The sequence below is a fragment of the Xyrauchen texanus genome, chromosome 13, assembly GCF_025860055.1.
Source record: "Xyrauchen texanus isolate HMW12.3.18 chromosome 13, RBS_HiC_50CHRs, whole genome shotgun sequence".
Classification (NCBI taxonomy): domain Eukaryota; kingdom Metazoa; phylum Chordata; class Actinopteri; order Cypriniformes; family Catostomidae; genus Xyrauchen; species Xyrauchen texanus.
In genome coordinates this window covers 34413706-34485794 of record NC_068288.1, presented here as the reverse complement: position 1 = coordinate 34485794, position 72089 = coordinate 34413706, and the positions used below count along the sequence as shown (strand labels likewise).

General features: G+C 37.2%; 4 protein-coding genes and 1 pseudogene across 8 annotated transcripts in view; 3 read left to right on the top strand and 2 right to left on the bottom strand.

The window, feature by feature from the left end:
• The window catches only part of trub2 (TruB pseudouridine (psi) synthase family member 2), a 3905-nt gene extending 1330 nt beyond the window's left edge, over nt 1–2575 (top strand). The window contains exons 3-8 of the mRNA XM_052141276.1: nt 270–344; nt 443–504; nt 769–850; nt 976–1048; nt 1151–1287; nt 1408–2575. Coding sequence (XP_051997236.1) covers nt 270–344; nt 443–504; nt 769–850; nt 976–1048; nt 1151–1287; nt 1408–1700 — 722 coding nt within the window. The 3' untranslated portion in view covers nt 1701–2575. The remainder of the gene's footprint in view (nt 1–269; nt 345–442; nt 505–768; nt 851–975; nt 1049–1150; nt 1288–1407) is intronic.
• Nucleotides 2576–3322: 747 nt separating this feature from the next.
• Nucleotides 3323–5906, top strand: hdhd3 (haloacid dehalogenase-like hydrolase domain containing 3). The gene is made up of 2 exons (XM_052141379.1): nt 3323–4001; nt 5270–5906. The coding sequence occupies exons 1-2, from the start codon at nt 3672–3674 to the stop codon at nt 5663–5665; spliced, it is 726 nt and encodes a 241-aa protein (XP_051997339.1). The 5' UTR covers nt 3323–3671; the 3' UTR covers nt 5666–5906.
• Nucleotides 5907–30199: 24293 nt separating this feature from the next.
• Nucleotides 30200–38038, top strand: LOC127653767 (solute carrier family 2, facilitated glucose transporter member 11-like; annotated as a pseudogene).
• A 2059-nt stretch (nt 38039–40097) lies between these two features.
• On the bottom strand, nt 40098–55568 carry LOC127654267 (POZ (BTB) and AT hook-containing zinc finger 1-like). Of its 3 annotated transcripts, none has more exons than XM_052141384.1 (6): nt 54080–55568; nt 53933–53996; nt 49026–49197; nt 47532–47693; nt 44937–45146; nt 40098–43658 (listed from the first exon to the last, which is right to left on the bottom strand). In XM_052141384.1, exons 1-6 carry the CDS (start codon nt 55213–55215, stop codon nt 43201–43203), a joined length of 2202 nt encoding a protein of 733 aa, XP_051997344.1. In that variant the 5' UTR covers nt 55216–55568; the 3' UTR covers nt 40098–43200. The 3 variants fall into 3 exon arrangements, with proteins under 3 accessions (XP_051997344.1, XP_051997345.1, XP_051997346.1); XM_052141385.1 differs by having other exon boundaries at nt 47532–47618; XM_052141386.1 differs by lacking the exons at nt 44937–45146; nt 47532–47693.
• Nucleotides 55569–57414: 1846 nt separating this feature from the next.
• Nucleotides 57415–69934, bottom strand: LOC127654327 (eukaryotic translation initiation factor 4E transporter-like). 3 transcript variants are annotated; one of them, XM_052141454.1, is made up of 20 exons: nt 69867–69934; nt 69292–69372; nt 68754–68889; nt 68557–68630; nt 68284–68411; nt 67919–68187; nt 67595–67793; nt 67329–67489; nt 66321–66459; nt 65392–65568; nt 64002–64276; nt 63407–63490; nt 61902–62022; nt 61582–61655; nt 61142–61275; nt 60746–60821; nt 60419–60548; nt 59571–59906; nt 59303–59479; nt 57415–58467 (listed from the first exon to the last, which is right to left on the bottom strand). In XM_052141454.1, exons 3-20 carry the CDS (start codon nt 68826–68828, stop codon nt 58274–58276), a joined length of 2823 nt encoding a protein of 940 aa, XP_051997414.1. In that variant the 5' UTR covers nt 68829–68889; nt 69292–69372; nt 69867–69934; the 3' UTR covers nt 57415–58273. The 3 variants fall into 3 exon arrangements, with proteins under 3 accessions (XP_051997414.1, XP_051997413.1, XP_051997415.1); XM_052141453.1 differs by having other exon boundaries at nt 69292–69920; XM_052141455.1 differs by lacking the exons at nt 64002–64276; nt 65392–65568; nt 66321–66459 and having other exon boundaries at nt 69292–69921.
• Nucleotides 69935–72089: the final 2155 nt, after the last annotated feature.

The following is a 72089-nucleotide window of genomic DNA, read 5'->3' as shown; positions in this document are numbered from 1 at the left end:
TTCTAGACACAGCCAACATTAATTTTAATTTGAGCAGAAAAACAAAAGCTTTTCTGTTTAAAGTACTTTTGAATGTAACAAATATAATTAATCAGAAAAGTCAGTAATCTGATTATAATTTTAGAGCAGTTATTAACAATTTGTATTGAATTACTTTTGAGTAACAAACCCAACAGTATTATTATGTTTCCAGATGTTTTACTTCCAAGGGTTTTTTGTAATTCTCAAAAAATGTCTCCGAAGTGAAAGCTTGTTTTCCCCCGTTGTAGTGACAGGGCCGAAGTTTCACAATGTTCATGTTGGAGTTGGTCATCGCTTGGATGCTTGTTCCTCTGGAGTATTAGGTGATTTGGGATTTCTTATGCAAAATTAAAACCCTCAGTTCTGAATTTATTAAATTAGTGATGCAAAAAAGCTTATTTGTCTCTTTCCAACATCTCAGTTTTAGGTGTGGGGAAAGGAAACGGAGTTCTTGAGCATCTGTGCAGATCACACGTAACCAGGGTAAAAGATTAGGCTCGGCCTATGTTTATATTATGTAACCGTTCATCTGCCATGGCATTTGAATGCCATGCTACATTGTAATGCTACTTTGTTGGTTAATTTGTTTCTTTTTTTTATTAGTCTGCCTTAATTTTTCCCACAATTTTGTACTAAGTGATGACTAAACCAGAACTTTAAGTGTTGTAGTAGACATTAGTTTGTTTTGTTTTATGGTAATAATGGCATTTTTATTTGGATTTTTTTTTGTGTGTCTTTTATATGAAGGACTACACAGTTGAGGGGGAATTTGGAATGGCCACAGACAATTTCTCTCACACAGGTCGAGTCATCGAGAAAAACACATACGGTAAAGCTTGTACATAAGAGTAACTGCAGTAGATTAAGAAACTTATCAAGAAAATGCTGTATTGAAATTATGTATATAGACTTTATAGTAATTTTTGTTTTTTATTGTTCATTACTTTGTCCTAGACCACGTTACCCAGGATAAGTTAGAAAGAGTCCTTGCTATGATACAGGGAGCCAATCAAAAAGCTATAATTACGTAAGTCATTATTTTACATGCAACATTTCATGCTGTCAGACTGGTCTGTCTACTTAATGTATCATGCATTTTGCTCCAAGTATGTTACTGTATCCTCTGCAGGTATTCTCAGGTGGACCTAAGCACTCAGGAGGCCTATGAGCTTGCAGTGAGGGGTTTGTTGTATCCTCATGGTAAAAGCCCTCCCATTGTGACTGGCCTGCGATGCATACAATTCAAACCACCGCATTTCACTTTGGGTTAGTATGTAGCATCCTGCATATAGTTTTATAAAGGACTCCCAAATTATATATGTTTGCTTTATATGAAGTATAATGCCAATAACAACTGTTCTTTTTAAAATGTGTTCTCTACACCAGTGGTCCAGTGTGTGAACGAGACTCAGAAGTATCTACGTAAATTGATTCATGAGGTGGGATTAGAGCTGCGGACTACTGCAGTCTGTTCTGGTGTGCGTCGGACACGAGACGGTCCTTTCAAAGTAGAGAATACACTCACCCGCCAACACTGGACTGCTGACAACATCATACAAGCCATTTCTCATTTTCGCAACACTACCCGCAAAATCAGGAAGTCTGGAACCTGCATTGGCCAATCAAACACAAGCACAGAGATCCATGAGCAAATTATAAGACAAAATGCACAGTCTTAAGTGAATAAGCCAGATGCATGATATACTACAAGTGTACTTCAGATACAGTTGTGGACAGAGACATCGGGGACACGGGGTGAATGCGGAACAAAAACATTTGAATTAATTGGGTCAAAAACTTTATGGCCTAAATGGGTTAATTGGAATACATATGCATTCTGTAAAATGTGGTTTTGTCCATACAATGTAAATCAGTGGGGTCCAAAACTTTCAAGCTTCGAAAAGAATAGAAAGGCAGCATAAAAGTAATCCATACGACAGTAACTTTGGGCAAGAAACAGACCACAATTAAAGTACTTATTCAGTATAAATCTTGACAACTGGCCCAATTGGTGCAGATACAGTGCAGAGTTCAATACCATTATGCTTTGCATCTGCATGCTGTTGCAAGGTACTCAATCCTGTTATCGTATGTATATCAGTAAGTATCGTTGAATTTTCATTTTCTAGTGTTGATCATTTGCCGACCGTGCACTGTGCACGTTACAAGTGTGTGTGAACGGGCTTCTCTCATGATGGCACCAAGCAGACTGCCGATGTCAAGACTTATATTTTAAAAGGATTTTTTTTTTCCGTATAGCTTCGGAAGACATGGATTAAACCACTCGAGTCATATGGATTACTGACAAAAACACATCACGTATCCTTTGTGTTCCACAAAAGAAAGTCATAAAAGTTTGAGATGGCATGATGTTGGGTAAATGAGAGAATTATCATTACAACATGGACATGTTTTCCTATTCACTGATCTAAATTATTGATTTGTTGTACTTTAATTATTGTCATTAAAAATGTGTGAAAAATTTGTTCTCAACACTTCAAATACTTCAAATAAGACAATTGCCTAAATTAACTATTTATTTTTTTGTACCTTTATTTCTGAAAACTGTTAACAGCTCAAGTGCCCTGATTTCAGAGGAATTTTAATTAATCCAGAGATATATTAGGCAGTGACAATTCAGAATATTTTAGGTGAATAAATTAGCATTTTGGGACATATTTCATGACAAGTATATATTACTTTGAGTACAAAAAAAAAATATCAAGACAAAACCTTTAGTCGTGATTGATACCAAAGGATTGTCTGTATATTGAAAGTTTAAAATAATAACGCTGGCTTAAATTGACTTATACATTACCAATATTTAGATTTGTTTCCACAATATAGTCAAAACCGGAACTGTTTGTTATTGTGGAACCTTTGATCGTTCAGTAAATTCTGCACGGACATTTATTATGCCGAATTCGTTTCCATAGAAATAGAATAATTGGTAGAGTGGCGATTACGCTTTAGATACATTTGTTTTATTATTGACTGCTTGGTGGATCTAAGTAATGGTTATCTTATTTTAACTTAACACTGTATATTTACCGTTTCTGACTGTCAGTCAGCTATTTTGGCTACATCCGAAAACAGGCAGTTGGCTTGCAGCCTAATAAATTAATGGCTTAATTGACATCTCTTTTGAATTAATGGAACTCTTCAAGAAACTGTTCTCTGAACTGTTTTTATTTTCCTCCTGCCTCCGTAGGCAGCATTTTCCTGATTTCAGATGCGGCCAATAAGTGCATTTTGTTGCAAGTAGCATAGTAGCCATGTGGTATAAGTTGTTATTCTCTACGCAGGCCAGGATAGACCAATCAAAGTCGTTCGTGATTACACAATTATAGTTTTATATTAAGTATTTTAGTAGGCTGTGGCACTCTCAATGTCACGAATAAATACTTGAAATTATTATATTTAAAAATTGTACTTTTAGTGTAGTAATATTTCAAGCTTTACCACAATAAATGCCCCGAGTTTTGAATGCGGCTCACTTGAGGATTTGCCTTACTGAGCCACCAAGCGCCCCCTTGAGGAAGAATTGTAGCTTGCAACATTTGCCACACTATGGTCTGCTTTAATGCATATAAATTCTCTTATCGCAGCATAAGACACATCTGAATGGGGTCATAGTGCTGTGTTGAAAGATGCGAGGGCCAGTGCGTTGGGTTTTGTGGGACGTGAAGGACACGCTGTTAAAGGTCCGGCGCTCTGTCGGGGAACAGTACAGTAGCGAGGCAGAGCGAGCCGGACTGAAGCTGCCAGCCGAACAAGTAGAAACTGCTTTCAGACAGGCTTACCGGCAGCGATCGCGTCTCTTTCCTAACTATGGCAGAGCTCAGGGAATGGGCAGCCAGGTCTGGTGGACCGCACTAGTGAGGGACACTTTTGCCCAATGTGGGGTAGATGACCGTGCGCTGCTTGACAGACTGGCCAACAACCTCTATTACAACTTCTGTGGAACAGAAAACTGGGAGGTAAACACTAGTTTCACTGTTCAGATATCTCAGCCTTTCCTCTTAAGTAGCATTATCTCAGTATTTCAATTTGTGTAAGAACATCACAGCTGTAATTCCGCAAAACCCCTGTAGGGGGAACTGATTCATCACAACGTTATTTTTCATCCTCAATTTGCCATATTGAGGCATCTTACAAAGCTCAGCAGAATTTGTTTTCTAATGAGGCCAATTTGCAATAATAGCTAACTCCGTGACAATCATGAATTTATATATTTTTAAAAATGCTGGAAAATGGCATCAATACAAAACTTGTACAAAACAAAAATTGATTGGTTTATTCTTTTGCAACCATTTTTGAAGTGTCGACAAAACCATATCTATATTATCCAGCTTGATAACTTCAACTTGGTGACTAGTTTAAATCAGGAGCATGTGTAACAGCAATGTCCAATATATCAATACAGAAAATTAAAGAGTAGTTCACCCAAAAATGAAATTTCTCTCATTTACTCACTCACCCTCATGCCATCCCAGATGTGTATGACTTCCTTTCTTCTGCAGAACACATGAAGATTTTTCGAAGAATATCTTGGCGCTAAAGATCCATACAACGCAAGTGGCCAGAACTTTGAATCTCCAAAAGCATATGAAGGCAACATAAAGTAATCCATGCAGCTCCAGTTGTTAAATCAATATCTTCAGAAGTAATATGAAAGGTATGGGAGGGAAACAGATAAATATTTAAGTCCTCTTTTACTATAAATCTCCACTTTCATGTTCACTTCCACAATCATTATCTTTTGCTTTTTGCCGATTCGCATTCTTTGTGCATTTCGCCACCTACTAGTCAAGGTGAAGATTTATAGTAAAAAAATATATATATATATTATATATTTCTCACCCACACATCATATCACTTCAGATGGCATGGAATTAACCACTGTAGTCTTATGGATTACTTTTATGCTGCCTTTGTGCTATTTGAAAATTTAAAGTTCTGGTCACCATTCACTTACATTGAATGGACCTACAAAGCTGAATTATTCTTCTAAAAATCTTCATTTGTGTTCTGCACATGAAAGTCATACACATGTGGGTTGGCTTGTGGTGTGAATAAATTATGAGAGAATGTTTATATTTGGGTGAACTATAGTCTTGACAGTACATTAACAAGATCAACAATTGTAAGTTTACAAAGCCATTGACTGGAAATGCAAGACTCATGCTTGCACTATAATTAAAAAAAAAGTGCATCTTACTCTAATCTCAAATGTTGTTACTTTCAGGTGTTTTCTGATTCTAATGGCACCCTGAAGTACTGCACAGCTTTGGGATTGAAGCAAGGCGTTGTCTCAAACTTCGACAAGCGTTTGGAAGGGATCCTCAGGGGATGTGGCCTCCTGACTCACTTCTCATTCCTTCTGACCTCAGAAGAAGCTGGGGTAGCTAAACCAGACCCTGCCATTTTTGTCCAGGCCCTGAAGCAGTGTGGCGTGCCAGCCACCAGTGTAGCTCATATAGGCGACCATTATGTAAATGACTATCTCACTTCACGCTCATTGGGTATTCGGGGTTACCTGCTTGACAGGCAAAATTGTCTTGGACACCTTGATGCTCCCCCACAACATAGACTACGGAGCCTAGATGAACTACCAGCTCTACTGCTACAGGAAACAGACTGAAAGTGTACAAGTTTTCTCTGATACAATTGATTAATATGTAGTCATTGCAGGTCTAACTAATTGAAAATTGTTTTTTTATTGAACCAGATCTGCAGTTTCTGTGCTTGTTTGGAATGATGAAACACAAATTGAAAGCCTAAGCATTAGAACCATACAAATATTGTGTGGTATTATACCATATGTACTACTAACACTTTAGTTAGAATGAAATTACTGTCAATATTTTAATAAAATCGTCAGATTGTGGAGATTGTTTTGTTCTATGCATAGAACAGTACTGCCCACAGCATTCAAATGATGTTGACTGTGTGAAGATATGGCATTAGAACCCTTTACAATACAGCATCTGTGGTATCTGTACACTTATTGCAGTGCAGCCATAGCCATCCACATTAAACTACCAATCCCCAAATGTAAAGGCAATAAGACAGGTTAAAGTACAGCACCTAGCAAAATTATTCAGACCCTTAACCAATTCTTATTTGCATTGATTTTTTTTTTTTCTGAGTGACTATTTGCACCCTGGTATAAATAGCATCTGCCACACAGTGCAGCTATTTGCACCCCAATAGTTTGGTGAAACCACAGAAATACACGACAGACAAGACAATAGATGTCGCTGCAGTGGCATGGGGTGTAAAGATGGTGAGTGTGTCTAGTGTTGTCCTAGATTAGATTAGATTCAACATTATTGTCATTGTGCAAAATACAAGTACAGAGCCAATGAAATTCAAATGGGGTCCTAGCGACCCCATCTGCGTTTTGTCCCACTTTTTCTCATCCGACTTCCTGTTTCCACTTTTAATATTTCCTTTAATACTATCGTACTTAAAATAGTAGATAAAATGAATATAAATGTTGATTTCATCTCAGTGATTTGGTCACGTGAATGTCGGGAAGTGCAGAGAGGGGTTTGAGCCGGAGGCGAGGTCTGTCGATCGCACTTGTTCCCGCGGCTCAGCATAGATTTTTTTTGACAGAAACTATAGATTTAATGCAGTTAACCATGGTATTAGTACAGTAATATGATGGTAATGTAGAAACCATGGTTAATTTTGTGGTTACTGTAAATTTACAACAAAATACCATGGTGAAACTATGATTACTGTAGTAAAACCAAGATAATTTTTTTCTAGGTAAGGTTAATGTAGTGTGTCTGTGGGATAAACACACTGCAGTGATGCCCATTCTGTGGTATTTAAATATGGGTACAAATAGTATCTGACACTATTTGCACCAGGATGCAATTAGTATCTACAACACCAGGGTTGGGGCTACAAATAATATCTGCCACTATTTGCACTGGGGTGTAATAGCATTTTCCTTTATTTGCACAAGGGTGAAAATAGCACCTGCCTTTAGTTTTTCTTTATTTCAAAACACAGATACTTAAAATTCACTGCTAAAATTCTTAATTTGAATGAGGCCAATCCATTCAAATGAGTCATCATAGGCCTTATTTGGATCATTGTCCTGCTGAAGGATGAGTTTTCTCCCAAGATTCAGTTTTTTAGCAACATTTGAGCAGGTTTGCTTTTATGTTGGAAGTTGATGAGGGCTTATTTGTGCCATGATGACCTAATCAAATAATAAATCTATTGCCAAATAATCAATAAATCAAGACTTAAGCAGATAATAAATGAAGCCAAATATATTTTACAAAAAATTTAATTGAGAATACAATATAAATAGAGCTTTTCCAAAATAATAATGAAACAATTGGTACTTTTGCAATGGTCTACGTATTTCCTTTTATATTTAATATTTATATTTTCACATTGTACCAAAATGCTTCTCCTAAAAGTCTTATTTTCAGCATGCAGCATGATTGGCAACTACTTTCAAAAGTTAAACATTAACAGATTCATTCTCCCTGGGCAGCAGTGGACAGCAGATGGAGCTGCAGAAGAGACGTTGAGGGAATGAGGGATATTCCGAGTTAAGTGGCGTAAGCACTGATGAGTACCCATTTTAACCATCCAAATTTTCATTATGCAAGTCAACATTCATCAAGTACTTAAAAAGAAACAAAAGCTTTCATCATTTACTTGTGATCATTTTTCTCTTTTACTTCATTGGCCAAATGAAATTAATATAATTGTCTGAATTGTTTCACTTCTTTTCAAAAACATTAAACCCAGCAGTTTCTGTAGTGTTGGACACAAGGTGGATGGTGGAGAGGGAGAATCACTTAGCCCTAATACCCAAATACTCTTATTCTTCCCCATCTGCTCCAGCACAGATATATGCTCTTATATTGAAAGAACTACAAACTGGGCCAAAAAAATGAGAGGCAAAAAACAAAACAAGAACCATTTCTCCAAAGCCCAGATGGTCCTTCATTACTGTGGAATTTACTGTTAATATCAGGAGATACTAAAATGAGGGCAAGCATCTGTGCATTGACTGGTGTACTACTGTGTGTGGTACAGAGTGTCCATTCTCTGAGCATTTCCCCAGATATTGTTCACATAACCTACAACTGGAATGTATCCTCTTCTTTTGTGTTTCTATTTCCCTTCTCTACAAGCTTATTGTGTATCTTACGGGAGTTCCCTCCGCAGAGCGCTTAACTCAAAGCTGGTTTTAGAGGCTCAGCCAGTCGGCTATGAGGGGCTGTGCAGCAATCCAATTGAAAACATTAATGGGATTGGCAAACCCATCCACAGAAGATCGTGGCAGGGGATGAAAGCAAGAGATTGATGTTAAGAGATGTAAAAAGGGAGTAAGAGAAACTTATCAAATGGCAGGAAAAGACAAGAAAGAAGCACATGAGAAATTCTTTGCAACAATAAAAAAATTTAGTAGAATTTACACAAACTATTCACTCAAAGAATATAAATTGAGAAAATAAAATGGGAGGGAACTGAAGCAAAAAAACAGTATGAGCACAAATGGGCAGACAAACTGTTACAAACAAGTAGAAAAACACTCACGCAAAGTCCGTCAAGCATACACTTTGCTTCATGTGTTCACTCATGCATGAGCTTAGCTCCTCTCCACACTGATCTCTAGGGGCCTTCCCTAGTCATCTCACAAAAGGTTTAGCCAAACAAACAAATAAATAAATTGGCAAGTAAGTAAATAAAAGGAGCTGAGCTTTTCCCTTAGCAAAAAGAGCACTTTTGTGGCAGGCTCTTTTTTTTTCCAACTGTGCCTGAGGTTTTCTGCTTTTATGTTTGTATTTCCGATTGACCCTCTTAAAATATTCAGAGGATGAAGGATATAAATGGATGGTGAGGTTAAGGAATATAACTTGGCAAGTTATAGTTACTTATATAGGGGCAAGTGGAGTAAGCAGTGTCACTCTGTATTTAAATTGTCTAAGGAGCAATGAGATAGGGGTAAAACGAATATGCATAATTATATTGCATGATATCTGCTATCAACTGAAATTAGAAAAAAGCACCAATCATATTTGACCATGTTGACCAAGTTGAATCATTGGGGAATACATGAACACTTTACAGTTCAAATAAAAATATGAACCTAAATTGGAGGAAAACATTTTTGTGCTTACAATGCAAGTCAATGGAGTCCAAAACTTTCAAACTCCAAAAAGGAAAGGCAGCATAAACCTAACATATATGTAGTTTTATTCATCTTCTCAAGTGAAGTGATCGATTTGGGTGAGAAACAGACTAAAATGTAAGCCCTTATTGACAGTCAATCTTGACACACTGTCTCCTTGTGCTTTCGTGAGAGAAGCTTGATGCATATGCAGAACGCTGCACATGAACTAGACAGTATTGCCAGGTTTGCGGTTTTCATGCCCCGTCAGGCTATTATGAAAGTTAAAATTAGTCGCAGGTTGAGCTTTTTTGAATAGTTTTAAAAAAGGTACCATGGTCACCAAAAGGTTTGTGGTTAACATGAGAAAATTAAAATGTGAAATCTTACTGATGCTTGCATGAAAATGCAAGGTCTTATTAAATAATACTAGGATTGAGTACCAGACATCTGCATACAGCATCAAGCATTTCCCTCTTGAAGCATGCACTGTGTTCAAATCGGGCCAGGTGTCAAGATTTATAGTAAATAAGGACTGTTTCACACCCAAAGGGATCACATCGCTTCCAAGACTTGGGTTAAACCACACAAATGGTATGGATTACCTTTATGCTGCTTTTATGTTATTTTTGGCGCTTTAAAGTTTTGGACCCCATTGACTGACACTGTATAAACAAAAACATCTCTCATACAAAACTCATACTAGTTTGGGAGGGCATGGAGGTGAGTAAATGACAAAATAATTTTCATTTTTGGGTAAACTTCTAATGTGTAAAAATGTATATCACTATTCTCAAGCGCATCTCTCACAGGCCCTTGATATACAATTGGCCCTTTCTAAATAGATGGTCACTTGAGAACAGGGGGTTAACACATCTGACCCCATTCTCCCCTATGAACTGCCAAGTTGCCAAAAAAACAAAAAACACACAAAAGTTTAGATGAAATTAGAAAGAATCACAAGAACAAATAATTCAAAAATTTGCAGCACTTTGTCGTTATTTGGAAAAATAGGCAAACTTTGAGGTCAAGAACACTCAAAACATCATTCAGTCAATCATGTGACAGCCATGTCGGAATAATCTACCTTTGATCATTTCAATATCTTTTCATGCTTGACTGATAATCCGTGACAGTCAAGAGAACACCTCATTCTCCAAATACAATCAAAACAATATTACCACACACTATTTACAAAAGTCTTTTTTCGCAACATGAAACACGTCTTTAACAAAGATTTTATTTCAAAAAGAAGGATGTCAGTCCACTGTTTTGTCAGTGAATAAGCAGCTAAATGGGATTCAGTTGGAACAAGCTGGGGACACAACACTGAGCATCATCTTTGGTGTGAAGCACAATTCAGAACATGCATTAGTCTACGAGTATGATATCATAATCACGGATGACTGCAATTCTATGTCTGGAAATGATGCAATGACTGAACGTTCAAAGACTGCTCAGTCCAAAATATCCCATGGTCATTTTATCACAACAAAGACCAAAATAAAAAGTTAGAATATTCTTATTATAACACATAACACATTTCACCATTAACGATCAAACTTAACACTCAATAATGCACCTTTTCTTTAATGAATAGTTCACACAAAAATTTAAATTGTGTAATAATTTACTCAGCCTCATGTTGTTTCAAACACACATATGACTTTCTTTCTTCCATGGTACACAAAAGAATGTTTAGTATGTTTTTTTTTTGTTTTGTTTTTTCAAAAAAGAAAAATGAATGGTGACTGAGGCTAACATTTTGCGTAACATGTTCTTTTATGTTCCACTTAAGGAGTGATAAGGTTTTGAAACAACAAAAGGTTTGGTAAATTATGACAGAATTTAAATTTTTGGGTGAACTATCCCTTGAACACTTTCTAAGTTATAGTATTTTTCACATTAATTGAATATTCAATGAAATTATTTTTTATATACAATTAGGAAATGTTGTTTACATAATAAATCAAATGATTAATTATCATCATATGGCTTTCCAGGGTCAGCCAAATAAATAAATGAAAAAAAGAAAAAACAAAAACATTGGAAAAAAAATCATTTTCAATCTGTGATTTCAGGCAGCCTTTCAGTTTCATTCACAAAGAAGATAACTTGTGAATGTTGCCCATGCTATAACCATCCATCTAAGTTTTTTATTTGATTAGTCACATGGATGAATTCCCTTCCTCCTGCAGGGGTTTTAGGATTATTCCATCAAATAATCTTATGAAACTCCACACAGTGATCAAACTTTAACCCTTGGATCCATGATCTGACACCAGAACATGGCCAAATCTAAAAAGACTGAATTATTCTTGACATTACTTCTGCCAGACCAGCTATATGCCAGTGTTTTGATTGAGTGGCATATTTTTATCTTGAACAACTCTGTAGTTGTTAAAGAATGTATAAATAGTATAGATATTTAAATATCTCTGAATTGAGAAAAGCCTTCCGAAAGGGTCAAATGTCATTTGTTTCATTACACGAAATCGTTGACAAAATCTTAGGGACAAATTAGACCAAAAAGAAAAACAAATTAACATATGGGTTAAAAAGATTTCAGTGTCAAAGCTTTCATATATTTTGAACAATACTTTGAAGTTGATAAGGATAATGTGCATAAAATTGAATATAATTTCCATTATGATCTATTGTTTAATTGTACCATAAATTTGAGCCTCTGTATGGGCATGTGTGCTCCCACAGCTGTGAAACATCACGTGCACGGTGTAATTTTGATATTAGTGAATCAAGCGCTTTAAAGTAGTGTGAAGTGTTTTTTTCCTCGAAAACCAGGAGTGATTATTTAAGTGATTATGCACTTTATAAGGGTCTTTATGCAAATAATCTAAAATGTGCCATGCCTCAGCAAGCCATTGTTTATTGAAAGCAGATTAATGCACATTAAATATTTAAATGTGACTGTGTTTACAGTGTTTTTGCATGTGTATTCAAAAGGTGCACTGTGAAATATGTGGATGTATTTGTGATCAATCACACTTTGCATTCAATCTTTCCAATGTGAATATGAATGCAGATGTGGATTATATGTTACTATATATAGAGCACATACAGAGACTCCTTATAGAAACCATTCACAGACTCTACAATGACATAAACCTTACAACAATATTCTCCATCTTATGTAAACAAACACTTTTTGTGCAAGAGGACTGTGAGGGATTTTTGAGTACTTTCATAACTTATCAAGTTACATGTCATAAATTATTATTTTTTTCAATAATACTGTGCAATTCGAAATATTTGGGTAAAAGTGTTATATAAATTATATTATTAGTCCCTCAAAGCCTTTCATAGTCTCTCTCGTCTCTGAAAATCACAATTCTTCATCATTATTATAAGGAGATCCAGTTAAAAGAAATTGGCAAAGACTCAGAAGGGAGTCTATTGTATTTCTAATATTAAATGCAACGGGACTGACCAAAATACTCAAATGACATTAAAGAAAATCTTGTTAACAAAAGTCTTGGAAAAACCTCCCATTCTTTATCCATGATGTGATAAAATAATGTGATTCATATATATTCCTGTTAAAAAAATCATCTTAAACTAATTTAGTGAGTTTCACATCCCATTACTGGCATATATAAGTGTTTTTTTTTTATTATGGTATCTTAAAAAGACAAAAGAGGGAGAATTTTGACGTGTCTTACACATCTAGAAGGATATGTTTAGCTGTATCTTAAAAGAGTAGGTTCAAGCTATGTTAGTAATATCTGAATTCTCTCTGATATGACCTCAAGATCAGCTGTTCCTGGCCATTTCTTTTTCAAAATGGTCCTGTTTCTACACCACTGTGACCTGCATGAATTCTCACACTGTAGTCAGTTACCCACGTCCATTAGAAGTAAAATGACACAACCATGTTTTTGTGTCATGTACTCGAGAGCCATACTTATACTGAGTTCTTCTATCAGAATTCTCAGTTTTGGAGTTCCATCTTTGTTTAGTTCTTGTCACTGATGTTGACTCAGTCTGTCTAAATATAAAAGTTACACTTTTGGTTGGGTTCTCACATTGCACACATCGAAATACTTCCAATATGTGTTGCGTTTACCAGCTGTGCTGATAAATGGGGCCAATGTGTAGTCCAGAGGTAAAGTGGAAGATATTGAGGTCTCAGGAAACAAATATTTTGCGAGAGCATCCGTGTAAGCTCCAGAAAACATGTGTCAAACCACTGCATGGGAAAGGACAAAAATAAAAAACAGATTTGCAAGTTATTGCAAACAACATCGAGATATAATTTCCACATAATTGGTGTAGGAAATGTAGGAGGGGAAATATAGAAATGTTTCGCTAAACTACTACAATTGGTACACTACACAGAGGTAAAATGTTACCTTGTGCGTAGGGAACATTTTCTGAAGAGATGAGAAGACAACAAGGTGGAAGTGAAAATTTGACAAGAATGTACATATTTAATTAATAATTTAGACAAACATGACACCGTGTTTTATTTAAATCTGATGACATGCAAATGTATTAAAATGTTACAGTGGAAACGCTGCCAATGTTTTACCTAACAATTGGAAATGCCTGACAATGCAGACAAAAATATATGAGGTTTAATTTGAGGTTTGCAAATCTCTGTAAACAAGAGGCACTGTGTCCAGACTGGTTGTCATGACTGAGGGTATTTGTCTGGACAAAATTCCAACAATTCGATTTCTAATTACATAATGTTGTCTGGGGATATTCAGTTTCTCCAGCAATGCACAGCCGTATGCACTCTGCGTACCAGGAGCGCTCCGACTGACCTGAGAAATATTTACTCTCAGAATATTTAATCAATCATGAAATGTGTCCCGTATTTCTGTTGGCTTTTTAAAAGAACTAGCAATGCCCAATTTGCTAATTAATAATTATTTTGAGTCGGTTCTTTTCAGTGAATTGGCCAAACAGGCTTGCAAAACGGTCTGAATCGATGCTTGATTCAGTACAATTCGTTCAGAGTGCTCTCTTACTGAATCACTTGGGAGCAGTGAAACAGTATCGGGATATTTACGAATACAGAGAACAAACAGTGCTGGTACAGTGGAAATGTACCAACAATCAACTGAAACAAAATGCTGTCTTTTTGAGAGTTAACTTTGAGAAACTTCAGCTAGTGCTGTGTCATGTAAACAAGGGGCTGTTAAAAACGCTGTTTTTCAAATAGTCTTTTGATAACTGCGTCATGTTTCACTGTGTTTTCGCTGGAGAGCTGAATTTTTAGACATTGTGTCAAGTTAAAAATAACTTCAACTGATAAAAACGCATCTCGAGACTCCTGAGTTCTGCACTATTCGTTGTGGTGCATTTTGCTTCTTTAGAGCGAAAATGGGGTAGCATGCCCCCCCTTGATGTAAGGTTTATAAGGCAGATTTCTGTGCGTACCCTCAGATTAAATCCTGCAGGCGCTCTTGATGGAACATATACTGTTTGCACAATATCATATGAAATTATACTAGCAACCAAAAGTTTGGACACACTTACCTAAATGTATGATTCTAGTGCTCAAAACGAAAAACCTTTTTTGACCTAAAGGCTTATGCATTTAAATTAGTTTTATAGACAAATATAAATTCTACCTTAAACATATTCATTTCACAAAACTACATTTTTTATTAATTGGACCGGACAGTGAAGGAAAAGCAAAAAACAAGTCCCCATCATACATGGGAACTCTTCTTTCAATACGGTTTAAAAAGCATTCCAGGTACGTCATGAAGTTGGCTGAGCTGTAATCTAGAAGTTAAAGGAATATTCCGGGTTCAATAAAATTTAAGCTCCATTGACTGCATTTGTGACAATGTTTATTTCCAACAAAAAGGCAAAAATGTAAAGCTTATAATTTTATAAAAGCACTTACATTAATTCTGCTGTTAAGATCTGTGCAATATTTGAGCTGTAAAGTTGTTTAAATCATCAATTTATGGTCATTTTAGGGTTTATGGTGTTTATGGTTACGTCATCATGGCACCAAAGTTATAAAATTGGACATAACTTTACACAAAAAAGGTTAGAACTCAATTTTATCACAATAAATCATGCGAACACATATTTACCTCTTGTGGCTATACTTTTGAAACATTAGTATTTAACGTTTATAGTTTGGCCAATTCACTTCCATTGTAAGTGCATCACTGTAACAGATTTTTGCGTCTTTTAAAGAAAAGCAGGGACGAGGTAATCAAAATTATGCCACAAATGCTGTTAATTGAGCTGAAATTGAATTTAATTCCTTTAAAATATAGTTTAAAAATGTTTATTTGTTTAAAATGTTTTGGATCGATTGCATGTGTTATAGTCAGGATAAAGGGAAAAGCACAGATACATGTCCTAAATATAAGATGATAGATAAACGTACTAAATATAAATAAATAGACGGCTAGATGTCCTCAATATAAAATTGTATATACCTATAGAGTATCAACTTATTGAGAAATCATAACCAAATGAAGTACCCTCTTTCTACATTACCATAAGTCTCATGTTGAATGAAGGGCTTAGGAAAGAGTGACAACAGATGGCTAAAATAACAGCTTAAACCCTTGAGCAAAGACAACTCATAGGCCATTAAAAGTTAATGTCATCACACATATGCTGATCTCACTATGCAATCACCCCCTATTGATTATCATAATTAGACACTACGTGACACCTAACACATCAACCTCCATCTCAGCAAAAAGTTGTGTAAAATGGGAAATATAGCACCAAAATACCTGTTTCTGAGTGACAGCAGGATGTCCTGCCCATAAGAATACTACTAGGCTTCTCCGACCAACACGCAATAGGGTTACCTCGTCCACATCCACCCCGCCTCCACCAACAACTAGAAAGACAATGTGTAAAGTTCACAAATTACCTCTTTGTCCTTTCACAACAAAAATTACCTTTCATAGAAAGTACCTTGTGCAAAGTTAAAAGGATAGTTCATCCAAAAATGAAAATTCTGTCATCATTTACTCACCCTCATGTTATTCCACACATGTATGACATTCTTCAGTAGAATACAAAACAAGATGTTAAACAGCCTCAGTCATCACTCACTTTCAATGTATGAAAAAGATGCAATGAAAGTGAATGCTGACTGGGTCTAACATTCTGCTTAACACATTTTGTATTCTATGGAAAATAGGAAGTCATGATGACCAAATTTTCCTTTTCGAGTAAACTATTCCTTTAATCAACAAAGTCAGTGAATAATAGAAAGAATGAAAATAAGTAAATAAATCATGCTTTGTAGAAAATATGTAAATCAGAGCATTCATAAAGATTCTTTAAATGTGTTCATTTTCAATAAGATAACTGATTGAAGAACAGACTCACTTTAGTAGTGTGCAGAGCAGCATGAGTAGAACACTGCCCACCACACACAACACTAACATGGTGGCCACAGTCTGCTGCCTGTGTTTAGATGCCACCACTGCCAAAAGGTCTGCATGTTCACAGCGCATACCCACAAAGCCAGGGTGACACCTACACACATTGATGTCATTTATTATCATTGAAAAGGGAGTTTTATATTTAGAATACACATTATAATACACAGTATTACAATATGCACTGCAAAAGACAAGTTTGTTTAAAAGTATATTTCATCCAAAAATGAAAATTATGTCATCATTTACTAACCCTCATCTGTTTTTTATCAAAGAAAAGAAAAATAAGAGAGGTTGGGCAAAATGACAGCACTAGCCACTATTCATTTTCATTATATACATTTTTTTTATCTTTACAATGAATGTGAATAGGGATGAGACTCTCACTCTGCAAAACCTCTCCTTTGTGTTCCACAGAAGAAATAATTAAATGTTTGGATCAACATAAGAATAAAATTGTTTGGGTGAATAATCCATTAATTCACTCAACATTTACCAGATAGAAGAGCATGTTAGTAAAAGCATTTCATTCGAAAATGAAGAGTCTACTAAAATTATTGTCATTTTCATTCAAATATTTTGATATTTTGTGGTAAATAACTACATATGAATGTGGATGTAGACAATACAAGTCTCCTCACTAAAGGAGCATTCAGGAGAATTCAGCTATTGTGTCAAATTGTTCCATAGAATGCTTGTCTACACAAGAACAACTCAAGGAAACTTCCAGCAGGAATGTATCCAAGTGAGTCTGTTATTCCTACTGGCAGCACCAATTCAAAGCTTTTTAATTGTATGTAGTATGAGCAGAAAAAAAAATCTAAATCATGCAATGAGATTTTGTATAAAGCTTATGATTTATGGAATTTTTTTTTTTTTTTTTTAGCATTCAAGATCCAAATTCAAAATGACTTGCAACATGCAAAGTGCCAGGTGACGGCAGAGGACACATTTCTGACCTTCTGCCAGCATTTTGAACGCAGTCATTACAGCCACTAGGTCGCATGGTAAAAAGTCATTACAATAACAACTGATGTGCATATCCCACCAAATGATTATATTGCTTGAACACGTATCGGATTTGATCACTTGAAAATAACAGTAAAAGAAGATTTTAAGGATCACATTTAAAAAAAAAATCTGCATTTTATCTGCAAAATCTGCAAACATCTGCATTTTAAACAGCATTAGGCTTCTCGATTGAAATTGCTTTGATTTGGATGAGGATGACCTCTCATCCATACTAAAATGTTATTTTCCTCTACCAAATCAGAGACTTTGGGTGACGCTCTCTATCACCGCATATTTAAAAAAATGAAAAATAAATATGATTTTAGCAAACAGAAAACAGCTTTCACCCTATAAACTTATTAGTGTGGATGTGGCCATAAAGATCAGATCAGGTTATAAACAGACAAGGGTAAATAAGATTGCAGATCAAAAACAAATTTATATATATAAAACAAAATAAGTAAAAAAAAAATGCCATAAAAAAATAAGACTATACAATTCAAATACTTTAATTGTAATTTTCAAAACAGCCATGACTCATTTAAAAAAATTATAATGTAACATCATTTACAATGAGCACATTGAATTTGACTATAAATAAAATATTACAAATCAAATACTGTAGAACGTAAGACTGCGGCATTACAAAACCACTAAAACTGTGACATTACACTTACCAAAGTGATAATATTTAATGACGTGCTTAAAACGCGACATGAATGATTTAAATTTGCAAATGTCAAATGAGACTTTCTATGGACATTGATGTGAGAGACCACTATACAGTGTTTCTCTTACAATTTAACTGTGGTTCGATATAAAATGCTTAAAGGTGATGTGTGTAATTCTTTAGATTTTATCATCAACGTTTTGATGTTTGTTTGGTTGAGCAACCCAGTCCTTCTGACATTTTAACATTGGCTCAAACAGTGTTTGTGAGTTTGGGTTGGGAATATTTGTTTGCCAACCAATGGAAGATAGTTGAGTGTTAGGGAAGCCAATTAAAAAAAAGTCATTATTTTTTGCTAGCGCCTTTGAAATTATATACATAATTATACACATCACTTTTGACATATAAACTAACCTGATCATGAATCTTTCTGGAGCAAGACAGGTTTGTCAAATAAGGGACACAGGTAATCACCCACTATATTCCTAAATCTTTAAATCTTAGGTTTTTGGACTCACACACAAGCAGGTGTCTCCTCCAGGATGAGAAAGCGGCACGTGCCATGGAAGCAGAACTGGCTGTGGGAGTCGGGACAGTCATCAAAGTGAGAGTGGACAGCAGCTGCTATAAATTCTTCAAGCACAAAATAAAGAGAGTTTATTGCTGAAATCAGTGACAATTTTAGTCAGGATAGAAGCCACATTTAATTTAACACAAATGACAGAGGCAGTAAGGGATACAGTCTGCTCACTGGGAGGTACTCTTTAATGCCTTGACGTTGAATGACAAAACATTAAAAACAAAAATTGTCGATCGAGGACTGAGAAAATTGTATGTGACTTAGGATCTTCACACAAAACCATCTAATGTCTACCTTGGCTAACATCCATAAAATCTATTCAAGAATTTCTTAGCATTTTAATGTATTTGCAAGTGTTATTTCGGATATCTTATAGGCCTAACACGTTCATGAACATTTATGCCCTCACTTGATATCTCATAAATTTGTAAACAGCTTACAGAGTGACCTACATTATCACTGACCTCACTTTAACACAAACAAGAAGCATCTACTTCAATTCAACTTTGAATACATTTCCAGCCCTTAACCAAGCTAGAACTAAAATTAGTAATACATAAATGGAAGGCACTGGATAGAAGAGAAAGTAAGAAAGGGAAAAAAGAAAAGAAACTCCAAGTTAAAATTATAGTATCAGCTACTATCTGTAAGATAAGAGCTCTCTGGATTTTTCTCAGTCTCTGTCCTCTTCAAGGCACACATTTGCTCTGTCTTACAAGAGTAAGCCAGGATTCTCTTCTCTTAGGATGGACAAGATCTGAGGGACTTTTGTGAAATTACTGGATTCTCTTTGCTTACAGAAGGGATTTATATTGTTATTTGTCATACAGCAGACAGTTTTAATCCGAAGCAAATTGAAATTCACCAATTACTGGGATAACCATCCGAAGGAAATAACAGTTTTGATAAAGGGCAGAATGATAAGAGCCATGACCTGCCCACTGAGACATCAAGAGCTGTCTTACTGACATGTGAAGCGATCAATCACAGTTCATCTTGCATTTTTCATGTCTTGAAGGGGCAGTGTTATCAGAGTCAGATAAAACAAAAACAATTTTGGTGTGAATATGTCTTCATGCTTACTAGATTGAGAAAGTAATTTTCAGTTTTGTGTGCAAAATGCTTCAGACCGTTCACATCAAGAACAATAACTATAACAATCAGACTGTTAGTGAACAGACTGTGGATGGTCCGTAGGGGTGCCATCTAATGCTAAAGCCCCATTCACATCGCCAACAACACTGTCCTGTTTCTTTTTTTTGCTAAGTTTATAGCATTTGTCTAGCAACACATGATATAAACTCAGCAAAAAAAGAAACAGGACACTGTATTTTAAAGATAATTTTGTACAAATCCAAATAACTTTACAGACCTTTTAAAGGGTTTAAACAATGTTTTCCATGCTTGTTCAATGAACAATAAACAATTAATGAACATGCACCTGTGGAACGGTCATAAAGACACAAACAGCTTAAATATGGTAGGCAATTAAGGTCACCGTTATAAAAACTTAGAACACTAAAGAGACATTTCTACTGACTCAAAAAAAGATGTGCATGGAGGCATGAAGACTGCAGATGTGGCATGGGCAATAATTTGCAATGTCCATACCGTGAGACGCCCAAGACAGAGCTACAGGGAGATAGGAAGGACAGCTGATTGTTCATGCAGTGGCAGACCACGTGTAACAACACCTGCACAGGATCGGTACATCCGAATATCACACCTGCAAGGCAGGTACAGGATGGCGGCAACAACAACTGCCCGAGTTACACCAGGAATACACAATCCCTCCATCATTGCTCAGACTGTCCGCAATAGGCTGAGAGAGGCTGGACTGAGGGCTTGTAGGCCTGTTGTAAGGCAGATCCTTACCAGACATCACCAGCATCAACGTCGCCTATGGGCACAAACCCACCTTCGCTGGACCATACAGGACTGGCAAAAAGTGCTCTTCACTGACGAGTCGCAGTTTTGTCTCACCAGAGGTGATGGACGGACTTGTTTATCATCAAAGGAATGAACGTTACACCAAGGCCTGTACTCTGGAGTGGGATCATTTTGGAGGTGGAGGGTCCGTCATGGTCTGGGCCAGTGTCACAGCATCATCGGACTGAGCTTACTGTCATTGCAGGCAATCTCAACACTGTGCGTTACAGGGAAGACATACTCCTCCCTCATGTGGTACGCTTCCTGCAGGCTAATCCTGACAAGACCCTCCAGCACGGGGATGTGCACAGACATTTTGGGGGGTCGGGGCTCAAGTGGAAAAAAAAGGGCACTTCTCATAATTATTTATTTAAAAATTGTTTTTAAACAAAACTTTATATTTTAATATATTAACAACTCTTGACTTCCTTACCAATTTATTTTAATTCCCTCACACTCATGCAATTGATTTATACTCAACAGATTTCTACAAAATAATCAGTTCACACAGAGACAATGGTCTTCTTTAGTATTCACTAGGTTTATCACAAGAGCAGGCAACAGCAAAGGAAACTATGCCACAATGTGCATGTTTTCTATGCTAGTAGTTTCAAGTATATATTTAGAATAAATGTCTGCACCAAGGAGAGGGACATAGTTTCACAAATAATTTGTTAATTTTGCACAAGCCAATAAATAGTTTTAATTATTTTGGTGATATTGGAATTCATAACACTTCGATGTATGTCCATTAGCACATTTTAATTAGACTTAAATTTGATGACGTTATTAGACACCAATTTTAATGTATTCATATGTCTCCATTAATTACATTACATTAGCCTGTGTGATCATGATTTATTGCCTTAGCTAAACTTTATCTAACTTATTACATTAGCTAGTAGCTCATGAGTCATGCAAGTTAGCAAGACACAAGTTAAATATAGTATTTTGGCTAATTAGCTGTAAAGTCGAGGCACTGGTAGCTTAGTCTTTTGTTCATCACCAATCACCTCCACACAAACCAAGAAAAACACAACTGGGATAGGAGCTGGGAGGGGCTGCTGCCTGCCCGTCTATGTGTCTGATGTGCCTTTGTGTTCTGCATTGCTTTCTCTCGAGGAAGAAAAAGGGCAGGTTCTCAAGCCCCCTTTGAGGTCTATGTGTGCACATGCCTGCTCCAGCATGACAATGCCACCAGCCATACTGCTGGTTCTTCAGTATTAACAGAGACGAGATAATGAAAAGCTAATGCTGGTACCTAAAATTACTTCAGGAATCCAGCACTAATGTTGAAACATTGTCTTGCCTCCTTTGAAGTTGTCTCCATCTGTTTTTCTTTTGGTTTCATTGCGAAACCTAGAGCAGTAGCAGTTCATCTAAAATGATTGTCTTGACTGTGTACTTGACTACAGTGCACTTAGAATAAGCAGAACGTTATCATCCTTTGGTGTAGATGCTAATATAGTTATCAGTACAGTTATCATTATAGTTATCTTTCTTGGTGTTAACAGGCCTTAAGGTTTTGTGTCCATGAAAACCTTGTCTATGAAATATTTTTGTATGGGCCATTCCATTAAATTGACATTTATAAGTACCGGTACTATTATGAGAAAAACATTAACCCTGATAAAACAGGTCATCACTTTTAAAGTGTTCCCTTCTTACTCAGGCACACACATAGCATTTTAGACCCAAGAAACCCAAAGTAAGCAAAGCATAAAGGAATAGAGTAGACAGAGCATACTTCTGACACGTGTAGTAGTTGTTGTGTTGTGGTGGTTGTTGTACTGGAGGTGGTAGTTGTTGTTGTTGCAATGGTTTTCATTGAGGTAGAATTCTCTTGCACCTGCCCATATGTAAAAAGGGAGCCTACAAATAAAAAAACAACAGGCACATATTAAAAAACACATTAATCAAAAAACAATAATAAAATTGGTGTTTTTAAGGACAGTCAAACACTTTTTGACCAATGAATTTCCAGTAATATGTGATTACTTGATAAAGATTTTTAGTCATTTTGATTCAGACCGATTTGCTAATTCAGGCTGATTTATAAACCGTTTCGAGTAATTCACTGTACTCAAAAGAAACATTTGCTTATAAATCAGACATCTGCTTGCAAGTAAGTTTTACTCTACTGTCCACAAAAGCAATATCTATCAGCTGATCTATTTTAGCGCAGAGCATAACTAGATTTATTTCCATGACTTTTAAGATTTTAGTCATTTTCAGGCTTGGAAAACAAAATGTGAAACATATTTCCAGGACACCATTGGCCATGGGAGCTCATGGAAAAACATGATGAGGAGTCCAAACCTACCTAAATATCACTGCTACATATTTAAAGTAAATAAAAAAAAAATGACGAACCCCTTACCCAAATGTGAAAATGAGGATCCAGAAAAGTGGAAAACTGACAGACTCAAAACCAATACAGTAAAGAGAAGACAGCGGAGCAACAGCATCACACACTAGAGAACAAAAGGCTTGAGTGTTATACAGCACAGACAAATGAGAAATAGCTACCTAAATCCCACTTCTTTCAGAGATCAATTAAAATGTCAGGGAACAAGAGTGGGATGATTGTGACTTCTGACCTTCGGTCTATTCTGAGAACCATTACAGGGAGTGCGTGGGTTAAGATAAATTAAAGTGGATTTGTGATGCGGATTTCAATCACAACCTCCACACACAAAAGTGAGATGCTATTAGAGGAGTGCTAATTCACTAATACGTTTACAGATAATGGCTCTCAAGGCAGAACCATTCCAGCCGGTCTGGAATACCACAAAGACAAGCGGAGTGATATAAACAATGAAAATGCCAAAAAGGACCAGATATAACTGTTTCAACAAAAAACATTCCATATAGGCCTATATCATCCTTACACATCTGAAAAGCACTGAATCTGCTTTTTTAAAAAAAAAAAAAAAAAAAAAAGATATGTCTTGTGACTATTGTTGTGCTATACTAAAATTGCTTGAAAGAGTCTAGAACATTAGAATATTGCTCTATCTGATTCTGAGAGCTGACACAAAGCCTTTTGAAAATCCCTGGTAAATGAGAGTAGACTAGATTTTATTGCATTACAAAACAAAAAGTCCTCAGACATACTTTTCTGCTTCCAATTATGCTTTAATATGTATCCTGTTAAGCCAGGTTAACTTTTAACACAGGCATCCAACAAGGTGACCATACTCACAGAAACATCTTGGTTTGACCAACCAACAACATAACACAACTGAGCAAGTAGGAAGTGCCTGAAAAAGAGGATTTACCTTGGAGGAAATGTAGGTGTCCTAGCTGATGTTACACATACTCATTTGGAAATGAGGAATGGCACACTTTGATACATACCATGCTTTTCTCAATATTTAATCCATAAAATGTAAAAGAATGGGTGCCAAAATGTTTAAGCACCAAAAAGCACACATAGCCATCATAAAAGTAATTCATACGACTCCAGTGGATTAATTTATGTCTTCTGAAGCGAAACACTAGGTGTAAGAAATAGATCTATATTTAAAACTTTTTTTTTATTATTAAAACATTCACTTCCGGCCAGCTGTGGTATGCACGTTCACATAAGTACGTTGGCAAGTTCACACGAGAACTGACGTGTGAAATACATAAAATACGGAAGTGCTGTGTTGTTTACAACAGAGAATGAATGTTATACAGAAGCTGAATTGGTTTTGCTGTAGATTTGTATTTGTATCTTTTTTTTTTTTCTCAAAATGGTTCTTATGTGTGTGTATCCTGGATGCCACAACCTAGTAAAAAATTAAGATTATGCCAGCGGGTATCATCGCAAGAGGAAAGACTAACTTTTCACAGATTCCCCATTAATGATCCTGAGCTACTGAAGCTACAACTGCTCGTTGACTCAATACACCCATTGAGTCACTCAAAATATTGAGGGTGTGCAGTGAATATTTTTCCCCTTCTGATGTCAGACTAGTCGAGGGATCCGACGATATCGAAGTGCGATTGCGCTTACAAGCAAGAGGTTTTAAATATTGACCTATTTCTTACACACACCTAGTTTTTCACTTCAGAATACATTTATTAATCCACTGGAGTCGTACAGAATACTTTTATGATGGCTATACTGTATGTGCTTTTTGGAGCTTTAAAATTTTGGCACCCATTCACTTGCATTGTATGCACCTACAGAGGTGAAATAATCTTTAAAAAAAATATATTTTTGTTCTGCTGAAGAAAGAAACTCATACACATCTGTGATGGTATGAGGGTGAGTAAATGATGAGGGAATTTTAATTCTGGGGTGAACTATTTCTTCAATGAGACCTTTATAATTGGAAACCTATGTGCATAACAAATAATGGATTAGCTCTCAGCACATATAATAACCCACTCAACAAAATCAGTCACTCAGTTTTAAACTGTATTATAATTTGCTTACTATCTATGTGAAGTGGCATTACCACCATCAATAGCAGAATAAGGACAAACCTAGGAAGTTGCTTAGTCAAACTTTGTAGTTTATCAAAAGAATTATAAAAAGCTTTCCATTGAAACAAGGACATGGATGAAGTCTTGATGAAACCTGAATGATTTTCCCTCTCTCTAACAGCTTACCGAGACTTACTTGAACGTGCCTTCATTTGTTAGGACAAAGCCATAAAGGATGGACGCTAAAGAATGGCTCTATATTTAAACTAAGCTCTGTTAACCTTGTTAATGACAGAAGAGCTATGCCACTGAGCTAAGAAAGCTGCTGATAAAGGAGGAACAGCAAACTACAATATATTAAAAATTACTTGCAAACCACCTACATATAATTTATGTATGAGCTCAACCCTGATATGCATATGATATGTTGAGTCTGTAAAATCTACTTGAATCATTTTAAATAAATAATAATAATTAAAAAATGTTAGCAGTCTTCTGAAATTTCTGAAAGGGTCAATATGCTGTTTATGCTCCCAATATTTGACTTGGTTCATCACTACTTGATGTAAGCGAGTATTTACATTTAAAAAATAATAACAATAGCACAAGTGCAGTTGAAAATGTACAAAAAATAAATAAATAAATACTCACCAGTGAGAAGAAATAATGTATCCCAAAAAGCACGATACATCTTTATAAGGCTTTGTGTGACTTCTAGGTCAAGGATTAGCAGCGTTGTCTTCTAAATGAAGTAATCTCCGTTTGACAACATAGATTAAGGCACGCGATTTTTCTTGAGATTGACCAAAATTATTGGTAGTCTGTTGCCTTTGTCAAAAATGTAACATCCACAGTAAAATTGATTGTATTTTCATCGTAGTTTCATCTATCCTACGTTACACAACACGCCATGCGGCGAGCCAGGTATTTTGAACTTGACGTCAAACTTCAGCAACAGTGCGTTCGGTTTTTTTTACTGACGTCATATGAAGCTGTAAAGTGATTGCTTTCTATTAATTTTGTTTATTTAATTTGAAAATAAAAGTCACCGAGTAAAACTGGTGACCTACAGGGAAAAACAAATACATATCAATCATTGAGCACATTAGTACCGTTTCCACACTCTTGACATCCTTCTGTTGTGTGTGCGTGCGTGCGGCTGCCAGTGTACGTATAAAATATATTTTAGTGTAAAACATTATCTCTTCACAAGAATTTTAATCTCGTTTTATTAAAAGGCTTTTAATTTTGTAAACTGGTCAAAATGAAATCCACAAATTGTCTTTATTTTTTATGAAAGTTTATTCAATCCACCAAGAAACGTTTTTAAATTGTGGACTGTGACTTGTATTGACTCTGACTGCCAGTGATAGACATATAAATATACAATCTGTTATATTAAATGTACTAACCACAATTCCACTCTGTCTTCACTTTCACAATTGATTTCATTGAACAGAAAATGCACACAATTCCCTCTGATGCATTTGAAAACAAGTGTTTGTTATTGAGCAAAAGAAGTGTTTGAAGAATAATTATGATCTAGTTTTATTGTCTGGCTATTGGCCAGTTGTTCCTTAAGAACTGGTGGAGCTGCAGATTACACTCATTTGGCCACCTTATCTTCCTATTTGGTTCTATTCTGGCTCAGGTTTGCCTTCACGTGCATAGCATGGTGTGGTTGTTTCCGAATTACTCCCACAGGTATATTCTTTCCTTTCCTCCTAATTTTTTTCTCTCCACAGGATTAGATTGCAGGACAAATTGACTTATAGGCCACTTGAAAATAGGCCACTATGACACAATAGTTTTCTATTTTTAATTTTAAATGAGGAATTCTGTTTGTTAAAAGGCACACTTTTTTTTTTGTTTGTTTTAAAAAAAAAATTTTACTTGTCATTTGCTGAAACACACATGAAGGAGAACCCCAACTTTATGTTTTGTGCAGGTCATGAGTCAGGTAGGCATTTCTTTGTGATAACTGGAGTTAAAGCTTAAACTGGAACATGGTCCAAAAGGTGTAGTGTTGATTTATTCCATAAATAAAACCAAAACTTCCTTTCATGTTCCTTTCACCACTGCAATTTCATGATGAGTCAAGAACGGAAAATTTGTGATGATAACGTTATGTTGCCCTCTAGTGGCATAAATTGGTAAGCTCATTATTATTTTGAATGCTAACAGAGGAGAATTTGTCAAGGTGATCTGGAACATAACGCTAGCACAATGTGAGAGTAATAATAAATATTTAATGAGTTAGATGTAACATGCCACGAAAAACCCACCAGATGAGATAGATAAAAAGGTAAGAAAAAAGCTATTCCATTTTTAAGTACATTTAAGATAAAGTGATATAAGTGATAAATAAATAACTATCTGTATGAACACAACGTATAGGAATATTTTAGATTCAATACAAGTTAAACTCAATCTACTGCATTTGTGACATAATGTTGATTACCACAAAAATTCATTGGGAAATCTGTTACAGTAAGGCACTTATGGAAGTGAATGGGTCCAATCTGTAAATGGTAAAATACTCATTGTTTCAAAAGTATAGCCACAAGATGTAAACCATATGTGTGTACATGGTTTTAGTGTGACAAAATTGCTTACTAACCTATTCTATGTAAAGTTATGTTTAATTTGACTAATTTTACAACTTAGTTGCCATGATGACGTAATGCCTCAAACCCTAAAACCTGAAAATGACCATAAAAACAACAATATAAACTTTATAACTCAAATAATACCCAATTTATAACAGAAGAATTGATCTGCTTTTATACAAGCTTCACATTTCTGAACTGAAACACTCCAAAAATTGTTCCATTCACTTCTATTGTGAGTGCCTCACTGTATCCTCATTTTTTTGCTTCTTTTAAAAAGAAAAAAAAATGTCAGTTGAACTTGTATTGAACAGGATTATTACACACACACACACACACACACACACACACACACACACACACACACACACACACACACACACACACACACACACACACACACTCACTCACTGAGCACTTTATTAGGAACACCATCCTAATACTGGGCAGGGCCTTCCTTTGCTCTCAAAACAGCATCAAATCTTCCTTGCATGGACTCAACAAGATGTTGGAAACATTCCTTTGAGATTCTGGTCCATGTTAACATGATTGCATCACGCAATTTCTGCAGATTTGTCAGCTGCACATTCATGCTGCGAATCTCCTGTTCTACCACATACCAAATGTGTTCTATTGGATTCAGATCTGGTGACTGGGAAGGCCACTTAACAACAGTGAACTCATTGTCATGTTCATGAAATCAGTTTGAGGAGAATTTTGCTTTGTGACATGGAGCATTATCATGCTGGAAATAGCCATTAGAAGATGGGTACATTTTGGCCATGAAGGGATGCACATGATCAGCAACAAAACAGGCTGTGGCATTCAAGTGTGCCAAGAAAACATTCCCCACACTATTACACCATCACCACCAGCCTGAACTGTTGACACAAAGCATGTTAAATCCATGGAATTATGTTGTTGCTACCAAATTCTGACCCTACCATCTGAATGCCACAGCAGAAATCGAGATTCATCAGACCTGGCTATGTTTTACCAGTCTTAAACTGTCCAGTTTTGGGGAGGCTGCAGAGCTCTCTGTGCTTTGCTGACAGTAGTGGAACCCGATGTGGCATTCTGCTGTTGTTGTAATCCGCCTCAAGGTTCGACGTGTTATGCATTCTGAGATGCTATTCTGCTCACAACAATTGTCAGCTTAATGTACCAATAAATGTTTCACAGATGTCTAACTCTTTGTTTATGTTTGTCTTTTGGCCTTTCAATCACATACATTAATTCACCAACTAAGAGCAATGTAAGCCAAAGACACGTCCCTTGATTCGCATATGCATGTGATGTAGCTTGTCATTGCATTTGCCAAATCATAATTACAGTGCAATGGCAGGCTCGTACAATTATGTGTGAAACAAGCTCAGATGATTAGCAATGTTTTAGAACTGTATTAAACCCAGGTTGGTTAATAATATGAAAAATCACCATAAACACCATTGCATAGTGGAGCCTATTTGATACGACCACTGCACGCGACAGTTGGAGTAGGTATAGCTACAAAAAAGAACTGCATTTTAAAGCATTTCGTAAGTTTTTTTTTTTACTTCAACACGATTTCTCACAAGACTTTTTTTTGTTTGTTTTTGTCTGTTTTCAGCATTGTTTTATCCAGTTATCATTTACTTACCAACTGTAATAATTCTTGTCTGGTTTAAATTATAAAGTTACATACTGCCTGTCTGAGGATGACTCGTGTGTTTCTCTACATCCTTTCGTCAATATCTCTATATGCTCTGAAGCTTGACAGCTGCTTACTCTCTTTATTCTATATAAAACTTTAAACAAGTTTTTTTCTTCCCAAAAGCAATATGGTCACATACAGAGGGTATGAGTAATCATAACTTCAAATGAGATGGGAAACATGGTAACTTTATCTTGTAACATTTGCTGTAACCTACATAAGTCATTTTTTTTGTTGATTTTTGTTGTAATTAAAGAGAATATAGGCATATGTTTTAAGATCTGTAAGTTTTATTGTGGACTCATTGTTGAAATTTAAAAAAATACATTAACCCAAAAATAATATATTTAAAATGTCACTAGCACAGCACACTAACAATCCCAAGTTATCAAGTATATCAAGGTAGAAACACAAAAAATCTAAACAAAAGCAAAACAGACACCTACTAAGAGTCAGTATACAAGAAATATTCTGAACTTTATACTGTTGGCACCACTGCAAGTTAGTCTTTGATTGTATAATTTCTATTTCTGTGCTGTACATCCTACTGCACCATACTGCTGATAATGTTTAGTTTAACTTTAATATATAAGCTTGCATTATTCTCATTTGCATTTATTGATTTAATAATAGTAAAATGTGTTTTTGTTGCATACAATTGCATTAAATTATCCATAAGATGAATGTTAGTATCATTGATTTGTCTGAGCAGGATCATGCACGCTCTGGCAATACTGGTGACATCCACAACTATTGGGGGAACATTACAATATGGATACAACCTGGCCATTATGAAGGCACCTATTTTTGTGGGTTTGTGGAGTGCATGGAATTGTTTTGTATGCAAATATTCATGGTTGTGTCTATATTTGCTTATTTTTTGTCTTCAAGGCTAATCAAAAGTGTCCATTCTCTGTCCAAGCATAAAAGTAATCTTAAAGACTCCAATGGTTAAATCCACATATACTGAAGTGATATAATAGGTGTGGGTGAGAAACAGATCAATATAAAACAAGTCAGTTTGTACTATACATTTTCCTCCCTGCGCAGTAGGGGGCAATATGCACAAGAAAATGCAAATCATAAAAAATAAAAGAAGAACTTAATGAGACATTTCTGGAACGATGGGGAATGGCGTTAGAGGTTTATGATAAAGCATTGATAAGGACTTGTATAGTTTCCATCTTCTCATTGGGCAGTTTTATTGGGGCCTTGGTGGCAGGGCCAATGTCTATCTGTTTCAGGAGGTATTACCTCTCTCTCGCACTCTCTTTCTCTCTCCTCATTCAGTCATGTTTATTTGATGGCAATATTAGCTAACTGTTATCTACTATTGTTCTAAATAACAATTTCAATTCGAGATTTTTAGTTTAGGGTACTTTAAATTAGTTTTAGTTGAGTCAAGCTTATTCCTCATTTGGAAAGACAGAGGTACTTATATTGGTACAGTTACATTTCTTTATAGTTTGCATGTTATGTTCTTGTCCTCAAGAAAGAAGACTGTGTTGCTGAACAATGTCTTCTAATGTCAAGTTTACTGCTAGCATTGCTGAATAGAAAAGCCATGTGAGATGATTATTATCTCCAGATTTCTAGTTGGCATAAATGCAGGTATATACTTTCAAAGTTGCAGCAAATGTGTTTTAAATTGAACCTTCTTTTTCTTTTTTAACTGAATACTAATGAATTCCAGTTTAGAGGTCATATGAATGGCTCCTTAAAAGCAAAATACATAGTTCTCAGACATATACATGTCCTTTACATTTGAAAAAATGTGTTTTTGCCAGCGTCTTCTTGGTATGATTAGAAACCATGTTCTCTGTTTACAGGTGAAACTCGAAAAATTAGAATATTGTGCAAAAGTTCATTAATTTCAGTAATTCAACTTAAAAAGTTAAACTAATATATTATATAGACTCATTACAAGCAAAGATATTCCAAGCCTTTATTTGATATAATTTTGATGAGTATGGCTTACAGCTTATGAAAACCCCAAATTCAGAATCTCAGAAAATTAGAATATTGTGAAAAGGTTCAGTATTGTAGGCTCAAAGTGTCACACTCTAATCAGCTAAACACCTGCAAAGGGTTCCTGAGCCTTTAAATGGTCTCTCAGTCTGGTTCAGTTGAATTCACAATCATGGGGAAGACTGCTGACCTGACAGTTGTGCAGAAAACCATCATTGACACCCTCTACAAGGAGGGAAAGCCTCAAAAGGTAATTGCAAAAGAAGTTAGATGTTCTCAAAGTGCTGTATCAAAGCACATTAATAGAAAGTTAAGTGGAAGGGAAAAGTGTGGAAGAAAAAGGTGCACAAGCAGCAGGGATGACCGTAACCTGGAGAGGATTGTCAGGAAAAGGCCATTCAAATGTGTGGGGGAGCTTCACAAGGAGTGGACTGAGGCTGGAGTTACTGCATCAAGAGCCACCACACACAGACGGGTCCTGGACATGGGCTTCAAATGTCAAACGTCTTACCTGGGCTAAAGAAAAACTGGTCTGTTGCTCAGTGGTCCAAAGTCCTCTTTTCTGATGAGAGCAAATTTTGCATCTCATTTGGAAACCAAGGTCCCAGAGTCTGGAGGAAGAATGGAGAGGCACACAATCCAAGATGCTTGAAGTCCAGTGTGAAGTTTCCACAGTCTGTGTTGGTTTGGGGAGCCATGTCATCGGCTGGTGTTGGTCCACTGTGCTTTATTAAGTCCAGAGTCAACGCAGCCGCCTACCGGGACATTTCAGAGCACTTCATGCTTCCTTCAGCAGACAAGCTTTATGGAGATGCTGACTTCATTTTCCAGCAGGACTTGGCACCTGCCCACACTGCCAAAAGTACCAAAACCTGGTTCAATGACCATGGTATTACTGTGCTTGGTTGGCCAGCAAACTCGCTTGACCTGAACCCCATAGAGAATCTATGGGGCATTGCCAAGAGAAAGATGAGAGACATGAGACCAAACAATGCAGAAGAGCTGAAGGCCGCTATTGAAGCATCTTGGTCTTCCATAACACCTCAGCAGTGCCACAGGCTGATAGCATCCATGCCACGCCACATTGAGGCAGTAATTAATGCAAAAGGGGCCCAAACCAAGTACTGAGTACATATGCATGATTATACTTTTCAGAGGGCCGACATTTCTGTATTTAAAATCCTTTTTTTATGTGTAATACTTTGAGCCTACAATACTGAACCTTTTCACAATATTCTAATTTTCTGAGATTCTGAATTTGGGGTTTTCATAAGCTGTAAGCCATAATCATCAAATAAAGGCTTGAAATATCTTACTTTGCTTGTAATGAGTCTATATAATATATTAGTTTCACCTTTTAAGTTGAATTACTGAAATTAATGAACTTTTGCATGATATTCAAATTTTTCGAATTTCACCTGTATATGCAGGTATGAGAGTGCTCCAAAAACACTTAAGAGGTGCTGTGTCCCTCTCCTCTGCTGTCCTCACCTCATTTGGTGTTGTGTTGGGACAGGTGGTAGGTGTGAGGTATGTCTAATACACATACAATACATGTGATACAGTACTTCTGAAGCAGTATATAAAAGAGAAATGTGATCACTTTATTATGTACACCTAAAAAATACATGGAGCAGCAGTTCTCTGGGTGAAAACGGCTTGTTGATAAGAGAGGTCAACAGAGAATGGCCAGACTGGTTCGGAGTAACAGAAAGGCTACAGTAACTCAGACAACCCCTCTGTACATTTGTAGTGAACAGAATAGCATCTCATAATGCTCAACTTGTCGAACCTTGAGGCGGATGGGCTACAAGAGTGGAATACCACGTTGGGTTACACTTCTGTCAGCCAAGAACAGAAAGCTGAAGCTGCAGTGGGCCTACCATCTGCATGTTGCAGCAAAAATCGAGATTCATCAAACCAGGCGATGTTTTTCCATTCATCTACCATTCATTTTTGGTGAGCCTGTGCCCACTGATGCCTCATTTTCCTGTTTCTAGCTAACAATAGTGGTACCTGGAGGGGTCTTCTGCTGCTGTAGCCCATCCGCCTCAATGTTCAACGTGTTGTGTGTTCACAGATGCTTTTCTGCATAGTACTGTTGTGGACCAGTCTGGCCATTCTCATCTTACCTCTGTCATTTACAAGCCATTTTCGCCCACAGAACTGGGTGTTTTATTTGTTTTTTAAATATGATATTAAAATCATATTTAATGTGGTGAATGTGTGCAAAAAGGACATTACATAACATTAAGTTAATAATTATTAAATCAATTGATTTAGTTTATTGTGATTTGAATTGTTTTTTATCAGGGAGCTATTAGGTAGTGAGCTATGTTGGCAGTACTTATTGGCCAGTAACGCTATCCCAGGCTTCATCCAACTCCTCACCTTGCCCTGGTTTTCAGAGAGTCCCCACTATCTCCTCACTGACAAAGACACCTGCTAAAAGGGTATGAGAGTCTGAGTTAGTTTCTAAGCACTGGTACATACTGTATGTACTGCTTGTGTTTTTTGATACTAAAAATGAAAACCATCAGCTGTTTAAGTTTAACACCACGGTTGATGTAATGTTTTTTGGGTAACCTGTACTGGTCAAGGATATGGCCTACTCTCCTACATTGTATTGACAACCTAGTCTCTAGAGACTAGGTTGCCAATATAATGTAGGAGAGTCATTGAGATCACAATCCTGTTGCTTTGCAATACACTTTGCCCTAACATACAACTACATTATTTGTACATTAATTGATGCATTAAAATTGGTGAGAGTTGCATTAAAATTGTGCATATGCTGATGGGTAGTTGATGTATAACAAGACCATGAGCTTTTACATTTAGGATTTTAGGTTAACATTTATGAATGTATAAGGGAATGAGTATATTTTAGTTTTTGTTTTTCAACATTTAATCAATTTTAGATGGTGTATAGCATGTCTTAATGCAGGACAGCCTGTATATAGATTGTTTGGTGAAAGTCACTCCTATAGCACTGTGGTGTCTATGTGGCTGTGATGTTCAGAAAGAATAGCTGGATGAGATTCTGCAGGAACAGGATGAAATCAAGGGAGAATGAGCCAAACAGACATGGGAACTCCTAAATGACCACAACGTTTGCTGGCAGCTAATTTCTATGGCGGTACTGAGCAGTGCCATGCAACTGTGCGGCAATGATTTAGTGAGACCCTGCCTCCACACAATCCTGTGCTGTCATATCACTGCCTCTTAATTAAAATGTAAGTGTCCCAGAAAAGAGCAAGGGGTGGGAACATGAGACGATGCCTGATGGGATGAGATTGACACTGATCACACAATTAGCACAGCAAGAGACTTTGATTTTGTAACTGGCTCTGCAATACATTACTCCATAAACTGACCAAAAAATACATACAACAGTTCATTAGGAGTGCTAATGTTGTAGGTTTGATGTTAATATTTAAAATAATATGTTCAGAGTGTTCAATTCATGTTTCTAGGAAGTAAGAAATTGCAAGAAAATGATTGAAGCAAACTATTAACACCTTCAGTTAAATTTCATGTTTCTGTTGAAGTTTGTAATGAAATTGAATAACATCAACCTAACATATTCTGAGGTGACTTCCATGTCCTGTGATGTTAATATATGGTCATTAGAGGTATGGTCTGAACTTCAGAGTTTGATGAAATTACACGTTGAATGTTCCAGACTGCAAATTACTTTTGTTCAAAATGGAAAGGAGTGAGAAAAGGGAAGGGATATTGGAAGATTTGTTTTAAGAATAAGTTTGGAAGGCTCATTCCTCCTTACATTCTAGCTAATGAGACAATTCAAGTCACTTTTTGCTGTTACATTTAACCAGTAAATTTGGGGTTAATTATTACCTGCCAAGTATATCTCAGAAAAACATTTCAACAATGAGTAAAAAAAAAAGTTATCTCGGACATTAATTTAGAAACTAAAACGGTGTCGGACTGAGTGAGTGTCCTTGCATGAAGATATGGGAAATAATTTCTAGTTGTACCCAACACTTCTTACGTAACTAAAAATAGTTCAGAAGGATTTCATCCAAAGCTATAGTGCTGGTGTGTTTGTGTTTGAATTTCTAAAGACACGCAAATTTGTTTTCTCTCATTCCTCAGATTCACTTGTATGCCTAATATGTATTCCAAGAAGCAGGTATATCTGCTGATATCTCTGATCCAATATGTGACCATTGGCACTGGCATGTGTGAATTCACCACCTGCAGTGTGTGTGTGTGTTTGTGTGTGTTTGTTTGTTTGTTCAAATAATCTGCTCCCAAATACGTAACCATCCCAGAACAACGCAATGCCTTGATCCATTTGCAAGACTGCAAGTTAATTACATGAAAAAGATGAGTATTTTAGCCTCCTGAACCAAAACAAAATTTATTTGGAGGACTTGGATTACCACATTTAATAGGATGACCTATTCCCACACTGTTTTTAAAGCAGAGCCATTTCTGTTTCGGGTGACATGGTTACATATACAGTACTAGTACTGATTAATGTCAGATGAATAGTTTTTTCTGCATGAACTAAAAGGCTGTATGTGTATTCTGAACTTGTTGATAGAAAGGCTCGGTAGGAAGCTGATGTGAATGTGCGGCTATATTCTTATGACCGGATAGGCTGTAGTCTTCACTGTGGCTCTTTCACTTGAGGTATGTATTGTTTACTGTTACAAAACCTGCACACATACATGCAAACACACATGAAACCTAACATGGAAACATGTATTGAACAGTGCATGCTGAAAAACTATAATATGCATTCTCTAGAAGCCCTGTTTACCTCCTAAGTGGCCGCATGTAATGTCTAAACAGAGAGGACATGAAATAATGTCTAACTTTAATCACAGTGTTTAACTGAAGTAATGTAATCATTGGTAAACTATGACTGGTTTATTGTTGTACGATTACAATAAGGCTATTATTTTCAACTTGTTCCATGCAGGCCAGACAGAGTTTATCTCACTAGTTGTCATGTTGTTCGAAATGGTTGCTAAAACAATCAAATAACTGTTGCATTAAAAAAAAATTCCTTCTTGCCGATAGAATATAATTCACTGGATGGCCTACTTAAGCATGGCTTGTTTCTTCACCTACACACTGATCAGACACAACATTAAAACCACTGAAAGATTAAGTGAATAACATTGATTATCTTGTTACAATGGCACATGTCAAGGGGTGGGATATATTAGGCAGCAAGTCAAAAGTCAGTTCTTGACTTTCTTGTGTTGGAAGCAGGAAAAATGGGCAAGCATAAGGATCTGAGCGACTTTGACAAGGGCCAAATTGTGATGGCTGGACGATTGGGTCAGAGCATCTCCAAAACGGCAGGTCTTGTGGGGTGTTCCCAGTATGCAGTAGTTAGTACCTACCAAAAGTGGCCCAAGGAAGACAACTGCTGAACCGGCAACAGGATCATGGGCGCCCAAGGCTCATTGACGCGTGTGGGGAGCAAAGGCTGGCCCATATGGTCTGATCCCACAGTAGAGCTATTGTAGCACAAATTGCTGAAAAACATACAGCCGGCATGATCAAAAGTGTGAGAACACAGTGCATCGCAGCTTGCTGCGTAGCCACAGACCTGTTAAGTGTTCCCATGCTAACCCCTGTCCTCTGTTGAAAGCGCCTACAATGGGCAAGTGAGCATCAGAACTGGACCGTAGAGCAATGGAAAAAGGTGGCCTTGTCTGATGAATCCTGTTTTCTTTTAGATCATGTGGACATCCGGGTGCGTGTGCATCATTTACCTGGGGAAGAGATGAGAGCAGAATGCACTAGGGGAAGAAGGCAGGCCAGTGGAGGCAATGTGATGCTGTGGGCAATGCTCTGCTGTGAAACTTTGGGTCCTGGCATTCACGTGGATGTTATTTTGACATGTACCACCTACCTAAAGATTGTTGCAGACCACATACACCCCTTTATGGCAACGGTATTCCCTGATAGTAGTAGCCTCTTTCAGCAGGATAATGCACCTTACCACACTGAAAAAATTGTTCCGGATTGGTTTGAGGAAAATTATAAAGAGTTCAAGGTGTTGACTTGGTCTCCAAATTCACCATATTTCAATCAGACTGAGCATCTATGGGATGTGTTGGACCAACAAGTCCGATCCATGGAGGACCCACCTTGCAACTTACAGGACTTAAAGGATCTGCTGCTAACGTCTTGGTGACAGAAACCACTGGACACCTTCAGAGGTCTTGTGGAGTCCATGCCTCAACGGGTCAGAGCTGTTGTGGTGGCACTAGTGGGACCTACGTGATATTAGGCAGGTGGTTTTAATGTTATGACGGATCGTTGTATTTTCAACTTTGGCATGGGGCCAGGTGAATCATGTTATACCACAACATACCATTGTCCTTCCAAACTCAGATTTTCATATTAAGAGATAGCGTGACCATTTCCATAATGTTTCATATTTTTGTTTTATCATTTAGCTGGGGTGACTAATCCTCCCTACAGAGATTTTTAACCAGACAGCATGTCCTGCTGCCTACATGATCGCTGGTTCTTTAATGTGGCTGAACCTCTTCATTATTGGCATGATCTTCCCATTCCTTGTGGTGAGGGCATAGTATACTTAAAATACACGCTCCCCTGCTGAAAAAACTGGCCTTAGCTGGTCAGTTGTCTGGTTTTAGGCACTTTTTAGCTGGTCAGGCTTGGACCAGCTTAAACCAGCTTAGGCAGTTTTTAAGCATCTTTGATTGCTGAAACTGAGCTCTCAAAATGTTTATGTTGTGTGCAAGTTACATTATAGCTGGTATTTCTGCCCAAAGACTTAATTTGCATTCACAGTGACCGATTAAATAGATTGAAGTCACTAAGTAGATTGGTAGTAGGTCTTCCTAGCTGGCTACAGTATTCAACTGCATGAAGGCAGACCATGTGAGCCGTCACTGTCTTCACTCCCATTGGTAGTTCCCGCTTCGTGTCACTGCTCATTTGCACAAGTTAAACTCTGTTATACTTCATCATGTAGTTGACTGTCACTGTTATTTACATATTCTGAAATCATTAACTCTCACTGAAAATGAATGACTTCTGGTCACTCTGTCAACTGTAAATCGCTGTCAGTGTAAATGTATCTTTAGACAAAGGTGTAGTGGAAAACCAAATTAAACATATAATTGAAGAATTGTAGCTGTAGCAAGTCTGATGAATGTCCTCTGTGTGTGTTTTTGCCCTACCGTACTGATGATTACTAAAGAGTTTAACCAGCTCAACTACCATGAACAAGAGAAGATGGGTCCAGATAAATGCTGTATTTTCATCAGCTAAATTGAAGTTTTTAGGGGAAAAAAAACATTTTTTAAATGATACCTTAGTTTTTCTTCACCCACATTACCTGCTTATCAAATATATTATTTACCACATTACTAGACCTTTACCATTAACTTATTAGATGATTCTTTTATTTGTAAATCTTTTTGAGTTTTGTAAGCACATCTGATACAGCAGATCAGCAACAGAGAGCTTAAGTTCTTCAGCACATGCTTCAGACTGCTTTTTAGAACTACGCTCCTAAATATATTGTTGCTTATTTCTGCATGACTGTCTGAATAAATAGGAAAACATTTTGAGAAATGTCCTGGTTATTTATTATCAGTAAAGACCTGAAACAATTTTGGCAGCAGATTTACTGTATAGATCCTATACACTTAATAGTAGTAAAACTGTCAATTATGTAACAAATCTGTTTTTTTTTTTTTTTTAAATTATTAATAATAATAAGCATTATGAACCGTTATTTATGAACAAAATAAAACAAAGCCATGTTACAACATTTGTGGAACGTTTTGTTAATTTTATTATTATTTATTATAAAAAAAGTCAACAATACTTTCCACAAATGTTATAATGTGGCTTTGTTTTATTTTGGTCATAAATGTATGTTCTATAAACAAAAGTATTTAATTAAGTTTTATAAAAGTCTAATTTAAATGTACAGATGATAATATTTAAAAACCTCAACAAAATGGTCTAGTTGTTTTCTTCCTTGTATAGGCCAGGCTCCACACTAATGTTTTTCAGCTTAATAACGGACTGATTTTGCTGCATTTATTATATGGTATCAACTACAAACAACAAATATGATAAAATCAGTTGTGTCCCGATTATTTTTGTCATGGTCATCTAGTCACCCAACAAAAATCAGCTTTTTCTTTCAACAACAAAGATTTTTTTTATGCATAGAATTCATTTTATGAACTCTTCTACTGTATACATTTACATACTTAGAAACTGTTGGCCAGAAAATTAGATCAAGCAGAGCTTTGTAAATATCCATGCACTGAATTGTAAAACATTGCTTAACTTAAAATGAGAAGGTGTGTGGTTAGTTGATGGCTAAGACATGTGGTCATATCTGGACTTTGAGTTGGCATGTAAAAGGAAAGAAATTCCCACTGTTGGAATCAGTGCGATATGAGATACAGTTTTGGTTTACACTTAATGCTTTGGTAGCCATTAACTGACATTCTATGAACACTGGCATTGAATCCCTCCTCATGGCAGTACAGTATTAGCAATACTGAAGTATCAGCAATTTTTTTATTTTTGACCTTTTTACTAAATCATTTTCATTTATATAATCAAATAAATGTGATGTACAGTCACTTATAATATGGCAAAACTTAAAGTAATATGCAAAAATATTTTGTACAAGGATTTATCACAAGAAAGCAAATTCTCAGATACAATTTTATTTTAAACCCATCTCTGTACCAAATAGACAGAGACACAAAAACAGTGTACAAAAACAAACATTAATAGAAAAGTATGCTTATATCCAAATGTCCAAAAATTAATGAACGTTGTAACAAATTGCAGAGAAACAATGTTTTTTTTCAGAGATCAACAGGGTAGAATACCAAACATACATGTACAAATGTACACTTTTCTATATGCATGTCTTTATACAAAAGTGTCAATGCAACTCGGTTCATTTATGGTTATTTTAAGATAAATCCTTTTAATGACAGAATTTTTCCTACCCATCACTGTTCACAATCAGTACTGGGAAGGCACTTTGCAACATACAAATATCTGAGCAAGAAAACAAAAAAGATTCCAGTGATGCAATAAGCCTTAAAACAACACAAGACAAAAAGTTGTACAGCAATAATCAAGGGCTTCCCTATAACTTCGATTTTGTAAATAAATAAAGGCTGCAAATATTCAGATCACGCTTACTGTTAGAGGCAGACAATGATTGTTCTTACTAGAAGCATAATTTACTTAAATTACAATCTGACATTAACATTTATAAGTCAAATGAGTGCACTGAAGCTATATTGTACCATAGATCACACTGATTTTTGAGTGCACTTTTCAGCGTGCTTTGGATTTTAACAGTAAGCCTAACAAGCATATACTGTAACACAATAGTCATGTTTTGGAAAGCTTCCATTATCATGAGTGACTGCTTGTAACACCTCTGCAATGTTGTACACTCTGCCTTACCAAATACATTTATAGTACACTAAACTATTAGCTTGGAAAGTAAAGTAAAAGGAAAGGTAACCAATATGCACACTTCATTTAAAGTAACATCCCAGGGGAACAAGGTAATACCAAAACACAAATACTTGCATAATATCAAAAAGAAGCAATAAAAGTATGGATTTAAACGTAAAACATATTCCTCCATAGAAATACCCATTCATTCTCCAAGTCCAAGGAAAAAATCTATATACAAGGATCCCAATCACATAACTAACAAAATTGGCCAAACATACATATATATACAAACAAAACTTTTTTTGTGTGTGTGTGTGTGTGTGTGTGAATGTTACACATGTATAATGAAAAGACTTTTAAGTTCAACAGGAATGTACTGACCCTCTTAGGAAAAACTCTTGAGATATATATATATATATATATATACATATATATATAAAAAAGAAAAAAAAAAAGATTAAAAAGTCCTCTGTTTATATTACATTCTGGAGATAAAAAAGGACATCGGAGAGACCACAGCATACACACGTGTACTCACATACATTTCATTATGCTCATTTACACACACTGAGGCTCCCACACTGTCCTCCTGTCGGATGCATGATTTAAGAGGAAAATAGCACATCGCAACCTTACACAAAAACTCAATATATACCTTTTTGTAAAGGTTACTTGGAAACCAGTATCAATAAGTTAATAAAATATATTCTTTGCTTCTTGCTATATTTTACAGTGAAACCTGAAATTGGTCCCTGTTGGACATAAAAACTGACATTTTTTTGACCAAAAAAACCAAATCGGTCTAAGAACTATCAATGATAAAAAGAAGAAATCACCAAAAAGTACTATTCTAACAGCCATTATTTAGCCTGAAGATGTTAAGGAGTTATACTCATTACATTTCTTGCCACAGTAATTCATACACAAGAGCACAAGACTGAAAGATTCTTACTAGTTTTGTGGGTTACCTGTGGATTACAAATGCTTGAGCTTCAGAACCTGAAGTCTCGATGCCTGATGTAGCTTTGAGTCTGCTTTTTTTCATTGTAATTCTGTTATAATTGTAATGCTTGGAAATGTTATGCTTTTTTTTTATTGCAAATGCACAGACATACAGTGGGGTTCAAAAGTCCCAATTTGGTATTCAAAATCTCATTTTAACCTAATAATGTAACACTTTACAAGTACGTTCCCTTTGTTAACAGTAGTTAACATGAACTAACACTTAAGAAGACTTTAAACACTTAAAACAGCATTAATTAATCTTGGTTCATGTTTATTTCACCATATACCATTCCATTTTTAAAATCAAATGTTGCACAGTATATGTTAACATTAGTTAATGCACTATGAATTAACATGAACTAACAACAAACACTTGTATTTTTTATTAATTTACATTAACAAAGGTTAATAAATGCTGTAAAAACACTACATATTCATGTGATTATCTAATCATTCAATTGAAGAAATATCATGACATAAATTGAATATGAAATGTTTAAGATGGTGTCCTGTTGGTCACTAATCAAATAAGCAACATTTGTTAACACCTTTGTACAAAACGTTTTCCTTGCTTCCATGGAAGCACAAGATGCTCTTCAAAAACTTCTGAAATCATGCTGGGGTAACATGGATCATCAGTCCATGTCAGTGCATGCGATCTTTAAAGCAAATGGGAGACAGACCAAATACTAACTAATTATGAAATTCTTGTTAATTTTTCAATCGAACTAGTCACTCAAATTGTTATACTGATAATATATTTATTACTGATTAATTTATTTTTTTAATAAATGCAAAACCATTTTCACAAGTGGACTTTTCAACCCCACTGTACATTTCAACTGTACAGATACCTACTGTGTAAGTCTGGGCAATCAATTTGAAATGATCTGAAATACATTCTGAAAATGTTTGGGGCATTGGCTTGAATTTTAAAGTAAACCCCAACCTCACAAATATGGAAGCAGAGACATAAACATGTTAACAATGTGAAAAGTAATGTGGTTTTCATGATAAACCTTTAAAATAAGTATTTGTCAAAAGTGTAAACAGCTGCTTCACACCAACATGGAATCAGAATGACATCCATGATAGTGAAGTCAAAACATTAACAAACATTATAATAGTAAGAAATATGTGAGGAAACAAAAAGTAGTCTACATATGGCATCAATAATTATAAGACAAAGACTAAACTCGCAGTTATCATATGTTTGGTCGTCCATTTACAGCAGAATTATACTGTAAGAAACGTCTATATCTCCAGGGGGTCATTTATCCTCTAAACTCATTCCACTGCTGCCCATCTCAGTGTCCACTAGTGAGGAGGCAAAAGCTGACTGGACAATCTGAAAGCCAAAGGATTCAAGAAGTGACATATTTTGTTGGGGGGAAAACGGTGAGGCAAGGTCGCCCAGACTGGAACCTGCCGCACTCCGTTTCTTATGAACCCGGTGATGGTGCTTGTTGAGGTAAGACTTTGTGCGGAAGGTCTGGCCGCAATCACCGCAGATAAACTTCTTTTCATGGTCTGGGTTTTGTTTTGATCCGCTTGGTGACATCACTGTGTCGTCAGGCTGCCCATTGAAGATGAAAGAGGTGACCTCCAGTTCTTCTCCCTCGGCTTTCTGCTCATGCTTGAGCTCAATTCCATTGGAGAGGTCACCGAAAGCTGCGTCTGAACCATCAGAATCCTGGTGGGGGCATTTCCCAGCATTCTCCTGCCCGTCTGAGGTAAACACAGAGTGGGGAAGGGGAAGGGAAGGTCAGGGTGCAAAGAGGAGGGGGGCAGAGAGAGGGAAGGAGCCTCACATTAAGCGAGATTTGTAAAATAAAAAAAATACATCATTGATATCTGCACTCTCTTATGACCAGAACAACAAATTTTGTGTACCTGTTTCAAGTCAAAAACAGCCTAACTTGTAAGAGTAGTAATCTAGTAACTAGCTCTATTAGAAATAGTGATATTCAATTGTTTTGCTCATCCAAAAATAATTCGGTTGTCAAAAGTCTATGAATTTCTCCTTTTGACAGTACGCAAGCATTACATTGGGGCTTGATTGTGCTGTTAAAAATGAATCCTACTGCACATAACGGAGTCTCAATTATTCTTTTTGAATAAGATGGATTTTGCTGGGCTTTATGGTAGTTGGAGTTACATTGCCATTTAGGTTTGTTTTTCAAAATTGTGAGATTGCAGTGCCTCAATGCAGACATACCCTTATTTACGTGGACAGACATCATGAGTTTATGATAGCTGGAGTGTAAACGGCAAGTGTGTTTGTTGTGTGTAGATGAAGTAAGACAAACACTGATGAAAGTCTGGTTGGACCGAAAAGTTTTTTTTTTATATACATGCACGGAGCACTTTATTTGCACATTTTTGCATTTACAAATAAAAGAAGAACATTGGATATCTCAGCTGACAATCCCTCTTTTTGTAAATAAATAAAAGTGAGTTGCAATTTTTTTCCATTTGGACTATAGGGATTGAAGCATTTACACTCACGTCACTTGTTCATTATTTATTTATTTTACTAAGGCGTAAGATCTCTTTTATATATTATTATACGCACAGAGAAACCCCACACCAATTGACACACCCACACCCACACCCCTCATCTCTGAATGTTCGGTGCAATACATTTCCTTTAAGGAATAATTCACCCAAAAATTTAAATTCTGTCATCATTTACTCACACACATGCCATCCCAGATGTGTATGACTTTTGCTAAATCAAGATACAACTCAGTCCATCAGAGTGGCGGATAATAACGATAAATTGTAGCGCAACCTCTGTATCCTATACCCCTCTTCTTGTACAAGTCAACTGAATTTTGCAGTTTTCACTAATGACCAACTTCGGTTAATTTATAAGCTACTTCTAAAAAAATATGCTTTATACTCCAGTGGCAGATATTTGCTCCTGACTCATCAGCTGTCACATCCAATGTCCTCAGTACTTTGGCTCACACCATTCCCACCCTCCATATGGCCCGTACTGACCTGTAAGAGGCCCATGAAGCGGAAACCCTGTTGCTCCAGAAGAGCGGCACTCCCAGAAATAGGGAGTTGGACATGGCTTGCCCAGGAGCAGCTCAGGCTGCAGGCCCAGGGCAGGAGGGACAGGCTGAGTTAGAACTGGCCCAGATATCCCCCGAAAAGACCCCTCTGTCTCGGGAAAGGTAACCAGGAGCCGGCGACTGGTGCAGAGCTCTACACCGCCAGTAACCGCCCCCAGCAAGGTAGTAGTAAGGGATATGGAACGGATAGAGACAGACAGAGAGGCCAAAGGGGGACAATTCGCAGTCAAAACAGACAGATGACCATTAGCTTCACATCAGTTCAGAAACCACCAGAAATTATTGAAACACCAATTTGTCTTTCCAAAGCTAAAATAATAAAAAATTATAATTAATGAATCTTTTTCCTTCATTACATGCCAAGCCAGCAGCTTGAATGTGGCTGTACTGAGAATTCCGTACTGATGTAAAGTTAATGACGCCTTTCTGATGCATTTCTGTATTTCTTTTCTCACATGAACTACCAAATCCTTAAACCAAAACCAGGTCTCACACAATACACCTATAAAGATGGTTCTTATATTTGCTTACACTGAAATAAAATGTTAAAGTAGTCATTCTTTTTCTGCCATTTACTCACCCTCATGTTGTTACCCTTTGATTATGCCTAAAAGAGATGTGAGATATAACGCGCCTTACTCGTTCACTTTTATTGCATCTTTTTTTCCATACAATGTTAGTGAATGGTGACTGAGGCTTAAATTCTGCTTAACATCGTGTTTTCCACGGATAAAAAGAGTCAATGATTTATAAAATAGGATGAGTAAATAATGAAAAATATATATAAATAATTGTATGGGTAATTATCCCTTTAAGTTTCTCCATAGTTAATAGTTTGCATTATCTTTTCCTCACTTGGAAGAAAAAAATAAATAAATAATGCTGTGAGTCCATAAAATTATAAAATACTTGGCACCTATAATCTATAACTTGGGAATCAAGGAGAGATTCTACGAAACTTAGTCCTATAAAAAATGCTAATATACTGTATTCTTCCTATCATCTCCAATAAGTATATTCCCAACCACAAGCTGCTGGATTTTAAGGCAGTAATTGTTTGAAAAAAGGTCCATTGAATTAACACACAAAATATGTGTACATGTGCACTTATATGTGGACATGCATGGATGAAGGTTGATCAATTAATGCTTGTTAAGCCAGCACTTGGAGATGATCGTATGCAACAAACAGAATGAGACACTTGGCCATGCTAAAGTGGTCAGCAGCAATGTAAGTGACTAGCATTCAATAGCAGACAAAGCTGATTGACAGGTCATCTCCTCATCTAACATTATTAGCATTAAAGCAATGATTCGTCCAAAAATTTTAATTCTCTCATCATTTACTCATCCTCATCCCATCCCAGATGTGTATGACTTCTCTCTTCAGCAAAACACAAACAAAGACTTTAAGAATATTTAAGCACTGTAGAACCTCACAATGCAAGTGAATGGGTGCCCAAAGTTTGAAGCTCCAAAAGCACAAAAGGCAGCATTCAAGTAATCCAGTGGTTAAATCCATATATTCAGAAGCAATATAAGTGTGGGTGAGCAACAGAGCAATATTAAAGTCATTTTATCTAGCAATCTCCACTTTCACGATCTTTTTTTGTTTTTGTCTATTCGCATTCTTTGTGCATATCACCACCTACTGATTTATAGTTAAAAAGGACTTAAATTGTAACTTTTTCTCACCAAATCCCATGTCGCTTTTGAAGACACAATTTAACCACTGGAGCCTAATGGATTTATGCCGCCTTTGTGTGTTTTTTGGAGATTACAAATTATGGCAACCATTCATTTACACTGTATGGACTTGGAGAGAGATGAGAAATTCTTCTAAAAATCTTCATTTGTGTTCAGCAGAGGAAAGAAAGTCATACACATCTGGGGTGTAATGAGGGTGAGTAAATGATGAGAGAATTGTCATTTTTTGGTAAACTATTACTTTAAGACATACAACGGTATCTTTTTAACTTTCCTTATCGTGCACCTTGATCAACTGCATTGGATACCTCAAAGATATAGTTCACCTAAAAATGAAAATAATGACATTTTCACCCTCATGTTTTTCCAAATCCAAATGACTTTTGATGGAACAAAGAAAGTTTGTGTTTGTAATGACAGGAGTGTAAATAATGACAAAATTTTAATTTTTGGGTGAACCAACCATTCAATGGTTTAATTTGTGCATTACTCTTAGTGAGATCCAAAAAGAGTGAATGACAGCTTTTGAAGCACAAGCCATACTTTCAACAACAAACAACCTTTCTCATCCATTGAGAGAAATGTCCTGAAAGATGGTGTGAGGGACCCAATTTTGAACAAAATATCCCTCATTCCCAGCAAAGTAATTGCGCTAAATGAAATAAAGCTAAAGTAATACATACACTCAGCACTACAATCTGTGTTTGTGGGTGAGGTTTTATGCAAGCAGATGCAGGATCTGTTAAGCAGCAGTAAAAAAAAACAGCAAGTGAGCGAGCAACAATAGACGCTGTGGGGAGAGGCTAGCTTGCCTTCCACTGCGCACTGGTGTCCTGAGTGGTAGGGGGTGCCGTTGTGCATCTGTGGTCTGTTGGAGCGTGGTTCAGGGAACTGATGTGCTGTAGAGGAAGGGAGCATGGACGAGCTGTGGTGCGTTTTTACATGCACCTTTAAGTATGATGCTGTAGAAAAACCTGAGACCATCAGAGGAACAATTAGGTAAAAAAAAAAAAAAACAGAACACCACGTTGTCTTATTAATTAGGAAGATTTTTTATGGTCTTGAAGATTATAAAAGGAAAAGGATGTATTTTATTCCAACTAGATTTAAATTTCCTTTTGAATGATAAATTAATAATTCTGTCATCATTTAGACCTACTCACCCTCCTGTTGTTCCAAAACCGTATGACTTTCTTTCGTAGAATACAAAGAGATTTTAGGCATGTTAGGCACTGAAAGACTCAAGTCAACATTCATTTTCATTGCATAAAAATAGGATGAAATGAAAGCGAATGGTGACTGAGTTTGTAGGTCCCTTACAAACTGCCTAACGTCTTTTGTATTCCATGAAGAAAGTCATACGGGTTTGGAAAAATCATGAGGGTGAGAACACAATGACAGAATGGGTGAACAAGCCTTTTTTTTCCCCTCACTCAGCTTTCTGCAATTACAAATAAGCTAATCAGAAACTCTTCAACTGTAGTCCATTTAATAATCATGCTGTTAAATGTTAAAGGCCTGAATCACGTCACCATAAATTTGTAATAAATGAATGATGCTTTCACGCACTTGTCTAGTTGTAAACTGCATTTGAAATATCCTGAAACTCTTTGTCTGGTTTCAAAGACCCCATGAAATGGTTCTTAGCAGTTTATTTTTTATTTAATTTTACCATGTTGATGTATTGCAGAGCAAACATAACTTTTTAAAATGGCCAATGCCCTTTAGTTTCATCACAGCCTGACAGCTTGTAACATGGATGAAAGCAAAGAAGACGCTTTTAAAATGAATGAATTCAAGTCACTTCCTTCATAAACAACTAATGTTTGGGAAAGGAAATAATGTACAAGTGTTTCCCAACCAAAAAAATACCAAACATGATCTGCTACTCGCTACTGCCAGTCGGAGGCAGGTGGTACTCATAATTCAAGCATTTTATTGGATACAAATGTGTATTCCTGTGCTTACAAGATGAGTATAGGCTATAGTCTCAAAAGTTTCATTCAAATTAAAAAGCATATATCTGCTAAAATGTTGCAAGATTTGAGGAGTACACTAGTATATAGATGGCCTAAAAGCTAGCACATGGACTAAAAGCCACAAAACTCCCATTTTAATTCCACAGGGTCTTTAAACTAATATGGAAAGGAATCAGTGGCAACAATGCAATAAATAATTAGCTAGGTATCAATTTAACCCAAACACTTAACAGGGCAATCTTTGCAGTATGGACAAGTTCTCCTGTGTGTTTGAGTACAGTAAGTGACACCTTTATAAATAATTTAAAATCAATGTGTGACCAGTACCTTTGTTGCATATTCCACAATAATTATGAGGTCCTTCAGTGTGTTTTTTCAAGTGGTCGGTCATGTAGGCAGCACGGAGGAATTTCCCACACACTTGACATGGTATCTTATCTTCATGGCATGCCAGGTGTGATCTCAGACGATCTCGCGTTGCAAAGGATGCATTGCAAATCTGTAAAATACCAATGTATAGTTTATAAGAGGGCCTGATATTAATATACGAATATGGATTTGTGGTTTTAATACTAAAACATTTGAAATTTTACAACAATCTCACAGAGGGCTACTTTTCTCAATACTTCATTCTAATTTTATTCAGATGGAATTTTTATTTTATTAATTTTTTTAAAGTACACAGCCTAAATTATGGCCCTTCTCTTAAATCACTTGTTTCCCAGCAAGACGTGAAGCAATCGTGTACTGACTTACATTTATGTTGTTGTTCTTGGCAGATACCTTTAACAGGTATTTAAAGGGCAGTTCTCTCACCATTACTCACCCTCAAGCCTGTATGAATTTCTCGCTGCCATGAAACTCAAATAGAGATGTTACGGAGAACGTTTGTCTCAGTGCCCATTCACTGTCACTGCTTCTTTTTTTTTTCTTCATACAATGAAAGTGAATGGTGACTGAAGCTAAGTTATGGAAGCTCCATAACTTCTCTTTTTGAGTCCCAGCGAAGAAACTAAGAAAGTTGTATACAGTTATACAACTTAATACAGTTTTGTGACAACACAAGGTGACAAGGTGACAACAGAATTTTCATTTTAAAGGGAGTGATCCCTTTAAGAGTAAATGTTCACCAGTTACATTAGAAATGGCTGTTTAATGTTGACAAAATGCATAAAATTTGTTATAATGAAATCCAGAGAGAGAACAGCAATTTTAACCCCCCACCCCAAATATTTGTAATACCCTACATATAAGGGGGAATCCATCCCCCCCCCGGAAAACCATATAGACCATCTCAAGCATGTAAACAATAACAAAGAATTTGAAGGCACGTTTTCCTGCAGCACTTCCAGTATCATTAACGGATCCTTTAAACAAGGCTCGGAGTTAACAAGTTTTCCTCAAATAACGTCAAAGGTTTACATGAAGTGACTTGTCCAGACGTGTTGATATTGAGCGCCTATGCAAGAGAGGCGATGAAAACGGATTATACCTTAGATGCTCACAATTATTTCTTCAGTGGAGAGCTTGGGAATGATCGCTCCTGTTATAACAGTGTTTATAGGCAAGTCAGGTCACTCGGCGGATCTTCGGAACACTCTCGGGCAGCTATTTTCTATGTAAACAAGCACACACAAACGTAGCTCCTATCTACTTGAATGGGAAAAGACCAAAATCTTAAAAGATTACTATCAAAGAACATATTACAAATCAGCAGTAAAATCTGACAACATCGGTATCATAAATTATGCTTCTTTACCTCAGATTATAGTAACAAAAGAATCCCGGCTTGTTTAGCTAATGCACATGTGAGTTCTCGAGTTGATTGACAGATGATGTCTGTATCTAAAAGGTAATTGGCTCGTTTATCTGGAAGGCGGGACTTGCTTTCTACATACTTTTCTTGACTCTTCCTTCTGGATAAAAGCGTCACTATGAATGATGCGCCTCGCGCTGTTGTTTTGAACGAGGGTGCGCTTTATTTAGAAGTAATCATCCCTATGCCCTTTGAAGACTTTACCCTTCACTGTGAGGGAGTATAAATATTCCCCTCTGATTAATATAATCAAGTCACCGCCTTTTGATTTGGGCATAAATTATATTGTATTAATTTTTAATTATACATGCAAGGCTATTATGGCAACTGCGCTCCTTTTAAAAATGTAATACCTAATACTAGACACCAGCCATGGCTAAATGATGGTACTCATGGGCTCCGGCAAATGTGGAGGAAAGCAGAGAGGAAATGGAAGGAGGACACACTCCAAGTGTCTTATGACATGTTAAAAGACAGCATGATTATACATCAACAGTCTGTAAAAGTAGCCAAGGCAAAATAATTTTCAGATATTCAGAATTCTAGTAAGCCTCAAGCATTATTTAGCACAATAAATACTTTGCTAACTCCTGTTATTAGTACTTTTCTGGATATTACTTCTGAAGCTTCTGAAATTAGTTTTTATTGATAAAATTGAGCTAGCATCTCATCTTCCAACCACAACCAAGACACCTCGAGTCCCCCTCTCTCTGCTGTCCTTTTTTGTAGCGTTTGAACCAGTCTCAATATCCCATTTAGTCTAACATATGAAGCCTATGCAATGTTCTTTGGATTTTGTTCCTCCTCTGCCAGGTTCTAATGTAGTTGGCTTGAGTTCATCGTCGATAGTTAATTGCAGTTTGGGAGGGTTTACTGTCCCATATTGCTTTAAGTTCGCAGTGGTGCATCCTCTTCTAAAAAAGCCCAACCTTGTCCCAACAGTATTGTTAAGACCCTTAATAAACTACTGACCTATCTCAAAACTGCCTTTTCTATCCAACATTTTTGAGAAGATTGTTTACAATCAACACTCTCCTTTTTTTAAATGAAAAATAAATGTTTGATACATTTCAAACAGGGTTTATAGCACAACACAGCAGAGTCTGCACCCTTACAAATATTTAATGACCTGTTGTTGATTCAGATAGTCATGCAATTTTAGTTCTCCTTGATCTCAGTGCCGTGTTTGACACCATAGATCACGGTATCCTTTTGAGAAGCTTAAGACAGTGGGCAGGGATTCAAGGGATCGCTCATAAATGGTTCTCCTCTTATCTTAAAGATAGGACATTTTCTGTTGAACTAGACAACTTCCTGGCTCAGGGCCCAGTCTTATTTTCTCTATCCATGCTTCCTTTGGCCTAAATCTGTCTAAAGCATATTTCCCATCACTGTTATGCTGACGATACAACGCTGCATTAGATTCCCTTATCCGCTGTATAAATGATATCAAACTGTGGATGGCAATTCATTTGCTTCACCTAAATTAATCAAAAACAGAAGTGATGGTGTTTGGTCCACCTGGCTCTACCAGGCACCTTTGCTTTTAAATTACACTACCAAGTTAACAATATTGGAGTAATTTTTGACCCCGATTTAAAGCTTGATAAACACATCAATTCTGTGGTCAGAGGTGGAACATTGCGAAACTGAAACCCTGTTTATCTTTTAAATACATGGAAGTTGTTATACATGCTTTTATTTCTTCAAAATTAAATTCCTCCAATTCATTGCTCTGTGGCATTTCTCATACTTCACTGTCATGTTTGCAGTTAGAGAATGCTGCTGACAGATTGCTGACTGGGACAAAAAAACACAACAACATTATCTCCGGAGTTAGTATCTCTTCATTGGCTTCCAGTCAAATTTATGATTCAGTTTAAGATTGTATTATTTACATTTATGCATTTGGCAGACGCTTTTATCCAAAGCGACTTACAGAGCCCTTATTACAGGGACAATCCCCCCGGAGCAACCTGGAGTTAAGTGTCTTGCTCAAGGACACAATGGTGGTGGCTGTGGGGATCGAACCAGTGACCTTCTGATTAACATTTCTGTGCTTAGACCACTACGCCACCACCACTACCTTCTAGACTACTAACGTCTTCGCAGAGTTTACATTTAACAATCCCAAAGTCCTGTTTTAAGTCAAAGGGAGATCGGGCCTTTTCAGTGGCGGCTCCATGGTTTTGCAATAGCCTTCCACTAGATATCAGGTCCTGTACATCAGTCGATGTTTTAAAATCTTATTTGAAGACTTACCTTTTTCACTTGCTTTTAACTGTGCGTTGCTTATTTTATTATGAGTTATAGTATTTTCTACATTCTGTATCTATATGATCCATTTATGCTATAATGTGAAGCACTTTGGTCGACATGTGTTGTTTTTAATGTGCTATAGAAATAAAATTGATTGATTGATTCACTGTGAGAGCTTTGAAAGGCTAAAAGGTGTGGGGCTCAAAAAGAAGGGTCATTCAGAACACACGTTTTAAGTAATTTATATTGGAAATTCAGTTTGAAGCGATCTTACAGCATGACTATCTTGACTTTTCTCACTTTAAAGTGCACTTCGGAGGGTGATTTATCCCATTTGGAACTAGCAGGATATGTTCAAAGAACAAAACAAAAAAGCATCACTTCCTTACACCATCTTGAAATGGTCTACAGCAGGGGTGCCCAATACATCGATCGCGATCTACCAGTCGATCGCAAAGGCAATGCTGGTAGATCGCACAAAATTTAAATGTATTTCGTTACATTTTAATACAAATAAATATGTTTTTCCATATTTCAGTTTCTGTCTGACTTGCACTTGAGGAGTACATTTTGACCAGGCAAGATTTTTGTTTATTCAGTTGCCATGACAACTAGGTTTGGGCCTTCAAAGGGCTTCTGAGAACAGAGCGTGAAATTGCAATGCTAGCAGTTTTTGAGGCTAGCTACCAGCAGCTAATGCCCGGATTATACAAAACTGTCTGATTCAATTCAGTGCAAGTCATTAGAATAAGGTAAATGCCCTGGCTATTTTTTTATATTGTGCTCATGCTGTAGGTGTTTTGGGTTTAGAGTTAAAATTGAATGATATCAACATTGAACATTATTATATATTTTTTTAATTAATAAGAAGATGAAGTCCATGTAGGCATAAATGCAGTAGTCCCAACAAGCATTTTTTTTTTTTAAAACAAAACTTTTTTTAGTTGGTAGATCGTATTGAGTTGCTCATTTAAAAGTAGATCATCACGTAAAAAAGTGTGTGCACCCCTGGTCTATAGGTTTGGAAAGACATGAGGGTGTGTAATGATGATGCCGATTTAATTATTTGGGTGAACTATGCCTTTAAAAGCCTAAAAAAAAGTTTTAATAGAAACGTTTGTTTAAATGTGACCACATAAGTTCATTTAATGTTTCTTACCTGACACTTATGAGGTCTCTCTGTGGTATGCACCTGTTTAATATGTCCATTCAGATGGTCTGGCCTACAAAACAACATAGATGTGATTGTGATTTTAATACATGCAAAAAAAAAAACAGTCGTGGAGATTTTTTGGAAATCACTCACCTTGAGAAACCTTTCCCGCAGCTTTGACAGACATACGGTTTACCCACGGAGCCGTCGTGAGACCGTACATGGTATGACATTCGATCCTTGCGTTTGAACCGCAGCCCGCACACCGGACACGCATATGGCTTCTCGCCCGAATGTGACAGCTTGTGTCGGTTCAGGTGGTAGACGTCTCGGAAAACTTTCCCGCACAGATCACACGAGACGTGCCGCCTCGTTCTCTCGCGCTTACGGTTTTCCGTTTGCAGACCGTTTCCCTGGAACCTCGGCTGGGATTGAGAGATCATCGTCGGCCCGTCCACGGCGACCAATTCCGCTCCGGTGCTCACGATCCCATGTTGCGTCTCGTGATTTCTTAACTGAATGCCATCGGGGAATATTTTGCCACAGACCCCGCACGAGAAAAGGCCTTCGTCCTCATTTTGAGCAGCACTGTTGTAAGAGATAGGCTCCACAGTGGGCTCTTTTTTAGGTCTTCCTCTGCCTCGTTTAGAGTTCGGAGATTCATCGGTGCTCAGGTGAAACTCTATCGGAGAACCCGGTAACCGATCAGCCGGTTGCTGACTCGGATCAGCGCTGTCACTGTCTGTGTTGTTGGTAAACAACGCGCCGTTGGACACGCTCCCGTTCGACATGTCAACGGGCAGGAGGTATGACAGCTGCTCCGTGGCCCCGGCACTCCTAAACAGGCCGTGCTCTCCTCCCCGTGCGGGAGGCACGAGTATCTGCACGTTAGATTGTTTGATGACCTCCTGACAGATCTCGATAACCGATCGCATCAAGAGAAACTTCGCCGCCGTCATGAGCTCCGGGAAACACTCCAGGCGCACCACGATCTTGGAGGTGTACGCGAAGTCCAGGATGTCGCGAAAAACTTTGGGGCTGATCGTATGCATCTCCAGCTCTTTGCTTTCGCCGTCAGTCTGACGACTGAAGACCGCCTCAAAATACTCACTACATGCCGCCAACACCGCCTTATGGGCAGGGAAGCTCTCCTCTCCGACGCGCAAGATAACATCGCAAAATCTGCCTCCATCTTTTCTCTGGCCGTTGAGGTTGTGTAGCATCTCGGCGCTGTGTTTGCTTACCTGGTACGTGTAAGAGGAATTCCACGGCTGTTCTGTCCTCTCCATGCCGCCGTCATTCAACAACCGAGCCTAAAAATGCATACGAAATAAGAGGTAGACGAACGCAAACGGATGACAATAAAGAGAAGCACTCAGCAACGACCACCACTCCTCGCCAGTTTAGCATCTAACATGTTAGCAGTGGAAAAATGGCAGCCCCCCAGCTTCCTGTGAACTTTGACCTTTGGTTGGAGGGAGGGGGGTGTGTCGTCCGTGTTTAATATTTTCTGTTTTGTTTGCGGTTTAAACACATTTTTCTAATCAGGCGTGAGACATATCATTCAAACTCTGAAATGGAAGTTTGGTGGATGAATGGGGCTCGTCTTCCCGGTGTTCAGCGTTAATAATTCACATCCTTGTTTTCCAGTGAGCCCCTCCCCCAAATGTACGCCAGACATTGAACACATGACAGTAGGCCGTCCCTCTCTTTTATAGACTGTAACTACTCAAACATGTATGGTAAACATGAAATAAATTCACGCGAACATGGAAAACTTTCTTTGGTCTACACAGCTCTGAAAGTCTTGCCTGTAGTAACAGTCAGGTAGGGACTAGTATAAATGAGAGATGAACACATCAAGCAGAAAGACAACAGAGAGGGGCTAAACGGTACAATGGCTTTGCTTTGTGTGTCTGGTTATTTATTTGGCTCCCCTTTGTTTGCTTAGTAATCAGAGATACAAACTCTATAGTATTATTAGAATTGTTAAAAAATGAAAATTCTCTAATCATGACTTCCTTTCTTCTGCTGAACACACAGGAAGGTTTTTAGAAGAATATCTCAGTTCTGTTGGTCCATACAATGCAAGTGAAAGGTGGCCAGAACTTTGGAACTCCAAAAGGACATAAATGCAGCATTCAAGTAATCCATATGACTCCCAGTGGTTAAATCCATGTCAGAAGTGATACGATAGGTGTATGTGAGAAACGGATCAATAATACTGTTTTCTTTTACTTCAAATTATCCTCCCTGCCCAGTTGGTGGCATTATGCATGAAGAATGTAAATCACCAAAAACAAACGTGAAATTGCGGGATTTATAGTTAAAACATAAATAAAGATTGATCTGTTTCTCTCCCACATCTATCATATAAATTCTGGAGACAACCACTGGAGTTGTATAGATTACTTTTATTCTGCCATTATGTTTTTTTGGACCATTACATTTCTGGCCCCCATTCACTTGCATTGAGAGGACAGAGAGCTGAAATATTTTCAATTTTTTTTATTTTTATTTGTGTTCTGCAGAAGTCCCATCTGGGATGGCATGAGGAATTCTCATTTTTGGGTGAACTATCCCTTTAACCTGAGCTCAAATGAGGCCAGTACTATGTGAATCTGTGAATAATAATTTCTTAATCTACTGTTCAACAATGGCTTCAGATTATATTACATTACCATAAAACAATGGGCCTTATTTATGGAGAAAAAAAAACAAAACAGAACAAATGTGAATTGTTAGAACAATTCTTATGTAAATTGTCCCATTTAATTCTATAGGACAATTTAAACAAGATTGTTTTACTTAGAAGCAGATCAAATTGGTGTTATTTGGGTTTAATTATTAAGTCCCAATGTATGGGAAAGAAAAAGATATAGCCACGAGACAGGGTACTGAAGTATGGAAAACGTAATACGGCTTGGATATGCATGGTCAAAATTGGACCGACTGCAATGTGATTTATGGAGTAATTGACTGTTGCAGAATAAGGACATGCCTTGAAATGAAATCAAAATTTGTAACTGTAAGGGGTTTTTAGGGCCCAAAAATGAAAAAGTCTTGAAAGTCTGAATCTACAATCTTCACGGTTTACTTTGAAGCAATCGTTTTCCAATTCACCTTACTCTCTCTTTTCTCAAAAGATATTGGCATTATGTTTGAACAAAAAACAATATTTTTTTCCCTTCTGGAGTCTTCTGCTTGTGAAGAAAACAAGAGATATGGACACTGCATTAAAATAACTATGTTCTTTTTGAAAAGTTGAGGTTTTTGTGATCATTCATATGCACAGGTGTAGTGGAGTAACAAGATGTACCGATTAAACAGGATGTGAATGAACTGTGACATGACAGCAAAGGACACTACAGATCGATATCTATTCAGTGCATGAGGAATTTCTCACATTTACCAATTGAAACCAATGCCCTTCCAAAACGGATTTTAAATTTCCAAATGAATGAGTCAAAATGTTCATTTTATGTGAATGACTTTTTATTATTTTTTTTAATATTTATTAACTATTTGTGCTTCTTAAATTAGTAGCACATTACATAATTGCCAACCCCTGCCACCTTAAAACAAATGTGATTCAGAGCAGTGCTTCTCATTTAGTGACCAAGAAGACTGGCAAGAGGGAGGATGGTGGGGAGGGTTTCTTCTTTTAAAAAAAAAAAAAAAAAAAAAAGGCACAACTAGCATTCTCTGCATAGGGTGCAAGAGTGTCCCCTTGCCCTGTTTTTGCAGAACATCCCAGGTTCAATGCTTCAGCTAAAGATAAGGGCATGTATCTCTGAAACAGGGATGCATTTAATCGCTACATCTCCATTCCAACAAATCAGCAATGCGGTCCATTCCCAACCAGATCAAACACGGAACATTGTGACTCGACAAAAGAAAAAACAAGCAACAGTGCCTCCATTCTTCGCCTGAAAGCAGGACAACCTTCCCCACATATAGCCAGATAAACAAAAAAAAAAAAACAATTCTATGTACATGGTGGGAAAAAATCCATTCCCATAGTCTGTACAATTCAGGCCTATACATTATTTACTTTCTTTACTGCAAAAACTGAAGTCAATAACATAATACAAAAGAAAAACTACATTACTTTGTGACAAAAGCATCAGGAAAAATAAATCCTTTCCTTTTTTCCTTAACATTTAGGCCTTCTCAAAAAATAAGTAACTGCAAGGTTTCAGACAGAGCACAGAAAATTAGACAGGGCTCTGACATCTGTACATTAAATGGTAGAAATCAAAGTTCACATCTCTTCAACTATAGGAGGACAGTGGGGAATGGAAGGGACGTCTTGCTTTACTTCCACAAAACGGTCACAGGAAGTCATCACGGGCGGAACTCAAGCTCATCAACACTGATTACTTTAGAAGGCATGGAAGGGAGGGGCTGTTGCAGCACGTCAGACCCAAACCACTTGGCCAGGCCGAGAGGAGGGCTACACCCTCTTCGCTGAGAATGGTTCGTCCGATGTGGACCGTGACTCTGTGACTGGGGGCCACCTGATGGACCTACATGCAGATCTGTTGAGAAAGCAAACAAGTAAATAAATATACATGCTACTACTTAATAGAACACAAAGATTAAAAACCATCATATGAAAAAGTTTAAAAGCCCAAAAGACGTGTGACAGACCGTTATATTAGCCAGGCCAATTCATATTTTCATGTTCAGCCAATAACTGTCCATTTAGCCAATCAACGAAAAATCCACCAACAGCATGATAAATGAATATGCACTTTTGTGTTTTCAAATCCTTAAATTGTGACAACTGCCTAAAATGTTATGCATTTCTCATTTTTTGTTGTATTATATCAGACATTAACTGATTCATTTCAGTCAACAAAAACAACATTATTTGACAATGTGCAAAATTAAACATGTATAAAACTGTAACAGACCAAACATTCAAATTAGTAAATAAAAGTAAATTATAAACTACTTACAATGATTTAAACATGTATCAAATAGTTTAACGAATAATATGAAAGATTAAACTTGACAACTTTCCTGAAAAATCAAGCTCCTGAAATGGTCTAAAATAATACACATAGCTTAAACACAGCTCTATAACATACTGTAACAAGAGACTTTAAAGGTTACCGTTTTTATTTTAAGTGTTAATTGCATTAATTTATTTCCAGTATTATTTCTCATATTTCATCAACAGTGTTTTTATTACCATCACAATTCTTTAATCATCGTTGACAAACATATATAAGTCAATGAACATTTGTCAGTAATTTAACTGACGAAATTAACACTGCTTTAGATCCTGGCACCAATCCACTGAAAAAAACTATATTGGTTGACTGCTACTTAAAACCAGTTATTTTAAAAGACTAGTGCTGTACTTACTGGGTCTCTGCTGTTGTTGAAGCTGTTGCTGCATGACTGCTAACTGCATGTGTGGTCCTGCAGCCCTAGGGGCCATGAGTGGATGCCCGATAGCACCAAGTGGATACAAAGGCTGCCCTAAGAGTGCTGGAGGAAGACCCTGCAGCTGAGACAGGTCTACAGCCTGAGGGAACATTCCTGTTCAAACAGAGGAAGTCCAACAAAATAACTTCACTACAAATTTTTCTGTAAAACATAAGCTAGATATACAAAGATACAAATCACCAACCTGTCTGTAACAATGTTGGGCCAAGCTGCTGAGGCTGGATGCCCTGAGCCAGCATTCTCTGCATTACACCAGGGTGAAGCTGTGGAGGAGGTCTGACCAAGGGGACGTGGGGAAGCAGAGGGACTGGATACAGCTGGGGTCTAGGTAAGGGAGAATAGGGTCCTGGGGAAACCATGGTGGGAGTGTGGTGGCCTGTTGTGGAAGGAGGTCTGGGACGGTCTGGATCTTTACTATGACGACTGTGTGCAGAGACTGGGGTGGAGCACACCTTTACTCCATGAATCTGACCACTGGTGTCCACATCTTCCAGAAAGGAACTGGGTGATGCAGGCCCATCTGTAACAAAAGAGGGAGAGTAACAGAATATACATTAAAATGGGAGACAGCATCACAATTCAGTTGACCCACTCTGGTGTCTTGGGATACAATCACACCAAAAGTCTGTTTTTGGTGTGATTGTATCCCAAGACACCAGACATGTTTGTTTTTTTTCATGTTTTTTTTTTTTCATATGACCTTTTAAATAAGGTTGTTTGCAAACACTAAATGCTCCTAAACTGACCCGCATGTGTGAAACACCCCAACATGGCAGGTATTCATTATAAATCATCTTCCTTCAAATGACAAGAATTCTGACCTGACTCCTGAAGTCACATTGAAATGGGGGGAAAAAAAAGCACATCTAATTTATTCCCATATAAGATAGTGGCCAAAATTTAAGTTCTAAATGTCAGACTTAATGTAATTGCTGTTCACTCAGTCAAATGTCACATGGGGAGAAAAAAACAAAAAAAAGGATGAGCCACATTAAATTGCAGGGAATTTAATGTGGGTGTACTGCATCATACCCTCCTGTGAGTTATGAAAGTTCACAGTCTCTTCTTTGCCCTCTCGTCTGCTCACAGGATCATCTCGAATTTTCTCTTTTGACTCGTACATCTTCTTGATCACAGAGGTGGGAGTGAAGGACGGAGACAGCTGCAGCAGGGAGGAAAAAAAACAAACAAAAAACACCATTCCTTAAATGCAACAAGTGCAACGAGGGACAACTTCAGAGCATATCAAACAGCTGCGGTTACTAACACACAAATACACATGCATGATCAAATGCCCATAAGAGGACAACTATTCAGAGAAATTATTATAGATGCTCCATTGCCAAAGATTTGACTGACCACACTAGTAACTGCATTGCCAGGTGAGCTCCATCCAGGCTGGTGAGGCCCAGGAGAACGGTTCATCTGAGGTGGTCTATAAAACATGAGAATGAGATGCAAATAAAACAACTTGCCAATGTACAAACTATTATCAGCCACCTGCCAATTCATTACACTTAAATTGAAGTGAGGAACACAATTCAATTTAAGTTCAGTGTTAAATGGTACAGTATTCTTGCATTGAGGCAGAATGCTCCATGTGGAAAAGTAGCATTTTCTCCATTCAGAGCTCTTTTCGGATAGATCACTTTAGATTTGATAAAGACTACCAGGTTTCTTCACTAAACCAGGAGGCTGAAAGCATTAGCACAAACTTTCCTGTGACCTGCTGTGGTCTCGAATAACCGAAAGTACCTGTTGCGATAGGCCTTCTCATGAGCCTGTTCGTTGTATCCTTGTTGGTACCGTTGCCGGTTAAGTGCTGCCAGATCTTGCTGGAACAAAGCTTCCAGATTGGTGTGGTCCACTCCCATGTGCAAAGCGCTCATCTAAAAACAAGGAATGGCAAATAGAAAAAATTGAAATGGATAACATTGACAATAAGAAACAAATGGGGACAATAGAACTTGACAACTTTAACCCTGGAACATTCTAATTAAGTGAATGAAGTGGACAAACCCTTTTTTCCTCAGATACAACAGAATTATATCTACTTACTTTAAAGCCTCTCTATAAAAAAAATCTTGACACACATTATGACACCCTTAGAAAATAGAGCACCGACTATGACTAGTTTTATAGTGTAACATTCAATTAGAAAGCTTCCTAACGTTTGTGTTTGTTAACTTTCTAACCTGCTGTGAAGTGGCCCTGACTCTATGCAAGTTTTGAAGTTGATCCAACGCCATCTGTGGTCCAGCAGGGAACCCTAAAATGCAACAATGACAACATAAGATGAAACTTTGAGTTATAGCATGAAATTAAGACAACAAACAAGACCATTAATCTATGGTAAAGAATAGACTGTCAACAGGATTCCCATAAGAATACAATCTTTGCAGTTAAAAACCTCAAAAAGCAGTTTCTTCCATATGCTACTCAAACCATGATTCATATCCAACACACCAATTTAGATTAAAAGTAGTTTAATTAAATTTTCATTCAGGGCTCTCACCTGTTGCAGAAGGCATGCCATGGTAAAAATCCTGCATAGGAGGTCTATGTGGGAAGAGTGAGGGTGAGGTGCGGTGGTGTATGAGGCCAGGAACAGGGCCATGAGAGGCAACCATCAACTCCTAAAAAGACACACAAGAGCCACAGAAAAAATAAATAAATTTAAAACTGTGCAGTCAACACTTGAACTTCACCAGGTCAAAATTTGAGCTATAGCAGAGGGAAATATGATCAATTGAATAGTGTAGTGGGTTCTTCTCATTTCTAAAATAGTGCGTCCTCATTTGCTTTCCTTGCATCCTAGCTCCTCCCTCTTAGGAAAGGAGGAATGGATGCAAGGAAAGGAAATGAGGACAGAGGAAAAGCAGCAAGATGTATTTGTAAAATGGCACATTGTTCACTCAAGCACCACGTCATAGCAGCATATTTGCACAGCTGAATAAACTCCAGAACTATCAATGAAATTTGATAGTTTTACATAAATCCTTAGAGGTGCACTGTTAAAAGAATAATACCGGCTTATTTAAACTGCAAAAGGTAAAATCTGAATTAAATCTTGTGCCAGATTTGTAGGGGGAGGAGAATGTGCACATCAGGGGTGTCACAAAATTTTATTTTTTTTAAAATACACCTGTGCGTCCTTGCTCAAGCCTCCTCAGAAAGTTTCCTCTGTCTCACGGTGAACCGATATGAATAATCTATACAAACTTATGGTGAAATTTGATTGGGTCACGGGCACGAGGATGGAGTGAGGATACAAGGGCCCATCTAATAATCAGGGAATTAAGCAGCACCGAGGGTGTTCCTCACACAAAACTATTGTATGGCATTTTTGGAGCTCAAGAGGCCCAGTCTCTATTCGCTTCATTGTATGAAAAAAAAAAAAAAAAACACACCTCACCCTCATGCCATCCCAGATGTGTATAACTTTCTTCAGCAGAACACAATTATCTCAGCTCTGTACACAGAATACAAGTGAATGGTGATCAGACCTTTGTAGCTGCAAAAATCATACCAAGGAAACATAGAAGTAATCCATACTCCAGTGGTTAAATCCATGTCTTCAGAAGCATTATAATAGTTTGTGGGTGAAAAACTGATCCAAATTCATGAGATTTAGAGTTAAAAAAAAAAAGGACAACACTCATGTGGCAGCCGTTTAGTTCACGTTAACATCTGAAGGTGAAAGTGGAGATTTACAGTAAAAAAAAGGGCTTAAATATTTATACATTTCTCACCCACACCCATTTCATTGCATTTTAAGGTATGGATTTAACCACTGGAGTCTTAAGGATTACTTCTACATTTCCTTTATGTGATTTGTGGAGCTACAAAAGTCTGACACTTACACTGTATGGACCTACAGACCTTTGCTATTTTGAACTGTGTTCTGCTGAAGAAAGTCATACACATCTGGTATGGCATGAGGGTGAGTAAATGATAACATTCATCTTTAGATTACTTTTTCCTTTAAGAGTGCAAAGAGTAAAGACATTGACAGATCACCTGAAAGAAGTTTTTCTGTTGAGAGGCAGGTACTTGAGCCTCAGGTAAGGGCACAAGAGCAGGATCCACTGACTGTTGCTGTAACTGAACACAGAGGATGGCGAAAGCATTCATATTCACAATAGAGCTATGGAACAGATCTGCTCGGCTAGTCAAACAACATGCTTTTACACAGACATTTACATAGTGACAAACGTACAAGAGGCAGCCTTATCCAAAACTGTTGAAAAAACCTGATCTCATTTCCAATAATATTCACAAGAGCCAAAACAGAATATGCAAAGCCCAGCATGCTCACGGTTTCCATTTCAGCCCAGTCAATTGCCAAATACAAATTTATGCCCATCACTAAATCAAAATAAATAAAACACTAAATCCCAGACCAACTGGCGAGTAAAAAGCGCAAGTTTGTGTTGCATGCAAACAAAGCATCATCTCCATTAATTTTGCTCCATGCATTAAAGCGTGTCATACATGAGCAAAAATTGTTCACCCAGCTCATTTCAGTCGCACACATGCAGCTTTACCTGAGGCTGGCCAGCATGCAGAAGCACTTACACAAACACGTGAACATAATCGGTGACAGCACACTTACATTGCTCCCGCTGGCTTTGGGGTGGGTGGGCAGGGTTCCACTTGCCTTCATGCAGCTCACTAACTTGTTAAATGCAGACATGTCAGGGTCTTGTGATCTTGGTGCACACCCAGTTCCACCAGTAAGAGCCTCCTCCAGGTGTTCTGCCATAAAGGGAGTTCCTCCCCCTCCACTCAGCTGCCTTTGAGGTAGTGACAGAGTCGGTTCAGGCTGCACCTTCAAAGCTTTCAGACCTCCCTCTACTTCCTCCAGAGACAACACCACCCCGGAGTTCGCTATTAGCAGGTAGAAAAACCCCCGCACTAGTTTTACACCTTATTGTACAATGACTCCCCAAAAGGAAAACAGTCTGCCACTAGTGGAAAAGTCTTCAAATGCTGAAGGATTCATGACAAGCATTAATACTACTACAGCTAACAATCATCTGTGCTTCACTTGTTACAATTCTACTTTTTTAAAACTACAAATTTTCCTTGAACATTTTAATTTTCCCATCTATCCACTTTTTCCTCCTACTAGCTATCCCTCTATTGCTGCATTTCTTAATGCAGAACAGAAGAAAAGTTGAGATATTGTGGTGTTAGGCTGCGTTTACATTTGGCATGAACATGCAAACTGAAATGACAAGTGTAAATACGTTTGTGATCTGCTTTTCCTGATCACGAGATAGTTGGGCATGCATTGTGATCAGACAGTGTAATCTAAATGCAATCCAGCCATGATATCTGCATTCACAGGACTCGTGAGCATCAGCATGTAAACTTGCTTTCATATCTTGTGTAGAAATATTCATGCAAAAAGAGCCTATGCTATCAAACTAAATTATTAACTGTTTGACCGAAAACTAATTAATTACTTGATTTAAATGTATTGTGCAAGCATTAACAGTGCGCATCAAACATTGATGATATCACATTACACGGGTAATGTCAGGTATAAAATAAGTTTCTTCATACAACACCGTGAAATATTATCCAATGTTTCTATTTACACTTCATTTTTTTGTTGCAGTCACTAGGTTTCAAATTTGTTTAATTTAGATTTTTATCTTGTTGGTACCGGAGAAAGGCGCAATGCTTTGTTTACGTCTTTCCAGCCAGCATGGTGGCGGGGGAGTAGCTGACAATTGAATACTATTGTGCAGGGAAAAGGGTTTCGATCAGTTATGTGGACACATGTAAATGTGCTGTGTTCCGATCTGCTTGATCGAATCATGGCGATCGCATGTTAATGCCAAGTGTAAACAGGGCCTTTGATTCCTTAACTCTCCATCATGACCTGCAGCCGAATTGCACATGAATTTCCCACATTTTCAACTTTAAGTGAACCATTTCTTAATGAAAGCGCTTTATAAAATAAAGGAAAATATAAAATACAGGGTTTTACTCACTGCTCTCCTTTAGGCGAGCCTTATTGACATTCAGGCTGGACAGAAGAGGTTTCAGGTCGATATTTGCTTTATGAAGCAGCTCCATTATATCCACCTTTTCTTTACGTTCCACTGAAGGGATGGGTGTAAAATATAGGGAGGGGCCCTGACTCAGAGATCCAGTTTGAGGATCGAGACCTGACACACAAACATACCAAATTAACATACAAGTGTTAAAGGAATAGTTCACCCAAAAATCTTTTACTCACTCTCAAGCCACTCCAGATGTGTATGACTTGCTTCTGCCGAACAAAAATAAAGATTTTTAGAATAATATCTCAGCTCTGTATGGCTTTAAAATGCAAGTGAATGGTGACCAAAACTTTGAATCCCCAAAAAGCATCATAAAAGTAATCCATACGACTCCAGTGGTTTAATCCATCTTCTCAAGTGACCTAATCAATTTTAGGAGAGTACAGACCAAAATATAAATCCTTTTTTACTATATTTCTTGACATCAGCAGTCTCCTTGGCGATTATGATTCCAAGTTCGAAGTGTAATTAGCTTGAAATCCTGATCGTGCTGAAATACTTCAAATGGCAAGGTTTTTTTTTACTAATTTGGTCTGTTCTTACCCAAAACGGATTGCTTCATAAGACATGGATTAAAAACACTGGTTTATATTGATTACTTTGATACTCCAAATAGCACAAAGGCAGCATAAAAGTTTTACATTACGTATGGACCTACAGAGCTGAAATATTCTTCTAAAAATCTTTGAGTTCTGCTGAAGAAAGGAAGTAATACACATCTGGGATGGAATGAAGGAGAGTAAATGTTAAGAGCATTTTCATTTTTGAGTGAACTATTCCTTTAAGCAAGAAGTCACAGCAAGGAGAGCAGCCTTAAAAACAAATCAGGTGACGTGCATGGGATGCAGCTGGTTTACCTGCAAGTCTCTCCAGCTCCTCGTGAGGGGTGGAGCGTAGACTGCTGGAACGGCTGCCGGAGGGACTCAAGTTACTGGAAAACCAGCGGCTGAAACGGCTAGCTGAGACTGGACCCTCACCAAGAACATCTTCAATCATCTGGGGAGAAATAACTTTGTTAGACCAAATGTGTCATACCATAGAAGAGGAACGGTGATGGGATGTGAATGACACTTACGTGAGGAGTGTCTGTAGACGGCTTAGCACCATGAGGTGAAAATTGGCATTTTGGAGAATGTTTGCACTTAAAAGGATCCCCACCCAAACAAAAATTCAGAAGTAGATCTTAAAAATCAGAACCACCAAAACAATGCATAATCTCTTCAAAAATGTGTTCTGAATTTTCCCTTCTAAACGTTTTAGTACAATTGCCAGAACAGCAATATGGACTCAAACCCAAAATAGGTCTGAGTCAGATGGGCATAAATTTGTATAACATTGAGCTTTCTACATTAAAAAACACCAACAGAAAGCAAACAAATAGCCTTGATGCCACATAGCCAAAACTAATGCAAAAATTTCCATTTTCCAAATACCAGAATCATCAATATCAGATAACGGCAAAAACATCCAAGTCACCAGCGATTACATTTATACATCAAGCAGATGCGGTTGACCAAAGCAACATACAAGTAAAGAAATACATTACAACATTATAGGTGCTATGATTCAAAGTTCCAATGTTGGTCAGAAAAGTAAAAGCTAGCACAAAGATTCATAAAGATGCATGAAATGTAACGAAGCACAAGCAAACAGAGTAAAATATTGTAAAGCATTTAGTTCTAGTATAGAAAGTGCCTAAAAAGCTGCCCAGAAAGTGCCTTATAACCACAACATCTGATAGACCAAACATTTCAACAACCCAACCGTAGAAGTGTGTTTAGTTGTCCTTTCCTTCTCCATGTAGGCCAACTCAGATAATTTTTGCCCAGCACCCTTAGAAGCATGCAGTGCTCCCCATGTCTTACCGAAGCCAGGCCAGGCATGGTCTTCTCTAGATTGAAGAACTCATTGAAGTCAAAATCTCCAGATGTTTGCTCAGGAAGAACTTTGGCATGTGGAACCTCTTGATCAGCTCCTGACTCTTGAACTATCCCAGCATCCTCAGATAGCACGCCATTACATTCAACTGTAGATGTAAGAAAAGCAGCACTCAGGTAAAATATACAGTTGTTAGGCATTTCAAAGCGGTTACTTTTGCCATGATAATTGTGTAAATAATATGGTCACATGCCGCCTTTAACCAAATCTGGCTTCTTTCTGGAGCGTTTGGTCCTTCGTTTGTCATCCTCCAAGATCTTGTCATCAAAGCCAATGAGCTCAATTGTTTCTGACTGACTAGTGGGTCCACCAGTGAACCACTCTGGCTCCTCTTCTGCATACGAGTCATTTCTTCTCCTCTCACTGAACACTCTTTTGTCCCCGAAGTCTCTCTGTAGCAAGACATTGAAAAGCAGATCACCAACTAAATTTTACAGCATAAAGAAACATTAAGAAAATACACCTAAATTGAACCAATAGCAAAGAATTCCTCTGCATTAAGCTGTCAGCTCAATACCCTAAATCTCTTGTCCTTAAAGTCTCGCTCTCGCTCCCTTTCCTTGTCAAGACGTGGGTCTCTTTCAAATACACGTGATGCCATAATACGGCCGCTCCCTATGCGGCGTGAGCCCCCCAGACGGAGCGATTCGTTTTCTTTGTTCTCCAGTGGGCTGATGGGACGGCGAGGGAGGGCAGTGGGTGCTACTTGACAACCACCACCAAAGCTTCGACGCTGCGGACTAAGAACAACCTCCAGATCATCATCTTTTACACGTTCCCGAGGATCTGGGGTACAAAAGCAAACTTGGGTTTGAGACTAAATCCTGCAACTAAATCAAAGTTTTTAATAAAGTCAAAAAAACTTCAAATGTGTCCATTAACCTGCAATTCTGCGTTTTAGTGGAACTCTGTCCTCTGTAAAATCTTTCTTGTATCCTTCCGCTGGACAGTTGTTTTCGGAAGAGGGGTATTGTGAGGCATGCCATTTTTCAGGGTCCCAGACTCCATCACTATCAAGAGGACGGTAGTGTTAGCAACTTCTGTACTAGGCTTGCTGTACAGACAAATGACAGTTGTACATGTACAACTGTTTGAGGAATAATAAAACCGCAGCAGCTACAGAGCCACTTAGGAATGCATTTACTGATGGCTCACCTGTCATATTTCTCTGAAAGACACTCTGGCCTCTCATTGGATATGGGCAATTCTTTGATTTCCAAAAGCTCTTCCTGAGAAATAAAAGCATTACAATTTGTTTATTAATAGCATAACTTCAAAAGGTAAAATTCATGAAACCTTGGGGCAGCAAACTGCACATACAGGAAAATAAACTATTAAATGATTGTTCTCACCTTAGTATATCTATAGGCAGAGGTTACTGAAGAGTCCTTCACAATGTCCACCATGCTCTCACCATTTTCGTCCATTTCTTGACTTAGGTGAGTGGTGAAACAGAAGTGAAGCTCCAATATCAGACCCTCTGGGCACCTTTTGATGAAGTACTACAGCATTAATTCAGCTGTGAAAGTTATGTAAAGCATTTTTTCTATTTGCATTAAAAGTAGTACAAATGGAACTAAACTGGACCAGAACAAAATCAAAGCTATTGTGTATGCAATGTGTGGTTACTGGTTTTTCCTTACAAAGAGTATAAAACTCCCTTAAAGACAATAGAAAATTATAATGAGTTGATTAAATATGATAAAGTCTTGCTCCTGCGTAATCAGAGAAGCCGTTCAAATAGCAAATGGCTAGGCAGGCAGCAAAATACAGAATGCTAATCAACCTTCTGCAGCAATGTAAAGCTACAAAATCATACTGAGAGTACACATCTGCACTGTCACCTTCAGGAAAAAACAATACACGCTTTTAGACATCTTATGAACTCACCTGATATTTGAAACGGTGTCACAGCACCTCTCCCACTTCTGGATACCTCAGCTAGCTGCTGGCTACCTGCTCAACACCAAACTACAAGAGATGCTGCAATCAGTCAATTTCAGACAGGATGCAGTTCCAGCCTAAAATAGTATATCACTTTAATTTTCATCAATCTTGACAGGATAATCAATTATAGCTTGCCAATCCGGATTCAGTCGCTAAAGGACAGAGAGCAGCATTTCATTAGCAAAGTGGCTAAACCCAACAAGCCGACGCCGATGATTTACTTCGATTTTATAGACAAATGGCGCTACTTGCGTCGTTTCTGCTCTTTAATTATACTCTTGACACTCCGCCCTTTAGGTTTTATGGTGAGAACGAAAACCGCAACAAATTCCGTGTTTGCCTGTGTTTGTTTTTGAGGCTAGTGGGTCAGGTTAGCAGACTATGAAATGTATAATTATTCATACAGCATCACAATTCACATATGAAGAGCGTCAAATACACTTTAGCATGACAATGTAACCAATTCCTTCAGCAAGTCTTATTTAAAGCTTTTAGTCCAACTACAACAATCATTGTACCTCAGGGTACTTTTTCTAAGCTCTCTATCGTCTCTGTTCAGTCGCAGAGCGGCGATTTTCTTCAGATCTCTCACTGGTTCGGAGAGAAGCCCCTTTCAAGGATTATATAGCGTCTACAACCGCCTTCCTCGAAAATGTAAGAAATCTTCATTTATTTTTTTATACAGTTTGAGATATAATAAATTAGGATATCGCACTGAGTGGTTGTAGTTATGTATTTTTCTTAACGAGTATGACAAGAGTCGTTATTACATTTTAGAACTAGAATAAAGTTCAGGCAATCGACGTGGTCACAACCATTGTAAATTGTAGTCACGTGACATGATTTAAAACGCTCACCATCGCATTTGGAAACACTATGAAGATACAGTTTGACAAAGATAATTTAAAGACTAAATTAAATGCTGATCTGTTCACCTATTGTGTGTGTGTGTGTGTGTGTGTGTGTGTGTGTGTGTGTGTGTGTGTGTGTGTGTGTGTGTGTGTGTGTGTGTGTCAAAAGTCGAATGGGTGTCTGTTAAAATGATTCATACTATTTATACAATTAAACAAGATTATTTCCTGATTTCTGTGTAAAGTCAAGTTTCTGTGACACGTACACTTATACAGTGATGTGCATTTCCTGCAGGTTTGTTAGTTGAATAACAATTAAAATTTAAATAACTTTAAAATAATAATTAAAAAAAAAAACAAGTATTTTAATCCAGCAAATATAATTTGGATAAGGATAAAAAAAATGGAAATAGAAACAAGAATATATGTCTTTGCACATCTATTTATAAATAAATCAGTTGATCTATTTATGTACAAGTTTAGTTGTCAATAAAATGACTTATTTTACGAGACAGGTTATCATTGTTATGTAGAAGGTTTAATCAATGTACTGGTAGTGCAATGAGTTAGGTTGTTAAATGTCTTTGACAGATACTGTACATGTTGTGTAGTAGACTAGTAGTAGTGTATTGTGGTGGTCTGCAATTCCTTGACTGTCATTAATTAAATAAATCTTATATCTTGAAGAAGTAACTCCTCTTCCCATAAGCCTCTCCGTGTTGTCCATAAAACAGAGACAGCTCTGCCCTGACCACAGCAGTGTGAAGAGGCTGTTGATTGTGTGGGGTCCTTAAAAGAATAGTTCACCCAAAAATGAAAATCATCTCATGATTTACTCCCCCTCATGCCATCCCTGATGCCTTTCTTTCTTCTTCAGAAAGCAAACGAAGATTTTAAGACGTATTTCTCACCTCTGTAGATCCATTTAATGCAACTGAATTGTGGCCAGAACTCACATAAAGGGAGCATAAAAGTAATCCATTCAACTCTAGTGGTTAAATCCATATCTTCAAAAGTTATATGATGAGTGTAGGTGAGAAACAGATCAATAGTAAAGTAATTTTTTTTACACTAAATCTCCACTTTCACATCTTGTTCTTTTATTTTTGGCGATTCACATTATCGCCACCTACTGGGCAGTGAGGAGAATTTATTCTAAAAAATGACTTAATATTGATCTGTTTCTCACTACATCTATCATATCGCTTCAGAAGATATGGATTAAACCACTGGAGTCATATAGATTACCATTTATCTGCCTTTATGGGCTTTTTGGATCTTGAAATTTCTGGCCACCGTTCACTTGCATTGAACGGACTAACAGTGCTGTCATATTCTTCTAAAAATCTTCGTTTGAGTTCAGCAGAAGAAAGAAACTCATACACATCTGGAATGGCATTGGGATGAGAAAATGATGAGAACATTTTCAGTTTTGGCTGAACTATCCTTTGATTTTCCTGGCCTTGGTTAATCTGCTGTTTATCTCTTCTAGTTTGGGAAGAACACACCAGGGGCCTCATGTATAAAACTCTTAAAACTGCTTAGATTTCTTCCTAAAAGTGTGCGTACGCACAAAAGGCAGATTTTTTGTACGGGCAAAAAAAAAAATTGATTTATAAAACCATACGTACGTATGATTTTATTTAGATATTAACTTATTTTCAAATAATATATCTTGAATTTCCCTTTGAATTGTTTTTTTTTTTTATCCTTGCTGACATGAATCTAACCTAAGCAATTATGCATCTTAGAAAACCTTTTAGGGTGTTTTTATTTATAATGATATTTAGTTCTGGAAACAACACACACACACAAAAAAAAAAATCCTTGTGCAGCATTGTACTGATATCATCTAGTGTTTTATATTCAAAAAACAGCTGACCGGCAAAT

What these genes read in the sequence shown, in the direction of transcription:
- hdhd3 (XM_052141379.1), top strand. Translation starts at nt 3,672, where the DNA reads ATGCGAGGGCCAGTGCGTTGGGTTTTGTGGGACGTGAAGGACACGCTG. An exon ending in GTGGAACAGAAAACTGGGAG is followed by an intron (nt 4,002 to 5,269) that starts GTAAACACTAGT and finishes TGTTACTTTCAG; the next exon opens with GTGTTTTCTGATTCTAATGG.
- LOC127654267 (XM_052141384.1), bottom strand. Translation starts at nt 55,215, where the DNA reads ATGGAGAGGACAGAACAGCCGTGGAATTCCTCTTACACGTACCAGGTA. An exon ending in TGCGGGAAAGGTTTCTCAAG is followed by an intron (nt 53,997 to 54,079) that starts GTGAGTGATTTC and finishes GTTGTTTTGTAG; the next exon opens with GCCAGACCATCTGAATGGAC. An exon ending in GCTTCATGGGCCTCTTACAG is followed by an intron (nt 43,659 to 44,936) that starts GTCAGTACGGGC and finishes TGTTTACCTCAG; the next exon opens with ACGGGCAGGAGAATGCTGGG.
- LOC127654327 (XM_052141454.1), bottom strand. Translation starts at nt 68,828, where the DNA reads ATGGACGAAAATGGTGAGAGCATGGTGGACATTGTGAAGGACTCTTCA. An exon ending in CCATGCCTGGCCTGGCTTCG is followed by an intron (nt 66,460 to 67,328) that starts GTAAGACATGGG and finishes ATTTCTCCCCAG; the next exon opens with ATGATTGAAGATGTTCTTGG. An exon ending in AACAGAAAAACTTCTTTCAG is followed by an intron (nt 62,023 to 63,406) that starts GTGATCTGTCAA and finishes GTGTCTTTTTAG; the next exon opens with GAGTTGATGGTTGCCTCTCA.